General features: G+C 35.4%; 2 protein-coding genes across 2 annotated transcripts; both read right to left on the minus strand.

Moving 5' to 3' along the window:
- Positions 1 to 29,368: 29,368 nt before the first annotated feature.
- Positions 29,369 to 29,731, minus strand: LOC149187854 (allene oxide synthase, chloroplastic-like). Its single transcript, XM_089409794.1, has 2 exons — positions 29,673 to 29,731; positions 29,369 to 29,546 (listed from the first exon to the last, which is right to left on the minus strand). The coding sequence occupies exons 1-2, from the start codon at positions 29,729 to 29,731 to the stop codon at positions 29,369 to 29,371; spliced, it is 237 nt and encodes a 78-aa protein (XP_089265920.1).
- Positions 29,732 to 45,704: 15,973 nt separating this feature from the next.
- On the minus strand, positions 45,705 to 47,189 carry LOC149187855 (uncharacterized). Its single transcript, XM_089409795.1, has 3 exons — positions 47,037 to 47,189; positions 46,458 to 46,682; positions 45,705 to 46,076 (listed from the first exon to the last, which is right to left on the minus strand). The coding sequence occupies exons 1-3, from the start codon at positions 47,187 to 47,189 to the stop codon at positions 45,705 to 45,707; spliced, it is 750 nt and encodes a 249-aa protein (XP_089265921.1).
- Positions 47,190 to 72,089: the final 24,900 nt, after the last annotated feature.

The following is a 72,089-nucleotide window of genomic DNA, read 5'->3' on the forward strand; positions in this document are numbered from 1 at the left end:
ATCCTTTGCTGACACCTTTTTAAGGTCCTCAAACAATGAAGTCATCACTTCTTAAGGAGAACCACTCAAAGATTGTATGTACTCCACCAACTGATTATGAGACTTTCTCCTTTGAAGAAAATCATTAAAAGAAACAAGAAGCTTAGCATTAATGCTTAGCCCTTTAATTGTCAAGAAGTTTTTCTCATCAACATCACTCTACTCCTCATCATCACTCTCTGGGACAAGTTCTGTGGATTACTTACCATTTTGAGTAGCAAGCTCTCTCAGGCTCAAACTTTGTGTTCTTTGAAACAATCTTCCCTACAACCTTCATATCAATAAGGTTATTTTTACCTTTTTCAAGTATAATTAACATCACCATTTTAATGGTAGCAAGAGCAAACTATTCCTTGATCCTCTTCTGAGTAGCCTCAATAGCCTTTTTCAAGTATAATTAACATCACCATTTCAATGGTAGCAAGAGCAAACTATTCCTTGATCCTCTTCTGAGTAGCCTCAATAGAGGTGTCAGTCTGTCTGCCATTTCACTCCATCATCATCATCATCAACATCTTCCTCATCGTGGTCGATCTTCATGGCCTTAGTGGCCCCTATGATATATCGATTATTTTGCTCGACAGCCCCATTCTATTTTTGGTTCTACCGCCTCTTATTCCCTGCATCCTTGTGGGAGGTATACTCACCCATAAAGAGTGAAATGTTTATTTTCAATTTTAAAGGGTGAAATGTTTATTTTCAATTTTAAAGAGTGAAATTTAATTTAATTTTAAAGAGTGGAATCAATTTTAAAGAGAGGAATCAATTTTAAAGAGCGGAATCAATTTTAAAGAGTGAAATTTAACTTGGAAACAATTTTAAAGAGTGAAATTTAACTTGGAATCAATTTTAAAGAGTGAAATTTAACTTGGAAACAATTTTAAAGAGTGAAATTTAACTTGGAAACAATTTTATAGAGTGAAATTTAACTTGGAAACAATTTTAAAGAGAAACTTAACTCAGAAACAAATTTAAAGAGTAAAATTTAACTTGGAAATAATTTTAAAGAGTGAAATTTATCTTGAAACACAAACCAACAAATCTCTTCGTGGTAGCTAAGAACTTTGAGTGAAATTCTTATTTGCAATTTTAAAGAGTGATTCAAATATAGGAAAACAAAGCACTTTTAGTCAAATGTTTACTTTCAATTTTAAAGAGTCAAATTTAACTCCAATAAATATATTAGAAATCCTTGAGCCAAAATTTTAAAGAGTGAAATTTAGTTTGGAAACAATTTTAAAGAGTGAAATTTAACTTGAAACGCAGGCCAACAAAACTCTTCGTGGTAGCTAAGCACTTTGAGTGAAATGCTTATTTGTAATTTTAAAGAGTGAGTCAAATATAGGAAAACAAAGGACTTTGAGTGAAATGTTTATTTTCAATTTTAAAGAGTCAAATTTAACTCCAATAAATATATTAGACATCGTTCAGCCAAAATTTTAAAGAGTGAAATTTAACTTGGAAACAATTTTAGAGAGTGAAACTTAACTTGAAATGCAGGTCAACAAATCTCTTCGTGGTAGCTAAGCACTTTGAGTGAAATACTTATTTGCAATTTTAAAGAGTGAATCAAATATAGGAAAACAAAGCACTTTGAGTGAAATATTTATTTTCAATTTTAAAGAGTCAAATTTAACTCCAATAAATATATTAGAAATCATTGAGCCAATTCTCTTATTTGCAATTTTAAAGAGTGAACCAAATATAGGAAAACAAAGCACTTTGAGTGAAATGTTTATTTTACATTTTAAAGAGTGCAATTTTAATGAGTGAATCAAATATAGGAAAACAAAGCACTTTGAGTGAGATGTTTACTTTCAATTTTAAAGACTGAAATTGAACTCCAATAAATATATTAGAAATTTTTTAGCCAAATCTCTTCATGGTAGCTAAGCACTTGAGTGAAATGCTTATTTGCAATTTTAAAGAGTGAATCAAATATAGGAAAGCAAAGCACTTTGAGTGAAATGTTTATTTTCAATTTTAAAGACTGAAATTGAACTCCAATAAATATATTAGAAATTTTTTAGCCAAATCTCTTCATGGTAGCTAAGCACTTGAGTGAAATGCTTATTTGCAATTTTAAAGAGTGAATCAAATATAGGAAAGCAAAGCACTTTGAGTGAAATGTTTATTTTCAATTTTAAATAGTGCAATTTTAAAGGGTGCATCAAATATAGGAAAATAAAGCACTGAGTGAAATGTTTATTTTAAATTTTAAAGAAATTTAACTCCAATAAACATACTAGAAATTGTAGCACATAAATATATTAGAAATCGTTGAAAGTTCTATGTTGTAAAATATTTCTCTAAATATTATTATAAAATTGAATTGAAAATTACATTTTCATCTTAAAAATTAAATGTTTCCAAACAAACTCAAATAAAACTACAATGATATTAAAGTTCTATATTGTGAAAGATTTCTCTATATAAGTTTTATTATAAAATTAATTCTACTCAGTATGAATATTACATTTTTCATACTAATTTTATTAAAAATATCAAATTAAATAATCATTTTTTATATGAGGAATCCATTAGAGTTAAGTGGGAAAATAACTAAAACTAAAAAACAAATGTTATATAATCATTTTAATTTAAAATTCAAACTCATATATTTTTATGTTACTTAATTAAAAAAACAATATTATTAAAATAAAAATAAACCTACAAATTTCAAAACTACAATGATATTAAAGTTTTATGTTATGAAAGTTCTATGTTGTGAAATATTTCTCTATAATATTTATTATAAAATTAATTCCTATTTAGTATGAATATTACTTTTTCATATTAATTTTATAAAATATATAAGATTAAATAATAATATATTAAAGCTCTACATTGTGAAATATTTCTCAATTTTATTTAGTATCAATATTAGATTTTTCATATTAATTTTATTAGATATATCAAATTAAATAATGAAATTTTTATGAGGAATTTATTAGAGTTAAATGGGAAAATAACTAAAACTAAAAAATAAATATTATATAATCATTTTAATTTAAAATTCAAACTCATATATTTTTATCTTAGTTAATTAAAAAAACAATATTATTAAAATAAAAATAAACTTACAAATTTCATAATTAGCTCGTAAAAAAACTCTCAACCTAAAAAAATGTCATTAAAATATTATGGTTATATTTATAGCAAGAAAATTCAAATTTGAAAACATTTATTACACTATAGACTTTTTCATCTTTTCAACCCCTTAAAAATATAATAATTTATTAGAGTTAAGTGGGAAAATAACTACAACTAAAAATTAAATATTATATAATCATTTTAATTTAAAATTCAAACTCCTATACTTAGTTAATTAAAGAAATAATATTATTAAAATAAAAATAAACTTAAAAATTTCATAATTGTAAAAACATTCTCAACCTAAAAAAATTGTCATTAAAATATTATGGTTACATTTATAGCCAACAAAGTTCTAATTGGAAAACATTTATTACACTATAGACTTTTTCATCTTTTCAACCCCTTAAAAATATAATTCTCTCTGCAATAATGCCTTGAATTTTTACAACATTATTTAAAAAAACATCCCTATCCCATAGATAACAAAGTAAAAGAACATAGTCTAGGAAGATGAAACATAAGTAAGAATAAAATGAAATAATGCTTTAAGTTTATTAATAAGTTTAATTTGGAAACATTTATTACACTATAGAATTTTTCATCTTTTTAACCCCTTAGAAATATAATAATTAAAAAAAAAAACTGATTTTCTTACCTTTTTAAAGTGTACATTATCACATATATAAATTATTATATGATTACTCTTTGTTCAATAGTAATAGGAAATACTACTTGTAACTTTATTAATAGGTCCACTAACACTATGGTTAAATTTAAAGCCAAGAAAGTTCAAATGTGAAAATTTATTACATTACAGATACTTTCATCTTTTGAACTCCTTAAAAATATAATAATTTAAAAGAAACTTATTTTCTTAATTTTTTAAAGTGTATATAGATTATTACATAAATTATTATATGATTATTCTTTGTTCAATTATATCTTGGAACTCTATGCAATAATGCCTTCAATTTTCACAATAGTATTTAAAAGAACATTGTTATCCCATATTAATAGGTCCACTAACACTATGGTTAAATTTGAAGCCAAGAAAGTTATAATTTGAAAAAAATTATTTTCACAATAGTATTTAAAAGAACATTGTTATCCCATATTAATAGGTCCACTAACACTATGGTTAAATTTGAAGCCAAGAAAGTTATAATTTGAAAAAAATTATTACACTATACATTTTTTTCATCTTTTCATCCCCTTAAAAATATAATAATTTAAAAAAATTAATTTTCTTACGAAAGTTATAATTTGAAGACATTTATTACACTATAGATTTTTTCATCTTTTCAACCCCTTAAAAATATAATAATTTAAAAAAACTGATTTTCTTACACTTTTAAAGTGTACATTATCACATATATAAATTATAAATTATTATATGATTACTCTTTGTTCAATTATATCATGGAACTCTTTACAATAATGCCTTAAATTTTCACAGTAATATTTAAAAAACATTGTTATTGCATGCATAACAGAGTAAAAGAACATAGAACATAGACTAGACTAGGAAAGAACATAGAACATAGACTAGGAAGATGAAACGATAAGAGCTATCCCATGCACACAGTGAAAGAACATAGGCTAGGAAGATGAAACAATAAGTAAGAATAATAGGAAATATGACTTGTAATTTTATTAATAAGTCTACTAACCCAATAGTTACTAAAAATTAAAAATACAAGGAAATAATAGTATTTCCCTTCAATCTATCGAAATGATAGAGACATTTTTAGTAACAGAAAGTAGAAAATAAAAAATAAATTGAGGAGGAAACAAATTGAAATGAATATATATATATATATATAAAAGAAGACAGAAAATTCAAATGAAGATATATATATATATATATATATATATATATATATATATTCCGAAATGATATAGACATAAAAATAAACTGAGAAGTAAAAAATTTAAATGAAGATAGATATATGAAGGAAGATAGTTCCACTAGCCCAATATCCAGTAAAAATTCAAATGAAGAAATATATATCTATATATATATATATATATATATATACATATATATATATATATATAAAAAAAACAAGATAGAAAGGATAAGTAAGAATATACGAAATATGACTTGTAACTTTATTAATAAGTGCACTAGCCCAATAGCCAGTAAAAATACAAGGACATAATCATATTTCCCTTCGATCTACCTAAATGATATAGACATAAAAAATAAACTGAGAAGGAAAATAATTTAAATATATATATATATAGAGAGAGAGAGAGAGAGGAAGGAAGATAGGTCCACTAGCCCAATAGCTAGTAAAATACGAGGACATAATTGTATTTACCTTCACCCTTCAATCTACTGAAATGATAGAGACATTTTTAGTAATAAAAAATAAAAAATAAATTGAGAAGGGAAAAAATTCAAATGAAGAAATATATATATATATATGAAGAAATATATATATATATATATATATATATATATATATATGAAGAAATATCTATATATATATATATATATATATAACAGAAAAAAAATTGAAAAGGAAAAAAATTCAAATGAAGAAATATAAATATAAAAGAAGACATTTTTAGTAATAGAAAAAAAAAAAAAAATTGGGAAGGAAAAAAACTCAAATGAAGAAATATATATATATATAAGAAAAAAGACAACTTTCGTATTTTTCTTTTTGGTAAACTTCGCTGGGATACCTTTCGGAGACATTTTCAGTAATAGAAAATAAAAAAAAACTGAGAAGGAAAAAAACTCAAATGAAGAAATGAGACGCTCGTGGAGATGGGTTCTCAGAAGCGAAGAAAGGAATGTTTCTAGGGTTTTTCTTGTTCTTCACAACCTGCGCCTCCCCTGAGGCAGCCTAACCCTACTGTAGTTTTCCCCTAACCCGTGTACCCCAGCCCGTTACTCTTTAGGCCCGTCCTCCTTCCGGTTTTTTACATTTTTTTACTATTTTACTATTACAATTTTACTCCTAACCTTCCAATAGGCCTCTATAGTGACACTCGACCTAGGGTTACTGAAGGCATCTGGTGTGGGTTTTTAGAGTCAGTTATAGAGGGTGTAGTTGACTACATGGAAGACCCTCTCGAGGGCACCTCCATCTCAACTTCTCCAAAGGTTATTCCGGCAAACATCTTTCACTTTGTCGATAAACTCACTGATGCAGTAGCCTCACTCCCCTGGATCTCAGGGGCCTCGTGCTCGGCAGCGACTTTCACCGAGGCCACCCCATCTATCCCTGACCTCTCAGCCCAGGCCTTCTCTCCCTCTACCCTCAATTTTGTAGGTCAATCCCTCGATCCAAGTTTGGGCTTATATACAGAAGGCCTCCCCTCCTCCGTTGGTTACTATTTCCTCTCTAAAGCTTTGATCAGTGATCTCGTTTCCCCCACCCCTGGACTACCTACTCCGGTCTCATTGCTTCCCCTTTCCGGCAATTTCACTGAATTCCCCCCCATTTCTGGGGTTTTCGCCTCAAGCCCTACCTTGGGCGACCCTCCTCCTAAGACAAACCCTTCACGTGAACCCCCTCTGAACCCCTCCCCTGATGAAGATCCCTGCAAAGTAAAGAAGTAGAGGATCCTTAGACCCAAAAATTTGGAGGTTTTCTTAAGGCTGGGGGAGTATTTCCAGTTGAGCGAGGTCATGGATACAACTGAGTGGGTTCTTATAAGAAGAGTATGAGGTTGCCCCTACAGCACTACTAGGTTAAAACATTGGGTTTCAGAGATTTGGAGCGAGCACCTTGTTGAACCCCTAGTAGTCCAGACTTTTGGGAAAGAATGGTTTGCACTCTAGTTTGCCAAGGCAGAACACACCAAATCAGTCCTTTCAGCGGTTTGACATATTGAACAATTTTCGATCCTCCTCCAGTGATGGACTCCACTTTTTGACCCAGAAAGAGAACAGTTGGGGGCCGACCCTCTCTGGGTCAAATTGACTAGTCTACCCCTCCAATTCTGGTTTGAAGACATCTTCAGGCGCATCGAGAACTGTCTCGGCACATATATAAAATATGACAAGCCCTATCTCTCGACAGGGAAGATGGCGTATGCTCGAATTCTGGTTCACATTGACATGAGTGGCGGATTACAGGAATATATTACAATTCAATGGAGGAATTTCTCATGCAGGCAGAACCTAGACTACGAAGGGGTTCCTTTCAGATGTAAGAGGTGCCATAAGGTTGGGCATCTATTTAAGGATTTCCCCCTCAATAAGAATTCCAAGAACTCAGATGGAGGGGAAGCCGAAAAGATAATTCCCTCTAAGTCAGACCTGAATCAGGGGAAGCACGTCTGCAACTCAGATGAAGGGAAGCAGGGTGATCTTGCACCAATTGATCAATCTCTCTCGCAGGGATCCCCGAAAAAACATGGGAGACCTCCACTTCAGTCTCCCTCCTCTCCTCCCACCAAGGCAAGAGCGGCTGCAGGATCGGTGGTTTCTTCAGGTAAGTAGCATATTCCCCTCCTCCCTCTTGTATTCATGCTTTTGATGATTTCAATAAATCTCCAATAAAAAATTCTATGAAGGATTCATGATCCCCTTCCCCTCTGAATGTGCCCCCTCGTCCCCCCTTAGTCATTCCCCACCTTCTCCTCTTCCCCCCTTCCCTGAGGCCCCCCGTTCCTCCCTTACCCTCCCCCATGAGAGCACCCCGGACATAGTGCCTGGCTCCCCTCCCCCTCGCTACCAAACTAGGTCCAAGGCCAAGCAAAAACTAGTCCCTCAAGAACCCTTTGGTTTGGATCCCTCCCTGACCCCCTTTCCCCCTAAACTCCCTCGGGGATGACCGTCCTCTCTCTGAAAGGAATAATTTTGAGTTGGCGGAAAAATTGCTCTAGGAAAGCAATCTTCAATCATTGGGTACTTAGAGCATTGAACCCTCGACTGCACCCCCCCCCCCCCCCCCCCCCCCCCCCTTATCAATAGAGCCTCCTTCAACTGTAGAGAGCTGATTAGGCCTGATAAGAAACTAACCCTTCGTAGATTGTTTCAAACTTCCCCTCTCGATATCATCCTCCTCCAAGAGACCTTGGGACCCGCTGACTCCATCTCCCATCTTCTAGAAGCCATGTTCATGAGTTTCTTTGGGATAGATGCCAATGGAAGACCAGGTGGTCCAGCTATGGGCTTCAATACCCGTTCTTTTCATCTCATAAAATATTGGGGAGGCCACAACCACATGGGAGCTGACCTATTCTCATCAGAGTTGGGACTGGAGATTTGAATCCTCAATGTCTATGGGCCTTGTCAACATAAACCTGCTTTTCAGGACCATTTTCTTAACTCTGCTGAGATCTTCTTATTTTGGGTGGGGATCTAAACTTCTACTTAGGTCACTCGAAATCTTGGGTGTTTCATGCCTAGCAAGACCTCTTATCTGCCTATTTCGAGAATTTGTTAGAGCTCCATAATCTTCTGGACATTCCCTCTGCCAAGGTCATGCCTACTTGGAGAAACAACAAAGATGTAGAGGACAATCTTGCGTGAAGGTTGGACCATTTTGTTATTAAGGAAGGGCTATTAACTATGCGCCTCCTACACAGACAATGGGTAGGTTCAGGAGGAGTATCTGACCACCTCCCAATCTTCATGGAACTCAGAGGAGGTCCGCACAAGCCGAAGGGTCCATTTAAGTTTAGCTCATCCTAGCTGAAAGATCCCTCTTACAGTCAGATGATCATGGAATTCTGGAAGGCTCACCCCCTGAATGAGTGTGGCAACATTACACAGGGATTTGCCTAAAATCTCAAGGGTCTAAAGAACCTCTCCAAAATCTGGGCTCACAACAAATGCATAAAATATGATCAAACCCTCCTACAAGCTGAGAAGGAAATAGCTGACTTGAAAAATGACCTGATCGAAGCTTACAGAATGAATGATCAAATATCTAGACTCGCGGAGCTCTATACCACTAGAAGGAAAATACTAATGGACCAGGAAGAAGCATAGAGACCGAGGAGCAGGGCGACCTGTCTTCTAAAGGGAGATGACAACAAATTTTTTTATCATAAGTTTGCAAATGGAAGGAAAAACATCAACACCATATGGAAACTTTTGGATGATCATGGTCATCATGCAAACACCTTCCCTCAGTTGGCCACCCTTGCAAACTCTCATTTCAAATAGATTTACAAGCCCCCCCTGAAGCTAATCTTGCTAAAATCATGTAGGTAGCCCAACTTTTCCCTCAATTTGTGGACCAAGAGGCTAGCATGGAGCTGAAAAAAGAAATCTCATTGGGGGAATTGGAAGCCATGATTAAGGGGTTCAAGAAGGACAAGAGCCCAAGACCGGACAGTTGGGCGATCAAGTTCTATTCAGCTTTCTTTGACACTCTGGGAGGATACTCCTGAAGGTGCTAGAACACTCCAGAACCTACGGATCGTTCCGTGAATCCCTCACCTCCACCTTCATCAACCTCATTCCAAAAGATGAAAACCCCTCCACTTTTGATGACTTCAGGCCCATCTCACTGTGTAACTGCATTTATAAAATTTTAGCCAAGATCATTGCAAATAGGATGCGGCCCATCCTTTCCATGTTCATCTCGCCTAAGCAATTTTCCTTTCTGCAAGTATGACAAATTCATGAAGCAGTAGGAACCGCACAGGAGGTGCTTCATTCACTGAACTCCAAGAAAATCAAAGGTATGATCCTAAAGGCAGATCTTTCAAAAGGCTTTGATAGAGCAAACTAGCTTTACATCAAAATGCTCCTAACTCACCTGGGTTTTCCTTTTGAGTTTATTAAATGGATAATGTGCTATACCACCAATATCCCTTTCAGCGTGCTTATCAATGGAGCAACCTCCCCCTTTTTTTACTCAGAAAGAGGACTCACACAAGGATGCCCCTTATCTCCTTTAATGTTCCTTCTGATAATGGAAGGTCTTAGCAGATAGATAAAAGACGAGCACAAAAGGGGTAGACTACAAGGATTAAAAATTGCAGTAGACTGCATCTTAACTCATCTTCATTTTGTGGATGACGTGCTCATTTTCCTCAATGGCAGTATTAGTGACCTAACCATCTTCAGGAACATCTTCGCCCTATTCCAAAAATCTACAGGCATGACTATTAACTGCAACAAGTTTATCCTCACAGAGAATGGATGCTCTCCCCATGAGATCCATTATGCACTGCATCATTTTCAATATACTTGCTCGGGCTCGAGGAGGGGCTTAATTATCTCGGCTACAAGTTGAAACCTTTGGGGTAATAAATTGTAGATTGGACCTAGCTAATATACAAATTGTTAAAGAGATTAAAAATTTGATACAACAAATACCTTTTAAGGGCCGACAAACTTACGCTTATCAAAGCTGTCTTGGAAGCCAGCCCGGTTTACTGGATGTCACTGGCTTGGATCCCTAGGGGCATCCTAGCTAGGATACAGGTCATATGCTGCAGATTCCTCTGGAAAGGGAAACAATTAGGAAGAATATTTGCATGGGTAAAATGGGAGGCCATTTCTCTACCCAAGAAATAGGGTGGATGGGGCATAGAGAAAATAGAATATTTCTCCTCAACATTGGCGGAAAAACTAGGATGGCAATTACTCTCATCGAACAGCTTATGGACTAGGGTGGCTTGCTCAAAATACATCAGCCCTGTTCCTCTAATGGGTTGGATCTTGCAAATTGAAAGTATACACCCAGGGGTCTCCATTATAAGGAAGGCGATACTAAAATTCCTCAACATCATCAGGGAAGGTCTCACTTGAAAAATCCAGTGAGGAATGAGAGTAAGAATTGTCCAGAACCCTTGGATTGGATGTGGAAACCTTCACAGGTTGCCAGAGGACCTGCGAGTCTTCCTTAAGAACATCAATATTTCATATATAGGTCAGATAGCTGATATGGAGCGCTCTACCCCCTTCTAAAAAGCTTGGAAAATAGCCCGAGATCTAAACATTCTCCCTCAATGGACTCATCTTTGAAATGGTTACACCGAGGCCCTCTCTGAGGCTCAGATCAGGATTAGGGAAGAGGAAGATGAAGTAGTCTGGGCACTCTCGAAAGTAGGAAGATAATGCCAAGGGAGGGATATTTGGTACTTGCTGGGAGGATTGCCCATAGGACCTAGAACTTTGGTGGAAGAATTTATGGAAACTAAAATCCCCCCCAGAGCAAACTACTGATGTGGATAATTCTGAAGAACAAAATCCCCATGGGAGATAACCTGTTAAAGCAAGCTCATCATGGCCCTTTCCGGTGTCATCTCTGTAAATGCAACAATGAATCTGCAATCCATCTCTTTATTGATTATAAGGTTGCTTACAATCATTGGTTATCAATCTCAGTAGCAATCCCCTCCTCGACAGGATGGCAGGGTGCTTCAATCTCGGAATCCTGGTCATCTTGGTTGACCAGAGCCACCCCTAAAAAACTTAGGAACCTGCCTTTCCTTGTCTGTTGGGGCCTATGGATAACAAGAGATAATCTCATCTTCCAAAACCCCCAACGGCATTGGCCTTCCATCTCTTCCCGAATCATCTCTGATTACTCTCTCATCCCTGAAGACGAAGATATACCCAAATCCTGGACTCATTCCGGAATCCATAGACCACTCAAAGCCATGGACCTGTTTTGACGAGTCTGCCAAAGAGGAGGGATGCGGGGGAGAAGCCATTTTAAACCTCTCTGTTTCACATTCTCTCCACATTCAAATGGGGTTGGGGAGTGGTACAAACAATTTTGTGGAATTTTCCTCTGCAAAATTCCTCACCCAATATGCCTTACAAATCCAATGTCATGACCTTCAGCTCTTTGGAGACTCAAAATTGGAGACTCAAAATTGTCTGTGATTGGATCAATAAAAATACTAGATACTCAACTTTCTCTACGATTGGATCAATAAAAATACCAAATGCTCAACTTTCTCTTTGTTTCACATTGTGGATGAGGCCCATTTTCTTATTACTGTTTTTGACTCATTTACACGTCAACACATTTACAGGGAGTGAAATGCGGATGCTAACAGCTTCAACACATTTATAGGGAGTGAAATGCGAATGCTAACAGCTTCAACACATTTACAGGGAGTGAAATGTGGATGCTAACAGCTTATCCAAAGAAGTTGCACACAGGCCTCCCAGAAGTTGCACACAGGCCTCCCAGCACTTGGCTGATACAGGAGCACAAAGAAGGGCACTTGGCTGATACAGGAGCACAAAGAAGGGAGAAGGGCACTTGGCTGATACAGGAGCAAAAAGAAGGGAATTTCTATCCGTTCTACCACAGACCTTTTATGGACATAGATGATGTTATTTTCTAGCTACTTCCGTATGTAAATATTAATATGAACTATTTATTTTTTGATTGATTATAAAACTAACTATTTATTTTTTGTTGGGTGATTTTTGAAAAAAACAACAAAATGACTGCTCTATTTTGATAACTTAAAGGCATAGCCTCATATAGCATATGCTCTTGCATATACAACATGTAATTTTTATATTTCAATGAAAATTAAGTTTTTTCCAAGGGAAAAAAATATATATATAAATGAAGAAATATATAGAAAATAAATTGAGAAGGATAAAAACTCAAATGAAAAAATATATATATAAAAGAAAAAGGACAATGAAGAAATAATGAGGATATATATATATATATATATATATATTTTTAATAAACTGATTTTCTTACCTTTTTAAAGTGTACATTATCACATATATAAATTATTATATGATTACTATTTGATAAACTTTGCTGATATTTACTTTATTGATAATTTTTTCATTGCATAGCCTCATATAGCATATGCTCTTGCATATAGAACATAAAAAGTATATAAATGAACAAATATATTCAGAGACATTTTCAGTAAATAATAAATTGAGAAGGAAAAAACTCAAATGAAGAAATATATATATAAAATAAAAAAGACAATGAAGAAATAATGAAGAAATATATATATATATATAATAATTTAAAAAAAAACAGATTTTCTTACCTTTCTAAAGTGTACATTATCACATATATAAATTATTATATGATTACTCTTTGGTAAACTTTCTTGAGATTTACTTTATTAATAGATTTTTTTATCTTTTCAACTTCCTAAAAATATAAGAAGTTAATAAAACTGATTTTCTTACCTTTTTGAAGTGTACATTATCACATCTTTTCAACCTCCTAAAAACATAATAAAAAAAAAACTGTAAGAATTCAAAAAAAAAAAAAAAAGCAGCTTTCTTATTTCCCTTCGAATTTAGGTAAACCTTGCTGAGACTTGGACCATTGAGCCATTACAATCAAGTAATAAAAAGAAAAAGAAAAAGGCATTGGGATTTATCATTAACCAATTTGAAGCCCATTGAGGCATAGTCCATTAAACACATTAATGGACAATTTAGTAGTACTACTTATCTGAGGCTGTTGAATAAACACATTCAATTACGCAGTTGGGCTTCTTGAAAACATACAGTCGATAAATATCGAAGTAAAAGCCAGATTGTACAGTTCTTGGGTAAACAGTTTATCCACATTAATCCTTCTCCATCAATGGGGAGGAGCTCAACCTTTACTGCGCACCATGACTATTTCTTAAATGGTTGGTAAACCTGCATTCTTCTGCTATGCTATCATATGAGCAGTTGCTCGACTACTGTCCCACCCCACTGCAGTTTGCAATATACAAGCACATCGAACGTAGAACGTTCAGTGCTGGGCAGCTCTTCGCCATCTGATGTTAGTAATGGAAAATTGCTCTATTTTAACGACCAAAGATATACATGCCACATTAGATTGATACTTACATCTAAATACCTTGTTTCCGCATTTTCTTAAATTACGCTTATTGCATTGACAAATCTACTTAACCCAAGTTTATTAAATTAACATCTCTATCCCATTTTCCATGTAAAAAGGGTTTCTCAACATAACATTATAATACAAAGAGCAACTGTATTTTGTAAATGAATATGAGAAGCCAAACGTAGGATCTTTTCTGTTATGCTATTTAACTCCAATCATACCTTCGTTGAAAAGAAATCTGCTATCTCTTTAGCTTGTTTTTGGATTGTAGATGTGAATAATAATGCTATGAACATAAGATTATAATTTAGAAAGTGGTTTTATATTATAAATAAAGATTGGAAGCAAAAAGATACGATACATAATATTGCATAACAGTTTCGCTTCCATTCAACACTATCGCTACCCTGCACCATATGCACTCCACTCGTTAAACGACTCCCACAGATCACCAAGGCCGAAGAAGGGCATGGATTCGACTTCACAATCCTTGCATGCATGTCCGTGAAACCAAGAATAATTCCTACTAATTAATGAAGAGCCAACGAAAGAACAACTAAAAAACATTATGTTCTTGAAAATACAGCGTTCATAACAGAATATATAAAAATCCCCAACTGTACATCCAGCCACAAACCAAAGATTACTAGGGGAAAATAAATACACTTTAAATACTAGAAAATAATTAGAAATAGAATAGATGCTCATCGACATAGGGTTTCACAACAAGTACTTTTGGCAGATACTAAAGAGGAATTGCAGTAGATTCCAGAAAACTATGCAGATTACAATAACAAGCCTTCCGTCCCGAAGCAACAGAAACAGGGGAAGACACCGCGGTTGAACAAACGTTTGAAACGATGTCATCTTCATCCCTTACATGCTTTGGCTGGTGTTTTATTTATAGTGAACATCCATAGCGACTACGTCGCGATGGGGCTGCGACTCAGAGAATAGGGCATCCACTGTTAAGAAACGGTCAAACCGTGTAAGAAATCGCAACTGTCAAACCGTTCAACTCATCTCCATTTACCACCGGTAACTAAACTATGACTATTAATTCGATCGTTTAACAACGAAATCAATGGCGCAGGAAGGTACAGAGTGACCGGAGGAGAGTTCTTCCCAGAAGAACGCCTTACCGAGTAAACACGCTTTATGGATATCTTTAAATTGTAATTTTTATTGCTATTAGTTAAAAAGTGAATACATTTAAATTATATTTTATATTATTACAATTAAATTATATCATTTATATTATGATTAAATTATATGATATTGATTATTTACTTTTCCAAAACATTATTTTTCTATATTTCTAAATATAATATTTTGATATTAAAATAAATTATGATATATAAATATGTGAATGATATCACTTAACCTATAATTAAATATAATAGTTTTCTTTTTAATTCAGTTGTATATTTGTATAATAAATAGAATTTTCATTATATAACAGTTTACTTTTTAATTTAGTTGTATATTTGTATAATAAATAGAATTTTTATTAATATTTAATTTTTTATTATATATAATTTAATAACCTTTTGTTTTATATGTATAAGAAGATTAATTTTATTAGATGAGGATTATATTTCTATATTTAACGACATTGTGTTTTATATGTAAAAGAGGAATAATCTTATTAGATTGGGATTATATTCTTATGTGAGATAGTTGCTTATATCATCAAATTATTATTTTATTTTATATCATTTAATCGTTTTATATGTATATTTTGTTTAATATGTATAAGGTGATAAATGTTGTTAGATAGAGAATCATTATTTATTATATATAATTTAATGACCTTTTATTTTATATGTATAAAGTAATTAATGTTATTAGATGGGAGATTATAATCTTATGTTATATATATCATCAAATCAATCAAATATATGATATAGGTTGTTATATAATTATATTTATATTATTAATTGATTTTATTTTAAAATTTTATTATTATAATAGATAATTATAAACTGAATAATTATAATATTATTATTTTCACATTTTTATATTATTATTTTTTAAAATTTTAGTTTGATTATATATATGTAATTGTATTTTTTATCGTATTAATTTTATTAGGCTATAATTTAATTACATTTGATAAATATTTAAAATTTGTAAAATTGTTTTAATATTTTGGATATTCTTTTAATAAATTCTGATGAATCATCGGTAAAAGTGCAAGTTGTAATACTTAATGTAATAAAATCATTTCATCCCTATCATTTATCTTTCATCTAAAATCATTTTGTCCTCATCGTCCATCTTTCATGCTATAATTTCCATATAGCTCTTAGTGTTTATGTGGATATATCCCTCAAATGTATGGATAATATTATAATTGTGTATAATTCTTATTGATTAGAGACCATTTTTAAGATAATTTTATATATTTTAGTTTTTTTTTTATTGATTTTTTTAATTGATACAAAGTATATAATTAAATTTGAATATAAAATAGGTGAATATTATTAAATTAATTCATTTTGAAAAATATTTACAAATAAATAATATAAACTTTTTTAATTGATAAAATGTTATAATTTTTATTATTAAGAAATATTTAATAATAAATAATATATATTATAATTAATTTTCAAAAAATAAAAAGTTTTTTGAAAGATGAATTTTCATTACGGGAGAAAAGAATAGATTACATCCAGATGAAAATTTATCATGTCAATTTTTCATTACTAAAATTTGGCTAAAACAAGAAGAAAACTCGTTGTAGAGACTAGAAAAATCAAAATATAATTGGAGGTCTTTCATGGGCTACACTCCTACTATGAGGGATTTGAATCCAAGACTGTAATCTAAATAGTCTCCTTCGAGCCTTTATGAGTTGTTCTTGTCACAACACGTATGCCAAGGTGTTGCTCTACTCTCTCTAGCCTACGATAAACATTACTTATGTGGTAGTGAAGGTGCTCCAATGAATCAAGGATATCATTCTCATGCTCTTATTTTTGTACTAGCGTATGTCCTAATAATAATTTCTTTTTTTCAATACAACTTGATGGTTTTCATGTATTGTTTGAATCAACCATTGGTATGCCAAGTATGAGGCATATAATCTTCCCATTCTACTAAGACCTCGGTCTTAGAGAGAGGGGATCTACATCCAAAAGTCTTACCCTTGGCTTAAGAAATTTCTTCCTAGATAGGGCATGTGGTTAGTTCCCAGTATCATCCATAGAAGTCCATCAATTGATGATGCATATGAGTGTGCCCCCTTCGATCATGCTCTTGATAGTACGTTGCCCCCATTCTAACATGCACCGTTCGACAAGTCATTGGGCCTGAAATCAAATTTTCTAAAACATGGAAAATTTGTTAAAGACAACTGACAAATTTTCAACCCTAGAGAGACGACAACACTAAGTATCTATTAGCGTAAAGACCTATACTAGACAACGAAAGATATTGATATACTATCAACCAAGCCTATCCTATTTAGAGTAATGCACTAAACTTTCCCCACCACTTCCTCCAACCTATTGGCTGCACCCATAACCTAGAACTACCATTGAATCCCATGGAGAGGCACACTTTCTTTGTGGAGCTAGTGGTCTAGATTTTTAAATAGTCAATTGGTGACAGAAAATAGCGGATGCAATTATATAACCAAATACTAAGAGCACAAGAATCAATATGCAAGTCAAAATTGAATAAAGGACTCCTTAATTCCCTCACAACCCATAACTAAATACACCCCAACCCTACTTTATGCCCTTGACCACTAACATTGCCCATATGGCTAATTCTAGGTATGGGATTACACACAAAGGAAATGAAATAAATTAACACATTGGGGGAAGGGGTTGGACCAACCAAATATTTCTCCCTCTCAATCTCCCAAATATACTGCACGAGGACCTTGTAATGACACTTCACAGAGACTATGTAAATCGCCATTTAGAGCCAATGCAATATAGCCAAATTAAAATAAACAAGAAGAAAATGAATTTTGCATTGGAGAAAAACTAGGGGGCTAAAGAATCCACCAACAATGTCGAGGCATAAGACCCAAACTCAATCCTTCCTTGTATCATGAAACATAAATAACACGACGGTCTTCCCTTCTGCATGAATTATATGTGTTGAGGAGTGTAGTTAGGATAGAGTAAAGTACTAAAACCATAACCAACTAATAGTGTATTTAATATACCCACATGTTGGTGACTTTGCGATCGGTTGGGAGACAAATATGTGCCATTGTTTTGGAGTACCAATTAGGAAAGAGACCAACGATGCCCTATTACATGAAAGAAAACAACCATAGTGTAAAGATAATATATCAGTTGAGGGAAAAACAATACTACTTTGGATGCATCAACATGGACAACCCCTAGAACACTCTCCCTAATCTTCAACAAGGTAAACGTAACCTCCACGAGTGGCTTCTCTTCATCTGAAATAGTCCAATCAACACTTCTCGGATGCAAATAAATAACCTGGAGTAACATTATTTCCTCACCTTCCTTAACACGGATGCATTGCCGTTTATTCTTATCTGCCCATATTCATCTCTACCTTTCCATCATGGTTATTAACTCCGAAACAATCTCCATAGATCACAATCACATTCTACATTAAACTCCACTAGCTCATTGGCTAGGTGGAGCAGTGGCATCCCCAGTCCCCTCTTCTATATTTTTCACCCATTGTGGAGCCACGTAATCTTTATGAACTAATTGCTAGCAAACCCCCTTTAATGAATCTAGTAAGAGATCCCATTTGAAATTAACTGCACATAGAATTTCATGAAACCATGGTTCATGAGATGGTCAACTATTTTAATTCTACTTATTTGGAAGGAATAAAAGAAAAATAGCTATTTTAATTCTACTTATTTGGAAGTAATAAAAGAAAAAATATTAAAAATGAGCGAGAAAACCAATTCCAAAAAAATTCCAATCTTTAACTTTATACAACCTTGATGAAATCTATTTTAGAGTTTTCGGAACATATTTATAATAACTTAAGAGTCTCCTTCCACTAAAAGTTTACAAAAACCTTACCTATCAGCATAATCTAGTCCCATGCAAAGACCAATTAGTTGTACGTTATTATTGATGTTAATACTAATGGTACCAAAATAAATGAACACAACTGGAAGACCGTTATGATCCGTTGTGATCTTGAGTTATACCTCCATATCATGTAGGTTTCAAATTTCTTTTGCTGAACCATCGAAATTTAGCTTCAGGAACTGGGGCAGTGGGGTTTCCGATTGAGTGGACTAGGCTAAATTGTAGCTTTAACAAAAAAAAACTTAAAAAAACACTAGAGAAGTACAGCTTAAATGACAGAACATAATTATATATTGAAATAATTTATATCAACATATTTGAAATAACACCGGTGATTTTCAGGCTTTTACGACCCTTAATATGAAACTGATAAGTAGATATACAAAACCCTAAATTGTAGGTTTACCAAAAAAAATTGGAGAAGTACTGCTTAAATGACACAACATAATTATATTGAAATAATTTATATCAAAATATTTGGAATAACACCTGTCATTTTCAGGGTTTTACGACCTCTAACTATCAAACTGATAAGTAGATATAACAAACCAGGGTAAGAGAGCCGTAATTTGATCGGTCACACATTCCCTAAGGAAGTGATTCCCAGTTGTACCGTATCAAAATTGTGTCAATATCTTTTGTTTAAGTCATGATTTTAGCTTGGTGTAGTACCGGAGTTGATTATCCCTACATCCCTTTTCATTATTAAAATATTTAAATATTTAGGCATCAACATGTGGGAATTGTTGAAATAATAATTTCAAGTGTAGCTCTATTTTACTTTGCGATGCGATCTTATTATAGATCGCAAATCGCATCCATGCACCTACCTCTGTTTGTTCACTTGATTTCTACTGATTGCGATGTTGCGATGCGATCCAATCGCATATCGTAGATCGCACCCATTTGTTTCAAGCATCCCCTTATTTTAGAGCAATTGCGATTTCGCGATGCTATTAAATCGCAAATCGCAAAATTTCAATGGTTGAAGTACGGGCCTGCACATGAAAATTACGTGAAGTTTTGGATTTGACAACGGTTTACTGTAGTGAAGTAATTAATGCTTTTTTACTCATGTTTGTAGATTATAGGTAAATGCTTTAATTTTATTGTTTTTTATTATGTATGACAAGTATGGCATAGTAAATGTATGTAAGTTTTTTTTGTTAAAAAAAACATAGGGGGAACATGTAAAAAGGATGGAAGCACGCATTAATAGAAAATAATTATCACGAAATCTTTCACACAGCAGTGAAAAAGGGCAATTAAAGTTTTTTAGTAAATGTGTAATTTCAACACAGCAGTGCGTTGATCTCTCCAACAGAGAAGTTATTTTTGTTTGTAATGCAGCAACGTGAATGAAACAAGCAGTAAATGTAAAGTTTTTTTAACAATGATTGTAAAAGATTTTTACACACAGCAATGTAGATCTTTTCAAAAGGAGACAGAGTACTTTTTTTTGTTAAAAAAATATTCTTGGTGTAATCCCTCAATAAGAGGAAGAATATATTTTTGTAACAACAGTTTTATTTTAATGAATACAAAGCTTTTGTGGGTGTTTGTGATACTCTGTTCGTAGAAATCAGTGATAGCTTCCCTGTGTTAAATATCGTGTGGAGAAAACAGAGCATTGTTCATCGTTCAGTTATTTTGTTTTGGAATTTACCAAAAAATTCCAAAACTGGTATCAGAGCTTGTTCAGGCTCTTTGAAGGTGTCAAAGAAGCTGAAGGGAATGATTTCTTGCTGCAGCAGCTTCTCCAGCAGAGTGAAGACTCAGTCAAGAAAGGATCCAGGTATTTCTCAAAGTTTTTTGTGTAGTTGTTGAAGAAACAGTCAGTGATTTTTAAATACACAATCAAATATTTGAAGCATAGTTGAGAGTACAAGAATGGCCAGCACCAGCATGGGTATTTTTAATACTCATCTCGCATAGTTTAATGAGAAAAACTATGACTATTGGGCAATAACCATGAGAGCCCTGTTTGCCTCACAAGATTTATGGGAACTTGTTGAATATGGGTTTGAAGAACCAGCAGATGAAGAAGAGTTTAATAACTTGACACAGGCAGAGAAAGACCTGTTGAAGAGCAATAGGAAGAAGGATTCAAAAGCCCTTGTATTTTTGTATCAAGCAGTGCATGAGAGTGTGTTTCTAAGGATAGCAGCAACCAAGACATCCAAAGAAGCATGGAAAACTCTCAAGACAACCTATCAAGGCATGGAGAAAGTGAAGACAACAAAACTACAGTTGCTGAGGAGAGATTTTGAGAACCTGTGCATGAAGGAGTCAAATAATATTGACTCATTCTTCACACATGTGATTGGTCTGGTCACACAAATAAGGTCTCATGGAGAAACTCTTGAAGAAAGGAGGATTGTGGAGAAAATATTGAGGTCCTACCCTCAAAGTTCGACGTAATTGTCACCACCATAGAAGAGACAAAGGATCTCAAAAACATTTCAGTTGATGAACTTCATGCATCATTGATAACACATGAACAGAGATTGAGTAGAAATGAAAACTCATCTCTAGAGCAAGCCTTTAAGACCGAGATGTCCTTTGGAAGAGGAAGAGGTCAAGGTAGAGGAAGCAAGAGAGTAAGAGGTAGAAGCCAAAACAGAGGTGGAAGGAATAGTCCAACAAATACTCAAGGAAGAGGAAGCAATCCAAATCAGAACCAAGGCCAAGGCAGCAACCAACAAATTGGACAACATCATGCTCAAGGACAAAGATATGAAAAATCCAATGTCCAATGTTATTATTGTAAAAAATATGGGCATTATGCCAATGAATGTAGGAAGAAGCAGCATGATATGAATAATAGATCTAGTGCAAATATCACTAAAGAAAATATCAGCCAAGATAATGTGTTGTTAGCTTGTAATATGGCTGAAACAAATAATGATGATATATGGTTTCTAGATTCCCATTGTAAAAACCATATGATAGGAAACATAGCCCTGTTTTCTGCTTTAGATCAAAGTGTGAAGTCACAAGTCACACTTGGGACTGATAGTAAAATTTATGTTATGGGAAAAGGAGAAGTGAAAATATTTACAAAGAAAGGTGAAAAGAAAACCGTCGCAGATGTCTATTATGTTCCTGGAATGAGATTTAACCTCTTGAGAATTGGACAGTTTGTTCAACAGGGTTACAATGTTTTCTTTGAGAATGATGTATGCACCATCATGGATAGAGAACCCAGCAAACGATGCATTGCTGAAGTGAATATGATGAGGAACATGATGTTCCCTCTCAGAATAAAGGAAAATTTGAAAAACAAAGAAGTAATTGCAGCAGTTATCCAAGAGGCTTTCCAAAGCGTACCAAAGGATGAAAATTGGTTGTGGCACTTGAGATTTGGACATCTCAACTTTGGATGTCTTAACTTGTTGAGTAGAAAAAGAATGGTAATAGGACTACCATTGATAGAGAAACCAGATAACCTTTGTGAAGGTTGTATCTTGGGGAAACAACACAAAGAAAGTTTTCCATCAGGGAAAAGCATAAGGGCAAAGGCACCCTTAGAGATTGTCCACTAAGATTTATGTGGACCGATGCAAAATCCATCACTAACAGGCAGCCAATATTTCCTAACATTCATTGATGATTTCACCAAAAAGACTTCGGTTTATTTCCTGAAGAACAAAAGTGAAGTGTTTGAAAAATTTCGCAATTTCAAAGCACTTGTAGAAAATCGAAGTGGGCTTCATATCAAAGTTTTGAGAACTGATAGAGGAGGCGAGTATATCTCTAAGGAATTCCTACGATTTTGTAGAGAAAATGGAATTCATAAGAAATTTACAACTAGGTACACCCCACAGCAAAATGGAGTTGCTGAAAGGAAGAACACGACAATCATGGATATGGCGAGGAGCATGTTGAAGGGAAAGCAATTGCCAAATGATTAATGGGTTGAAGTTGTACACTGTGCAATATATATTTTGAATAGTGTCCTACAAAAGTAGTGATGAACAAAGTGCCGAAAGAAGCATGGAGTGGGAGAAAGCAAGGAGTCACCCACATGGAAATTTTTGGATGTGTAGCTTATGCACACATTCCAGATCAGCTAAGGAGGAAGTTGAACAACAAAGGGGAGAAATGTATTTTCATTGGATACAGGGAGGAATCCAAAACTTACAGGTTGTATATGCCATCTACCAAGAAGTTTTTTGTGAGTAGACATGTTCAGTTCATTGAGGAGGAAGCTTGGGATGGAAGCATATAGAAAACAGTGAATGTTAAAAATTGTTTGTCTCATGATGAAGATGATGAGGAGATGGCTGAAATACATCCCCAAACAGCAGCGCCAACACAAGGACAACAAGGGACACCCTTGAGGAGAAATGAAAGTGCTTCTCCAAGCACACCACAAAGAGGAAATTCAAGTGCTTCTTCAATCACTTGTACACCAAATGAAAGAAGTAAGAAGTTCAGAAATTTAAGTGATATTTATGAGCAAGAGGCAGCGAATGAAGGTATGAATTCTTTGTTTGCATTATATTGTCATGTTGATGAACCTATTCATTTCGAAGAAGAAATTAAGGATAATAAATGGATAGAAGCTATGGATGAGGAGATCAATGCCATATAAAAAAACAAGACATGGGATTTAGTTGAACTACCAAAAGGAAGGGAAGTCATTGGAGTTAAATGGGTCTACAAGACCAAGAGCAATGCTGAAGGAAAAATAGAAAGACACAAGGCAAGTTTGGTTGTCAAGGGATACAAGCAACAATATGGGAGAGACTATGAGGAAACTTTTGCACCGGTTTCTAGAATGGAAACCGTGAGAGCAGTGTTGTCCATAGCAGCACAAAACAAGTGGAAAGTTTACCAAATGGACATGAAGTCAGCATTCCTAAATGGAGTGTTAATGGAAGAGGTTTACATTGATCAACCTCTAGGTTATGAGAAGAAAGGCCAAGAGCACAAAGTGTGCAGATTGAAGAAAGCTCTTTATGGGCTGAATCAAGCACCAAGAGCATGGTACAGTAGGATAGATTCCTATCTACTGGAAAATGGATTTGAAAAGTGTGAGGGAGAACCCACCCTCTACATCAAAGAAAAAGATGGTAAATTACTAATTGTTGTATTATATGTTGATGATGCTATTTTCACAGGTAATAATGATTGCCTTATTGAAAATTTCAAAACAGTAATGAAAAAAGAATTTGAAATGACTGACATGGATTTGCGGAGATACTTCTTAGGAATAGAAGTAGATAAAATGAAAATGGGATTTTTATCTCACAAGAAAGATATGTAAATGAAGTGTTGGGTAGATTTAATATGCAGGACAACAAGGCACCAATCACTCCCACAGTGATGGGATTAAAACTCAGCAAAAATGACAACAACAAGGATTTTGATCCTAGCGTGTACAAGAGCATAGTTGGCAGCCTAATGTATTTGAATGCAACTAGGCCAGATATAATGTTTGTTGTTAGTTTAATTTCCAGATTCATGGAGAGGCCAGAAGAAGCACATTGACAGACAACAAAAAGAATTCTGAGGTATGTTAAAGGTACTAAAAGGTTTGGCATTTTATATACTGTCTCAGAATGTTCATATTTAATTGGATACACTGATAGTGATTGGGCTGGAAGTGTAGATGATCGGAAAAGCACATCCGGTTATGTTTTTCACATGGGTTCATGAGCAATTTCATGGGCTTCTAAGAAGCAACCCATTGTGGCGTTGTCTACAGCAGAGGCAGAATACGTGGCAGCTACAGCAGCAACGTGTCAAGCGGTTTGGATGAGAAGGATGCTAGGAAGCCTATGCCAAGAGTAAGCAAAAGCAACGATTATTTTTTGTGACAATAGCTCAGCTATTGCCCTATCCAAGAATTTTGTGTTTCATAAGAGAACGAAACACATTGATACAAAGTTTCACTACATCAGGGAATTGGTGAACAATGGAGAAATCATTTTAAAACACTACAGAACTCAAGAGCACGCTGTTGATATTTTGACCAAACTATTGAGATAGAAAAGTTTCGGGTTTTTGAGGAATTGTCTGGGTATGACTGATAACCTTGCAGTTGAAATTAAAGGGGAGCGTTGAAATAATAATTTCAACTACAACTCTATTTTACTTTGCGATGCGATCTTATCACAGATCACAAATCGCAGGCATGCACCTACCTCCATTTGTTCACTTGATTTCTACCGATTGTGATGTTGCAATGCGATCCAATTGCATATCGCAGATTGCACCCATTTGTTTCAAGCATCCCCCTATTTTACAGTGAATGTGATTTCGCGATGCGATTAAATCGCAAATCACAAATCGCAAAATATGGTTGAAGTACGGACCTACACATGAACATTACGTGAAGTTTTGGGTTTGACCTCCATTTACTGCAGTGAAGTAACTAATAGTTTTTTACTCATGTTCGTAGATTATAGGTAAATGTTTTAATTTTTTTTTTTTTTATTATGTACGAGAAGTATGGCATACTAAGGTAAATGTCTTAATTTTATTGTTTTTTATTATGTACAAGAAGTATGGCATAGTAAATGCATGTAAGTTTTTTTGTTAAAAAAAACATAGGGGGAGCATGTAAAAAGGATTCAAGCAGGCATCAATAAAAAAAATTATCATGAAATCTTTCACACCGCAGTGAAAAAGGGCAATGTAAGTTTTTTCAGTGAATGTGTAATTTCCATACAAGAGTGTGCTGATCTCTCCAACAGAGAAAGAAGTTATTTTTGTTTGTAATGCAGCAACGTGAATGAAACAATCAGTAAAAGTAAAGTTTTTTTAATAGTGACTGTAAAAGATTTTTACACACAGCAGTGTAGATCTTTTCAAAAGGAGATAGAGTAATTTTTTTTGTTAAAAAAATGTTCTTGGTGTAATCGCTCAGGCAGAGGAAGAATATATTTTTATAACAACAGTTTTATTTTAATGAATACAAAGTTTTTGTGGGTGTGTGTGTGATACTCTATTCTCAGAAATCAGTTATAGCTTTCGTGTGTTAAAAATCCTGCGGAGAAAACAGAGCATTGTTCTCTGTTCAATTATTTTGTTTTGGAACTTACCAGAAAATTCAACTGTTCAAAATTGAACACGTCACGGCCGTTGAGGGCCTCTAGCAGGTAAGAGTTTCAAAAAAAAAATTGATCTTTACCAATTAAAAACAAAAAAAAATGTAAATAGCATTCTAAAATGCTCGAAGGGCTATAGGACATTTCTGAAAATTCCGGGATATTTCTTATCGCCAGCACCTCGTTGCAAGTTGCAACTTGCCTTGTACATAGTATCCAACTCCAGACTAATTCATTACTCTCAGTCAGGATTTACATTCTGGCAGTATTGGCAAACAATGACGTACAGAGTTATTGCTGAAATCGCACAACAGCCCAAGGTGATCCACCGGTGGATGCAAATTAGGTGGAGTTTTGGGTGCGGTAATCATACTATGAAGAGGAAAAATATGAACCATCCTTCGGCTACTAAGTTAGAGCGTGCAGCGACACGCAACGGTCATGTCGAAGAAGAAGCGTCATGCACTGGAGCAAGGAGGTTTCAATCCCTCAAGTTATTCAGGACACAAGATGGGGTTCCAGAGAAGCTTTCAGATTTTGTTTCTGTTTCTCTCTGTTTTATAGTCATATAAAATATATATAAAGATTAGCTCTATTCAAATTGAGGAGATAAACAAAAGCTTGTTTGAGCAGGTCAGAGATGGTAATGTGTTTTTGACTTCAGTGGAACTACACTGCATTCCCTGATTTCTCTTTTTTCTTGTGCGTGTCTACTTTTTTTGTGCTGCGGATATTTCCTCTACTGGTGTTTTTGCTAGCGCAATGGTTATTTCTGTGTTCTTGCTTTTAATGTGCTTCTGGGTATCGAGTTTTCATTTTGGCTTGGATTTTATACCATCTTTTAAACCAGTTTTGATTTAGTTTCCTTTGAGATCAAGATTACAATAGGCTTGGTTAAACCCTATAGCCATGATTGAGGCACGTTACACAGGATGTCCACTAGATAAAGATGTATTCACAAGTCTTTTTAGATTTATTTTAATATCCAATTACAAGTATTTATTTTATCCCATCAATCTAATATCTTTTTTTTTATGCAAGAACCGAAAGATTGTCGAGGCCCGCTATGAAAAAGTCAAAATTTGCAGATGCAAAATAGCTTTGAAAAATTCTCATTCCGGGTATTCATTGTAGATTCCCCACTTTGTTATTTTCAAACCCTTTGTGTGGGGTATTTATAAAAGGAAATTTTAATTATTATGGAAGCCTAAGTATTGTTTTTTCATATTCTCCCATCCAATGGATTTTCCACTTCTTGTCACTACAAAACAAATCTTGGATCATCTTCCCCCACTCTTAACTAAATTTTATATTCCCTTTCCCAAGGCCATTGTCTTTGCCCAAGACTTTCGTGGGTATTTAAAACTACAGATCATCATGAAAACACTACACGGAGACAATGAGATCGATATTTGGCAATCTGATCTTACATACCCTCAATCCCTGGGCAACCTGTGGGGAAATGAGCATTAAAAAAGAAAATCTCCTTGGAAAAAAATATGGATGACATTCATTTTCTCTCATACAAACAACATTGAACACCTCCCAAAACTAAGAAAAAAAACAGCATTGATGAGCTCTCAGAACAAATAAGCCTGTATGTCTACGCATTCACATTTCAGTTTGGTGGATGGATTAGTTCTTTCATCCTAATTACATTATTGTAAGCGTCTAAATTTAATTTATTCAAATTTACTTTTGACAATTTTACGGTAAATATATAATTTATGTAGCTGGAGAGTAAAAATATTAATATTATGCATTGTGTAGAAATTCAATTATTGCCTAATATGTAAGCTTGTTCTTGTAGGCATCAACCTGAGATTTTGCCCAATCTATTCTCATGAAAAATATTTGGAATCCTCAAAAACGGTAATAGATCTTTATTTTCGAGATACTTGTCTTGTGAGATATACCAAACCGTTTTTTCGTTTGTTGTTTTTTATGTTCCCCTTGTTGCATTCTAATGCCATTTTAGTCGTGCTTAACTGTTTCTTAGAGTAAAAGGATATGAACCATTGAAGAAATTTAGTAGTTGCTCACCATTTTCTCAGATGTGTTATTCGAAATTTGTTATTGGTTTGTTAATTGGCATGTTTAATAATCACTAGTATAAAGTTATTTTTATTTCCATTATTTTTTGAATTGAAAGTTAATTTTTTCATTTGCCTTATGTTTATTTTGTTTTTAAATATTTCCAAAATCAACTAACAAAAATATATTTAACCTCACAATCAAATTCATTTAAGGTGATTTTTGAGGTGATTCTTTTATTTTAGTAATAGATCTTTTAGCAGTGATTGATATACATTCCACAGTATTTGTAATGGATTCATTTAAGGTGATTTTTGAGGTGATTCTTTTATTTTAGTAATAGATCTTTTAGCAGTGATTGATATACATTCCACAGTATTTTTAATGGATGGATAATGCATGCTTAGATATGTCAGGTTTCTTTTCATCTTCAGTGACATTTTTGTTTATTTCAATTCAATAAACTGACATATTTATGTGTAGATGAAGAAGACTTGTGCAAGAACACCAGTAAAGATGTTAAATTTATAGATGAAAAATATTGTTAAATTAAAGATTTTCGTTTAACGTATTTCTCAGTTATTCTACTCTTTACTTTGAGATCCTTTAAAAAGCTCTTATCTATTTATAAATGAAAAATATATAGTTGTTATAGAATCTTTAAAAAAAATGTCCAACATTATTTTAATAGATTTATTTTTTTTAAATACTTTTACTTCTACTAAAAAAATCTAATAACACAATTTTAATAAATTTATGTTTTAAATAACATTTATTTTTACACATTATCTTAACCTAAACCAAATCCTAGCTTTCTTTCTTCTACTCTGAACCAAATTCTAAATCACATTTCCTTATAATTTAATTATGTTTTACATAAAATACCACTTAGTGAGTGATTTCATTAAATTTAGATTACACCAACTTTTTTCTTCGTTTCAGTGTTGTATTAACAAAATCATACCATCCACGTTAAACACTTGTAAAATCAAAAATATTTATATACAATTTTTAGGAATCGAATTTAAATTATTTAATAAAAACAAATTTGATTTAAAATAAAATTTACAAATAATATTTGAAATTTCATTTTTCTTAAGCTTTTCAGAATATAAAATCCGCATCAATATATATCCTTCTCATTGAAATCGAGCCCTTCAAATTTGATCATTGGATGGGATCCGAGTTTGAAATGTGTACACGTATTAACTCGGACATTAGTAAATAACCAGTTACTAACGCAGCCCCAATGGTCTCTCACACAGTAGCCTTGATCAGCTCAGTAAATGTGACACCGGAAGTGGACTGCTTCAAGGTAAATGAATCATAGCGCAAGAAGAAGCACCACAAAAAGCTGAGCCATAAAAACCACGACGCCCTTTGCTGCACACTGCTTGTTGTCAGCCGATGTTTCATCAGTTTTCCGGCCGTTGGACCACAACATATGCTTCAGCTTCTCTCCCTTTTCGCTTATGAACTGACTGGGGTCGAACTTGTCTGCCCTATCGAATATTTTCGTATCCCTTGTGGCAAGCGGCTGGTACCCTCAGAGCATCTCACCCTTCTTCACCGCATAGAGCCCGTCGTGGGATTCGACCAGGAAATCCTCTTTGGCTCTCGCGTACTACCAAGCCGCAGGCGGTTCCAACCTCAGTATTTCGTAAACACTGGACCGGACCAACGCCATGTTCACCAGAGCCCTGCCATTGATGCTTGTTGGAAGAATCACCACACCTCTATAGAATCCTTAATTTCCACCCTGGAGATCCTAGTTACTGGCTTGTAATGTTTACCAACACCTACGGGTTTTGGTGTAACGACAAACCTCCACATGGTATCAGAGCACAGGGATTTGTAATCAGTGCACAAGCAATTTTATTTGCAGGTTCAGAAGATTGAAGCAACAACAAAGAATGGAGTCTAAATTGGAGTTTCCACAATCAACAATTCTCAGTCCATATAATTATTTTGAATGGAAGCCAAAGATTCAACTTCATCTCAGAAGTAGAGGCTTATTTCGAATAACCATGGAAACGGAAGTTGAACCAACATCGACAATGGAGAAAACAAGATATTTCAATCGCATGGACGAGGCCTTCGGCATCCTATGTTTATCTATTTCTCCGGAACTGCTATTTCATGTTGAATCATGTTCAAATCCAAATGAAGTATGGAAAATTTTGGAAGAATTGTTTGGAAAACAGGATGAAATGCAAGGTCACATTCTCGAAAATGAGTTAAACTCATTAGATCCGAGAAACTTTGAGAACATTCAAGATTTTTTCACAGGGTATAAAGCCTTGTTGGTGCAGCTGAAAGGATGCGGGATCAACAAATCGAAGCAAGAAAAGCAGTTGATTCTTTCCATTTTATCAAAACTTGGTCCAGAGTATGCAGTATTCGTCTCTACATTCCACACAGTCAGATCTGCAACTGGTGCAGATTGGAAGATGCCGTCACTGGATTATTTTATTCAGTCTTTGATGCTTGAGCAAGATAAGCTCATCAAAATGGGCATACTTAAAAATTCCAAAGCGCATGCACTTACTCTGCATGCAAAAGGAAAGGCAAATCCCAAACCCCCTAATGGATCATCTGGCTCAAAGGAAAGGAAAGGAACGAAAGGGAAATAAATGTGCAATTATTGCCACCGTGGTTTTCATCCTGAATCTGCATGCATGAAGAAGAACATAGATCTTATGGCGTAGACACTCCAACAACACAATCTTGGAGACCACATTCCTGACAATGCTAAGAAGAAGTCTGAAGAAAAAGCACCAGATCCAAGAGGTAACGGGCATGCTTTGATTGCTCTTCATTTTGCACCACAAGAATGGATCATCGATTCAGGAGCTTCACATCATATGGCTTCTTCAAAGGACTCCTTTTCTTCTCCACATGCATACTCAGGTCCTCCCATTCTCATGGGGGATAATTTTGGAGTTGCAGCAACTGGACAAGGAAGAATGCAATTCGAAGATGGAAGTTTTGAAAATGTCTTGCATGTTCCAAGGCTTTCTGTGAATCTTCTCTCAGTGTATCATATGACACACACAGGCAGCGGAAGGAAAGTGGAATTTACCCCAGATTCCGTGAGAATTTATGACATGCAAACCAATTTGAAGATTGCATCTGGCAAGGTAAATGATCAATCTCGTCTGTATACATTCTCTGATTTTGTTCCTCAAACAGATTCTATTTTGCTACTTACGCATGCAAATGAAGAAAGTAGGATTTGGCACGAGAGATTTGGGCCATATGGTATGCCCTCCGATGGAACATTACCGCCAGGGTTACATAGTTCGGGCCCGTCGGACTTTACGGGTTCTTATGGCTCAATGCAGCCACATCAGCAGCAGAGTGTGCCTTATTACTTCCCTCAGCAACATCATCAGCAGGGCATTGCGGCCGAATTAGCCCCCGGTACGTATGACGCCAGGGCGAATATGTGTTCTGGCGACCCGACTCTCAACCCTACTGCTCATGGGCGGTATGTGCCAATGTCGCCCAACAAGCCCCCAGGGCATGAGATTTTTTGTAATGCCCGCATGGGCACCGGTTCTATGTAGCATCCACGATACCCTTTTGAGAATCATTTTGCTCCACAAGAAGGATATGGCCATGCCCATTTGTTTCGTGACGACTCTATCACCCGATTCCAGCAGCACCAACAGGCTCGTTTGGGGTCCTCAGTCATTCCCCATGCCCCCGTGCATTCGTCGTATGAATGGCCCCCTAAAAGGGAACCCGTTCGAGAATACGTCGGGCACTCGCTCTCCTATCTGGATTTGGAAATCCATCAAAATCACAGGTCTGGAAACCTGGGTCCAGTGGCACTTCGAAAAAGATGAAATCATTAATCAAAGGCTTTTCAGCATTAAATGCTACCAAAAAGAATATTAATATGAAGCCCTTGAAGCAACCTCAGCCTGTTGTTGGTGGTCTTGGAGGACCTGGTTGGTGTTCTGTCTGTCGGGTTGACTGCAATACTAAGGATGTTCTCGAGCAACATTATGGTGGGAAAAAGCACAAGAAGAAGCTAGAGAAGCAAGAAGCAAATTTGACTGTTCAGAAGAAATCAAATGAAAGAAACATGAAGCAGTTAGCCTCAGGAAACCAAGAAAGCAATTTGAAGGAAGATAACAATACAGTCACACAAATTCCTTCTGTCAATGGATTGATTGAGAACAAGGAAAACCGAAATGGTATTTTGAGTACCAAATCAGAAGCAGATCAGTAGCAGGATACGACAGAAAGCTCACAACATCCAGACAAAATTAAAAAATCAGAAGGGGAAGTTTCTGATTCCAACATTGGCTTTTCCCTCTTCCTCCTTTCTTATGCATTGTATATGGGTACCTAAAATGGCTGTGTTGCCGGGACTCATTCATTTTGCATCACACTCACCTAAGTTATGCTTAAGGGGGGGTGTTGGTGTACATGCGCTTAGACTAGGTGTGTTGGTGTACATGCACCTAGATTAGCTCCAGTTAACTTATTGCTTGCATGTGGCACATGTACACATTAACATAAAATAAAGCACACTTAGCTTTAGTTATTGCATGTATAACTAAGCTTAACTTAGTTGCTTTTATGTATTTATTCTAAAACTAATATTGTAGAATCATTTTTTCATTCTTTTCTCAATTCTCGCTCGCTTCCTTCCTTCTCTTGCAAGCTTGTTTATTGTTTTGCAGATCTAGACTGTGTATCTCAAAAATATTACATGGTATCAGAGCTTGGACCCAGGTTCGATTCCCCCAAGTTGTGTTTGGGGGGGGGGGTGTTGGAAGAATCACCGCACCTCTATAGAATCTGTAATTTCCACCTTGGAGATCCTAGTTACTGGCTTGTAATGTTTACCAACACCTGCGGGTTTTGGTGTAACGGTAAACCTCCACAATGCCCCCGTGTGTTTGAACGTCTTCGCGGACGTCTTCAGCCAAATCTATTTGCAGTTGGCCGCTAGTGTGGGCAATATATTTGACGATATAGTTAAACATAATGGACATTGATTGCACAACAGTCCCACAGATGGATATTAGCAGATTGACGCATGCCTCTTCTCTGTTTAGTCCAAATTGTTTTTCAGCCAAATCCAGCGCGGAACTCGCATTCGTCCACATGAAACTATAGAGTTTTTCGTAATATTCGGAGACGTCGGAGAACGGCTTGGGAACACAATGATTTTTCAGCCTGTGTAAGAATTTGGGAAAAGCACGGGAGCTTGTAATCTGACCGCCTATTGGACCGAGCCACCTTTTAGTAATGTAAGGGCCTTGGGTTCGGGAAAGCCATATTTCCAATCCTATAGCATTTTAAATGCGGCCTGACATGGTCGCTTGATCCCCAATATAACATGCCTCCACGCCACTGCTATTGAAAAAGAAATGGAGATCAATATGCTCTGGGTATGGAGCGGCCATGCCACGCATCTAAAATGCTATAGGATTGGAAATAGGGCTTCACGCCTCATTTAAAATGCTATAGGATTGGAAATAGGGCTTTCCTTGGGTTTCGATGTGGTAGAAAAATTTAGTGGGTTAAAGAGCTCATAAATAGGTTGCGACAAAGTTTGCAAAGTCAGCTTCAGTTGCTGTAAGGTAAATTTTAGGTTGCTGTAAAAATATCACATAGGTAATTAATTAAAACATAAATTTTAAGCACATAAAAACAGAGTAAAACAAAGGAGGTTTCCTTAAATCAATTTCTTTATTTGGGAAGGATTAATGTCATAATGCAACTAACCACACTTTATACTATATGTTAAAACTTAGTAAACTCGTTTTCACCCGCCCACTAATATTTCCTCCAAGATGTTCTCTTTACTAGCTCAGAGACTCTCACTCTCTAACTTGCCCAACGTTTGAAAAGGACTCTTACATCCATATTTATCTCAACATACAAATTTGACATTAATACATGAGAGATAAAATATTTAATACTCAACATGGACAATTTTATATACTAAATGACTTTCTTAACTTGCAAGTGTTGTGGAGTGTGGGCAACAGTCGCGGAGTAAATGTTTGGCCATATCTATTTACCAAAATTTATTAAATGCATGAACTCCTCTGCTCTGTTGCGGAATAGTCAGGGTTGTACTTCTGCTCTAACGTTAGTCCTTCTAACTTGGCAAGCATAGTGTTTGTCAATGTGTTTGAAGCGATAGTTAGGATTATTATTTCCAACACGATGTCGTCGATGAAACACAGCTTTCACTTACTCGCTAGATCTTTCCTAATCGCAGTGCTCAGGGCGTCGAAAAGCCTAACAAACTCTGAAAAATACCTCTCAATAGCGTTGGAGACTAATTGCAACCACAAGTTCTTAGAACGTTGATGCTTTTCTTCTAATGGGTCTAAGTTGCCATGGGCATCCTTATGTTGATTGCTGATTACTCGAATATTCAGGAATCAGACGAACATGGGCACGGTCAATTTTTTGACCGCGCCCATGTCTGTCTGATTCCCGAAAATTCAGGGAATCGACAATCGACTTAAGCTCAGGGAGTTGCCATAATTCATGTGTCCACCTGTGTACTCCGGGCAGATCTTGTAATTTCCAAGAACAACATTTTTCTTCTGCACAATTCTGAGATCGAAAAGTGCGGGGACGCTCTTGCAATTGAGTAGTACTATCAATCGATTGTCTAGCAGAAGGAATACTCTCAGGACCGTGCTCTTATATTTCTCCACTCGACATCTGAAGAAATTATCGATCCCTCTAAAATATTCGCATCCCTGAAGGTTTTCCTCTGCCATGGGAAAGTTGTAACTTCTAGAGATCTACTTTACAGGAGCCCCAGATGAGTACGCACTTGCCGACTCCATTGCCTATCCTTGATACCTAGATTTCAATTAAAAAAGATAGAAAATCTGGCAAAGGGGAAGGTATTTTTTATTGTTGGAAAGGTAAAGGAGTCGGAAATAAAAATTTTACACACAAAATATATAAGCCTCACACAATCTTGATGATTACACTGAATCTGCTAAATGATATTTAGCTTTTTCTCACTAACTACTAATTTAAAATAAGTAAATTTGACTATGACTTAACTCAACTATGACTTAATTCAACTCCGAGTCTTTAAATTTAACCAACTGCCCAATAATGGTCGTAAGTCCTAGAAAAGGTGGACCAGCTTAATTTATAGGGCATAGAATATATTATGGGCATGAATCTGGATGTCATCACTCTTCCAGGATTTCCAGGATGCCAAGGAACCTACAAAGCGATGAACTTTAACATGCCAGAATAATTACAGTTTCTAATATTCATACCTAGAGTACTAAACTTCAACAAACAAGATAGAAAATGTGGCAAAGGGAGCTACACAAGGGAGCTTCAATTATTTGTAAAAAGGGATCTTCATACCCACCTCTTTCCTTTTTTGGTCCCTGCCGACAGGTGGCTGGGACTATAATAATCGAAAATGTCTTGTTAGCATTAATCTAGGCTAATCCGTATGGAAAATGTATGGCAAATAACCTATGTTTTTAGCTGTTGAAATTTTTACCACTTATGAAATTTGTTTTACAGTCTTATTTGGCCTCTTCCCAAGACGCGGGGAGGCTGAAACATATGTTATATTGATGTGTTCGCATCACATTTACAGAGAAGGTAAACTAATGCTAGCATTAGTCGACGGAATTAAATGCTATGCGACTGATCTTGGAGGTAATATCACTTACCTAGGCTGGTATGTGCATGTTGACCACCCGTCACTCGCTATCTTTACTAGTTGTCTTTACTACCAAAGCTTATGGTAAAGCTTATATCACATCATATCTGCATGTTAACCTAGCTGGTTCAATAGGATCTACTGTTAGCTATGTACGGAGCATATGCGTCCTCCATCCTTCGACTTTTAGGAAGAAGGAAGAACAATCCTTCGACTTTCAGGGAGAAGGAAGAGCGACTTGCCACTCGAACCATCTTGGGGAGAATATGTGTTCAGGTAGATGTAGGAGCCAACTCCCACTCGAACCATCTGGGTCATAGAAGACAGTGGAGGTAAGATTTCTATTCTTGAACCAGAAAACTAATTAGCACCAACCGACCTCTCCCCACCTCAGATTTTGAGATTTTGATGACTATGCTCATCATGGTGGTAAGCACCCTAGTTTTCCTAGAGATCTGCACCCTACACTATGCAGAAAAAGCTTCAAATGGAATTTCAGCATACTTGTTCATACCTTAAATGGAATTTCAGCATACCTGTAACTTCTGCTGGAACTACTGCGCCATCAGATTTTTGTTTTGTATGTCGGGTATCCTCCAATTATAGGAGGATATTAATCGAGGAGCTAGGGAAAACTTTGTTCTTACCTTATGCGCTAGGGCATTTATATCAATATATACCCAGGATGAAGTATATGTAAGTACGCCTATAGGGATTGTTGTCATATCTTTGTGACATGCTTGAATCCTGTTCCCTAGCAACAGGGATAGTAAGGTCATGCACTGCACAATTTGTGTTCCCATAAGGTACATTTGATCCATAACCATCAGCTATTGACCTAGAATAAGTAGCAAGGAGGGAATTTACCTTATAAAAGAATCTATTAGGGAGGATTAGAGAGTTTTGGATGATGTATTGTTGAAAATTGTAGAATTTGTTCGAAATTTGAAGCAATATTTGTCTGCAAGATCTAATTTGATGTTAGGAATGAAGCCACATAAAATTTTCTTTTTAAAAATTGACTTTCTTGCCTCACGATCTCGAGTTTTGGATGTTGTATTGTTGAAAATTATAGATTTTTTTCCAGATTTGAAGCAATATATGTCTGCAAGATTTAATTTGAGGTCAGGAATGAAGCCACATAAACTTTTCTTTTTAAAAATTGACTTGCTTGCCTCATGATCTCTAGAAATTTGGGATCTTATTGTCTAGTTTCCCTTTTGATGGAAAGTCTTTGTTTGTTTCTACAAGAATTCCATTGGTTCTCGAGTTCAAGATTTTAGGTAACACCTTATCAGTAGTGCTCTTCTTTGTCTCATTTTCCCTCTTCCAAGGGTCAACTAGATTTCTTCCTTCTCTTTTTCCTTTCTAAAATTCATCCTTGGCTGAAACTAGAGTGCTTCTTTTCCTTTTTGAAATTCATCATTGGCTGAAACTGGAGTGATGCTTGGCATTCTTATCTTCAACTTTTTTAGCAAGTTGAAACAAAGAAGAGACATGACCTACTTACTGGAAAACTTGTTACTTGAATTTCTGAATTTAGAAATCTAACAATTGAATCCTTCTATTTTTTCCCCTACCCTCAAAATTACTTTGTCTCACAGAGGCTTTCTTGTATGTATTTCTAATATGATTCCATATTATGAGGTGTTGGGATCAGATGTTCTTCAAGTGGTGACTTTTTATTATCGATTTTCTTTGGATTTTGTTATAGACCCATTTCATGGATATTTTCTTATTCTGCTAGAGTTTCTTCTATGATTTCCACTTCTTCCATCTGGTGGAACAAATTATTCTGCAGGTGTCGAGCATGCAATGAAAACGAAAAGTATGGGAGACACGGGAAAAAGAGCATCTCTACCTGGACAAGTGGTCGCAGGGATGGTGTGCTTTTCCATGTGTCCCTTTTTTTTTACCATGTGTCTTCTTATTTTATAAGTGACTTCATAAGTTTCTAATTTCTTAATCTAATTTCTTAACATATGTTTATTAACATTTTTCAAGATTTGGAGGAATAATATTTTACATTTTTCAAGATTTGCAGGAATAATATTTTGCGTTGTCGCTACAATCTAATCAAACATTTAATGGATTAGTAATGAAGTTATGCCACTGCTTGAGATTAGAGTAGCAAAATAATTGGTTTCTCCCTTATACCACATTATATCCTACAGCCTTCTTGGTTCAAGGAGGGTTGTTATAGGCGGCAAGGATAGAGGCACTCAAGCCCTTTGTACCTTCCTATAAATGGTTTTGCCCAAGGTTTTGCAGGTTGTTCTGAGATCCAAATGGGAGGCCACACTCGACAATCTTGTTAAAATTATTAAGAGGAATTCTGAATCTGTCAGGAACGCGAAGTTTAGGATGAAGTGCATATCGTATTGGGTTGACCTATATAATTGTGATTTGTCACTCATCTATAGCAAATGGCTAGTACACATCCATAGACCGATTGCCAACGCGTGTGACTACAAGGAATCATGTAGTTTCTTACTGTTGTTATTAAAATCATGGTTGTATTTGCAAGCCAAATGATCAAACTGCTGCTACTGCCTGTGTTGTTTGTATTCTTGATGCCCTCGTATCTAGATTTGAAGGCAGTAGAAGCCGAACTGCACCATGGGTTTTATAGAAACAGTTGTCTAGAGACAGAGTCTCTGGTAACCTTTGTAGTCTAGAAAGCCATTCAAAGAAACCCTAGAAATACCTATTCTAGCATCTTTTGGGATCACTGTATCTGGGAATCTCTCACATAATCTAGGGTCAGCCAATGCAGGACATGCTTCATTTAGTGTAGATTGCGAAGAAAATGATGAAGTTATGGAGGATTTATGGGTTGTAGAATGGGATATCGGTTACAAGTGTGAAGTCTCTAATGGCTACAAAGAAGAAGATAATACCACATAATTTATTGTTTATGATGCACCTACTAATGAGCAAGAGGATCAACCACTCCTTGACACAACAAATCAAGTATGGTAGCCCAATGAGTGGAAGGGCCTTCTCTAAATATTTATAGATGATGACGACGAAAACAACAGAGAAGAACTTACTTCTGCCAAACAATATAGATAAACTTACTTATGCCAAAGGGGACACTGATGACAAGAGCATTGTTATTCAAAGCACCTTATGTTGCAGTAATTGCCATGAGAAGCAAGGGACATATGATGTGTACCCCCAACAGCCATGTAAGTTTTCTGATAAGGGTTTCTTCTCCAAGTTTGACTAGGACAGCCATAAATATGATATAGCAAAGGGCCTATATGAGCCCATTAAATACAATGGAATTTTGGACCAAAGGGAAGGATTATGTTTCTTTGTAAAATATGATGATGGTATCACAACTTCAGTCTATGAACCTATTTTTTTCAAGGAGAAATTTGGCAATGATTCGACATCATGGCTGAAAGGGAATGTTTATCAATTTCTTTTCTGGGTAATTGTTTGCATTCCACGATTTGAACCTATCTGCTTTGTTGTTGGGGTGGTATTACAATAGTAAGGTGGTCCTCAAGGGAGAGATGATTCCATTTAAGTTTTTGAAGGCATAATGACATGTACATGTCTCAGTTTCATAATCTTATTGTAACGTGGGTTGCATGCAATCAAGGCACAAGCACAAACGAGTCTGAAGTTGGTACACATGTTTTCTTCTTTTGTTTTTCTTGTAGCATTCATTTTGATTTTATGATTAGGCAGCAAATAGATTACGCATTCAAATTGATACCGATGTTATGCTCATATTTTGATCATGGAGTTGTGTTTTTCTTTATTAATACATTGAAAGATTTCATGAATTTCCATTATGGTTTATGCTTTGTATGTGTGTTACTCATTGTATTCTTATTGTTTTATATTTTTCCTCTTTCACTATATTTATTTATCTCAATTTGTACTCGGTTGCAGATAGATTACATGTTTGAATTGGATTGATATTACAGTTAGTCCATTTGTTAATCATGGAATTGGGTTTCTCCTTGTTCATAAAGTTTTCGTAAATTGGGCTTATGGTCTCTTTTCTATAAAGTGTTCATCCAACTGATATTTGCATTGATGAAGGACCATACTCTTATCCTCCAATGTATACAAAAATGTTCGCCTCACATGGAAGAAGAAACCACACGAGGTGTGGCATATCTCAGAGCTCTACTGGTTGTGATTAGTATAATAATGGTTGTAATTCGTATAATAATGTTTGGCGTATTACCAAAGTTCCTTACCAGGTAAGAAAAATTAACAAGAACTACTACAAACTATTCTATATAGTTGCATAGTTGTTACTTCTGATTGTCTGTCAGAGTTGAAGAACAATCTCATTGTTTGTTACCATGATCAATCCAAGAAGTTTGAGAAATGTAAATTCAAGCAAGATATTTGTTACAAAATGATGCCAAGATTCTACTGAGAACCGAAATGGAACTCAAGTCTATGGGTTGTCTTCTCATTCAATTTCAATTGTAGGCAGGCATCTTCAGACTTCAGCTGAGGTTGTATAATTGGTTTTCAAGCTTAGGTTGTCTTCTCATTCAATTTCAGTTGTAGGAAAGCATCTTCACACTTTAGCTGAAGTTGTATAATAGCTTTTCAAGCTTACGATATTGTTTTATATTTCTTAGTATTTTTCCCACCAACTTTATCCACTGCATATTGTTTTTAATATAGGAATCTTGTACCCTACACTATTTCAGATTCTGAATGATAAAACTAATCTTGAAGTTGTTTGGAAGGCCATTAAGGCTTTTGCTCATTCTAGTTCTGTAAAAGTGACAGCAGAGATCGAGGTAGAGTTCGAGGTTCGAAGCTCTAGTCTATTTATTGGAAGCGGGGTTGATTGCAACTGCGTACCCATTCCACATTGAGGAAAGAATAGATAAGCACTTCATTCACCAAGATCTCAATTGTGATTTATAGAGCTCTGCCTCCTCCTTCTCGAGGTCCTCCATTTTCCTTTCCCCTTGAGGGAATGAAAAACAAGAGTTGCTATGATGTTAAGGGTAGATCTGGGATCGACAACAAAGTCACTTTACCAACTTTGGAGGGGAAGGATAAAAGCTCGCATCCCTTTCTGAAGCCCCTTTGTAGAAGCATCCATAGCAATAGTGGAGTTCTATGTTTATGGAAATCGAGAGCCGAACATATCTCAAAGTTATAAAACAAGAACATATAAGTGCTCCATCCTAGCTAATATACCTGATTCTATCTGTTGTATATTCGAACTTGGTTTTGGGTACTCAGTAGTCAAGAGGAATCTAATTTGTAGTTTGGAACCTGTAATTAGATCTGACCATAAATTTTATTTCTTATTTTTTGAGCGCCAATTGAACTGGATATTATGTAATGTTTAGATGCCACTAAGAAGTCATATATCAATATCTAAATTTTGATGACCTTGTCTGTAGAATTATTCTTAGAACAAAAAAAACATGGACTTATGTTTTCTCAACGATTGGAAGGACGGTAAGGCAAATTCAAGTAAGGCATACTCAGCAGGTGAGATAGGTAAGGCAGGTAGACTAGACTCAGGTCAGGCACAGAGAAGCGTGCATTTGTGTTCTCATAAGCAGTAGGGAAGCAACCTGCATTTGTGTTCTCAATAACACTAGGGAAGCAACCTGCATTTGTGTTCTCAATAACACTAGGGAAGCATGCATTGTATGCCTACATGCATCAGAAAGTCTCTCAAACACTTTTATGGCTTTTTCAGCTTTTTCATAGTTTTCAAACCTAACATTTTGGTAGGGACTTGCTGCTTAGCAGCCTCTCTTGTTTAATCATCTGTGTTTTCATGATCATGGCAAAATGGAAGTACTTGAATTTTGTCAATGGTATCTTATATCATTAATTTAAACCCTGCTTTACTTCCTCCATTGTGATAGAGCCACATTAACAAATCACGCCAGCTAGATTAGGCTTTAAACCCTGCTTTACTTCCTCCATTGTGATAGAGCCACATTAACAAATCACGCCAGCTAGATTAGGCATCGCTTACCGTTTTACCTCTCTATGTTTTCCCTTAAACGTTGAGAGTGGTCGTTGACAATCGAAAACAGAGATACGGACTAATCACGCCATGCTGGGAGTGGGCGTTGACAATCAACTATTAAAAACTTCACGAGATTTCCGTTTTCAGCTTTCCTCGTTATAAAAGACGAGAACCCTATTTAAAAAGAGCACCCTAGATTTATTTGTAAACGGTAGATTCATTTTTATGTGTTTTGAATCGCGAGATGCTGATTTGATATGTCGTCACAGTCGTCACGCAATTTGAGTAGACACAAATATGAGTCATTATTTTTTAAAGGATAAGTTTTTAATATTTAAATGTTTGAGTGTGAATTTTGCATGTTTCATTAAATGTTGTTTTATATAACAAATATTTATGGTAATTATTTTATATAATAAATATTTATCGCAAAAGACAACAGGTATTGAATAACTTATTTCTTTTTCAGGTATCGAATAACTTATAACATATTCAATGGACAGGGAGAAATTGTTATTTTTACGATATTAAGAAAATTGAGTATAAAACGTGTATTAAATTTCATGAGTTTTATCTGAAAATAGCATATTGGACAATCTTAAGCATGAGGTGTGGGAAGGAATCGTATAAAATATTGTAACGTGAAGATGTAATATAAACGGTGTATTATATATTGACATACATATTAAAGTTATATTTAATTTTCATGTATTTTATAACTAAATAAAGTAAGGGATAAATCTACGAGACAAGTTGTTTGAGACTATTTATATTTTTTTTTATGATAATAAAAATACTTAAAGATAAAAAATATTTTTTTTAAATGACACAAATTTATAAATCAATCTTAAAATAATTATTTTTAAGGATCGTATGATTTTTTTTACATTATCGTGAGGATAAACCACATTAGTTGGTTCGAAACGTCCACCAATTCCTAATGATGTGATTAATCTGAAAGGCATTTGTTTACAATATGGATCACAAAAGTCTGAGATCTAACATATAATGATAATGTTTAGACATTATTCCTGAATCAATATAGTTTGATATATTGTTTATAAATTATTCTTAAATCAACATATACACCGATAGATCACAATCATTATATTTATTTACTTTATAAATATATCATTTCTGTAGAAAATAGTATTAGTGCCATTGGATCATTACTTTATTATAATGAAAAATCTAAATTTATGAGAATTTTCTACTATTTACACTCAAAAAATAATGAAAATTAAATAAATTAAACCTATCATTCCACCTTGCATAAACAAGCTACTTATTGATAACCTTGTGTCACGGCCCCAAGTTTGTTTTCCAATTCATGGTGTCGTGCAACACCAACTAGACATCCATACTTAACATTTTCATGTCTTTTGAATTACGCCTACATCCATTATTATTATTGTGTTCTTTCATTATTATGTTATGTGCGGAATAAGCATAACAACAGTACCAACCATTCAAGATCGAGACCAACACAAGTTTCTAAATTTATAATTTCATTTATAACTTTACTATACAAATTTTAGATAGTGTACAAAGGGGAGGCCGACTCTGCCCGAGCTCGGCCTCTTCTAGAGTATCTACACAAACAAGTGCACTGCTAGCCCTTTTGCACTACCCGTGCCCTTCGTTGAATTCTCTACACTTTGGTCATTTCCTTCTTGTTGTGTTACTGTCTCTGCAGGGTCATGCAGTGCGTTGCACACGCCCACCATAAGCGAGTTCTGCAATCCGCTATCCGCTACATGGTAATTCTGCTGCCTGAACCCGAATCGTTCGAACCTATGTATTCATTGCTTGTCATGCGACGAGCCCGCTGTGCGAACACATTTCCAAACCCAATCACGCTACACCTATTATTTTTCCACGGTCCGACTGTTTCACACTTCGCACTGCAAACATGTGTTTGTGGTTTTCGCTTGATGCCTTTCTCCACTCAGTTGGTCACTAATATATATGCTCACCACCGAATTTGTTAACTCGTGGGTTGTGTCACTTGGGACGTCGATCCACCAAACTGACTTTCCCTCCAAGATTGAGACACTCCTTCGTTATGCATTGGCCCATTATATGGTTTGCCCATTGCTACACCATATAAACGCTCATCGCATATCACCATACATAGTCGATTGCCCAACCACCTCCGCACTTGTCTCCAGTTCACCCCCGTCACACACCAAGCCCAACCACATTTTCCACCAAGTCAAGTCGTCGTCATGTCGCCTCACCCATGGGCACCTCACCTGGGTGCGCGCCCGTCGGAATGCCCAACTCGGGTCTTCCGACATGCATGCCCATCGACCACTCCCCCGTGACACTTGGGTCGTGCCCGCCCAACATCACACATCAATCACATTTGGCCGTGTCCAGGTCATGATTTCCTCATGTGCTCTTATGTGGGGGGGCTAACTCACAATAGGGCAGTGATGCCGACTCGGGGTCTTGACATCCTCCCCCACCATGAGTCATTGTCATCCTCATAAATCCTTTCGATCACACCAACCCTTCATTAAACTCTACAATCTCCTTTTTCCATCTCCATAGTGAATCCTTTGTTTCCTAACCTCTCTCCTATAGTGCATCCTTCCATCTAACGAAGAACTACCTTTATGCGACACTCTTAACATATGTAGTCCTAAGATCGAAGATCTTATCCAAAATCAAGTGTGGCCTATCCATAATCATGGATCGTCACCTTGGTGGTGTTGTCCTCTTAGGATGATGTGCATCAAGTCTACATCTCTTGAGTTGAATCATGTGGAACACATGATGTTTTGAACACATGTGGTTTAGAAGCTCCAACTCCTAAGGAACTTCCCCATCTTACTTTCTCACCCGGAATGACCCTTCATACTTCTTCATCAAAGATCTCACAGTCCCTTTCCATGGCTGAAATTGATCTTCGATGATCCTTAGAAAAATCATATCCTAAACGTCGAAGTGTACCTCTCGTCTATCCTTACCAGCTCATTTCTTCATCCTCCCTACAACATCATGCATGTGCACCCTTGCTAACTCCAAAGACTCCTCCCATGTTTTCAAGAATATCTTCGCATGTGGACTCCTTAAAAATCCTCTCGGTAGCACACTGTGTGGAGCAACTAGCATATGTCCATTGACAAACTCAAATGGACTATACTTGGTTGTAGAACTCTTCTTCAAATTGTAGTGAAATTGAGCCACATCTAAGAGTTTAGGACACTTCTTCTTATCAACCCTCACATAATGTCTCAAGTAGTCGTCTAGCAATGCATTAATCCATTCAGTCTACCTATCTGTCTGTGGATGGTAACTCAAACTCTGCAGAAACTCTATCCTATCCAACTTGAACAAAGTGGTCCACAATCTACCTGTAAAACACAGATCTCAGTCAGACATAATACTCAATGAAACTCCCAAATACTTCACAATGTTCTTGAGGAATAACTCACTGGTCGTCTCGACCCAACATGGTATCTTCATCGGAATGAAGATGACATACTTGGAAAAATGATGGATAATGACCATAATCCCATTATACCCCTACACCTGTGGTAACCGAGTGATGAAGTCCATCGAAACACTCATCCATGGTCTCTCCGGAATCGGTAAAGGCTGCAACAATCCTCCCTATCTCTGGTTATCTGATTTGTCCTACTGACAAATGATGCATGTATGTACATACTCCTCTACATTCTCTCTCATCTTCTCCCAAAAGTACCCCCTTTCCAACAATGTGAAAGAACGAAGTTGCCCTGGTAGGCCATCCCATGGAGAATCATGGGACTGCTTCAAGAGGTGCCTCCTAAGTCGAGATGAATTCAGAATGTAAAGTCGGTTCCCATCGAACAAGAGTCCATCTCATAAGAAAAACTTCCAAGTCTTCCCCTCCTTCACCTACTTCAAATTGCTGTTGGCATGAATATAGGTCTCCACACTAGCACGAAGTATACTCTACATCTCCTCAGTCATATGAATCTAAATCCTACTGCACTCAACTCAGTCCTCTTCGTCCTCAAGTGTAAGAAACTTTCCCTTCTTTCTGAGGGCATCTGCAACTGCATTGAGTCTACTAGGCCTATACTCAATAGTCATGGCGAACTCTGCCAAAAAGTCCTGCCAACGAGCCTGCTTCGCTGACAACTTCGGTTGGTATGTAAAGTAATTCGCTGCAATGTTGATAGTCTTGACAACAAAAGGCTTTCCAATCAAGTAATTCCTCCATACTTGTAAGCAGTGGATGACTGCAGTCATCTCCTTCTCATGAACATGATACTGCCACTCTCTATCTTGCAACTTTCGACTCTCATATGCCATTCGATGCCCATCATGAAAGACAACTCCCCCTACCGCAAAATCAAAAGCATCTGTCTGCACCTCAAATGGTCTCTTAAAGTCAGGTAGCTTGAGTATTGGTGTTGCAAGCATCCTCTTCTACAAATCCTGAAATGTTGCTTGACGCTTCTTCTTCCAATTCCATCGCTTGCCCTTGTTCGAAAGGTATGTCAGTGGTGCAGTCACCTTGGAGTACCCCTCTACAAACTTTCATCGATAGTTGATCACCTCCAAGAACACTCTCATATCATGGACATTCTTCATCTTGTCCCAATCCTCAATCGCATGCATCTTTCTTGGCTCCATCCATATGTGATCTTGGACCACTATGTGTCCAAGCAACGAAATCTCGATCTGGGAAAACATATACTTCGACTTCTTCAAGTACAACTTAATTTTATTTAGTGCCTCAAATACCAAAGCAAGGCGTTTCTTATGATCCTCCATGTTATCAATGAATATCACAATGTTTTCCAAGTATACAACCACGAACGAATCCAAATATGGACGCAAAACATCAGTCATCAATGTGCAAAACATAGCAAAAGAGTTGCACAACTCGAATCGCATGACAATGAACTCAAAACTCTCATACCTTGTCACAATTGCGATCTTCTTATCATCCCAATCTGTTATCCGCACCTGATAATATTCATGCCTCAAATTCATCATGGAAAACATTCAGGTTTTTGAAATATTATTGAAGAAACCTGCAAGAAGTGGTGAAGGGTACCTTTTCTTTATTGTCTTCTTTTTCAGAGCACGATAATCAAAACACATCCTCAACTAATTCATATCCTTCTTCCTTCGGATTAATACTAGAGCACCATACGGGGACCTTGAACGTCGTATGAAATCTGCATTAGTCAAATCCTATAACTATCTATTCAAATCCTCCAACTTTGATCCTAATAAATGATAAGGAGCTTTTGCTGGGGGTGGCTTCCTCATCTCTAGCTCAATGTGATGGTCCACTGCACATCTTGGTGGAAGTACTTTCGGAAACTCATCTAGTATCAAATCTAAATATTTAGCAAATAATTCGCAAATTTCAACTGGAATGGGCATCCCCACTCCATCATCATCCTCAACCTCCCAGATGACGGTCTCATATGTCTCAACATTTGAATCTCGCGTAGCCCTACTCATACTTAGTGCAGACACATGTTGCACCTTTACTTCCCTTCTCTTTTGGTGAGTATGAAAAGTCAATGTTTGTGTGTCTCCAATCAACATAATCTCATCACAAATGGGACAACAATTTCCTTGTTTCCCTTCAGAAAGTCCTGCCCCAATATTATCTCAAAGTTGCTTGTCTCCATCACCATGAAGTCCAAACAACTCTACCAATCTGGAATTTGAATCAACACATTATCTGCTAATCCCGACACTTTATCTCTCGAGTTCACCGCCTTGACCTCCATATCCTTTAGAACAACATGTAGCCCAAATTCCTTCACTAGCCTGTTGTCATAAAGTTATGTGTGGCACCTATGTCCACCAAATCTTAGATGGTTTTTCCATGAATCTCCAATTCTAGAAACCCCAAAATATGCAAGCAATTTGTCTTTTACTCAAAAACTTCAGCCTGCATGAATCTCTCGTCTCCATTACATCTTGTTGTACTGGCTTTAATACCACCTGTCACATACCAAAGTCAAATTTCCCATTTCGGATGCCGTGCAAAACTGGCTAGACATCCATACATAACTTTTTTCATGTCTTCCAAACTACGCCTACATCCATCATTATTATTGTGTTTTCTCATTATTATTTTATGTGCAGAATAAACATAACAATAGTACTAACCATGAAAAATCTGGACCAACACGAGTTTCGAGACTTATAATTTCACTTATAAATTTACTGTATAGATTTTACATAGTGTACAAAGGGGAGGCCGACTCCACCCGAGTTTCTACACAAAATGGTGCATTGCTGACCCTTCTGCACTAGCCATGCCCTTCATTCAATGCTCTCCACAATGGTTGTAGCATGCTTGTTGAGTTACCATGTCTGCATGGTCGTGCAATACTTTGCACACTGCACACGCTCACTGTGACCAAGTTCCGCAGTCCGATACCCGCTACTTGATAATGTCACTGCCTAAACCTGACTCATCCGAACCTGTGTACTCGATGCCTGTTATGCGACTAGCCCACGGTGTGAGCACATTCGTGTACCCAGTCATGGTACACCTGGTCATTGTCCACGCTCCAACCATTTCACACTTTGCACTGTGAACTTTTGTTTGTGGTTTTTGCTCGATGCCTTTCTCCACTCAGATGCTCACTAATATATATGCTCACCTACGAATGTATTAACCAGTGGATCATATCGCTTGGGGTGTTATCCTTCCAAGCCGACCTCCCATCAAAGCTTGACACACCCCTTTTTTATGTGTCTGCCCATCATATGGTTCACCCATCGCTACACTGTATAAATAGTCATTGCATATTTCCATACTTAGTCGCTCAACCGACCACCTTCGCACTTGTCTTCTGTTTACCCATGCCCAGGTGTGCACCGTCATCGCAGGCCTATCCCAACTATTTTTTCCACCAAGTCAAGTCACCATCATGTTACCTCGTCCGGGTATGCACCCACCCAACTTCCCAACTTGGGTCGCCCGACGTACCACCTATTGACTGCTTTCTCATCACACTTGGGTCACATGTGCCGAACATCACACATCCATCTCACTTGAGCGTGCTCGTCTCACGCCTTGCCCATGTGCACTCATGTGGGGTACCTGACTCACCCAAGAGCGGTGATGCTGACTCAGGGTCCTGATCCTGCCTAATCTTGTCTTCGTTTAAAAGGCAACTTCAAAATCGTTGTTCCCATATTCACATTATGTTTTTGAGAACGAATAAATTAAGAAAAAGGTTGGATATAACTCAATGTTGTGGGGAAGCGCCCCCCCCCCTCATTCCCGTTCCTAATTTGCACTCCGAGTGGGAACAACTCCGGAGCGCCTCAGGAGCGCGCTCCCTAAAAAAAACATTGCCTGCCATTTTTGGAGCGTTTAGCCTTTTTTGCAAAAGAAAATTTGTAGTAATGTTCCAAATGCTTTTTTTCAAATAAACAAATTAGTTTTGAGTGGGGCAACTTAATGTTCAAGACTCTGGCCCTATTATTGATATTCTCCTTAATCTTCATTTTCATCGTTTTACTTAAATTTTGAACATTACCATGAAATGACACAGGATGCTTGAGAGTGGTTCCGACCTCTTTGCATTTCATATGGAAAAATTAGAATTTTAGATTTCATTCAAAATACAGTAGACTTATTAGTTTTTCCGGATTTTAGGATTGGGGGATTGCAATGTTTCCATTGAATTTTGTTAGGTATTAGGGTACGAAACTCATATTTAATCAAGAGCACCAATCCCTCTATGTACCTTGATGTTAGTGACATTGGTTGTCGAACTCCTCTATCATGATCCTCCTAAAAATGTACGCATCACTCAAACAAAAGCTTGACTTGACATGCTATGCTTTTTCTATCTTATGTTAATGCTTAGAGGGTGATATTAATGACAAAGATACCTATACATATATAGAGGTAATGACAAAGATACCTCTGGATATTAATGCATAGAGGGTGATATTAATGACAAAGATCATTATTTTTGAACAAGACTAAGGAATTAGATATCTTGTGGTGGCAAGACGCCTAAGCATAAGCAATAGATAATAGATTTGCTTCACTTTTCTAGTTTCTAGTAATTTTTATAACTTTTGACTCTTTCATATTTATTATGATATTTTTTTAAACAATATATGACAATTTAAGTTTTAAGTTGGCAATTATAACTCATTAGTAATGAATTATGAATATGATGGTTCATGAAAGTTGAAAGTTGTCTCATTTCATTTAATCTTATAACATTTCATTTCATGTTAGAGATTATTTGTTGTAATGGTTACACTTAGCTTACAACTACAACTTTGGTGATCAATGATGATAAATGTTATATATTGAATTTTCAAAGCTTGAAACTTTAAGATTGATGAATCACGAGACTCAATATGTTGTATGTTACTATGTTACTAACTTGTGGACGTGATTGACGAAGATTATAACTTCTAGATGATTGTTGTTATATGGTTCAATCTATGTTTTTTTTATGTTTTTTATATCTAATTCATCATTCTACATGTTTTTGTTGACATATATGTATCAAAATATAAAGAAATATATCTATATATATATATATATATATATATATATATATAAAATGTTCCAGGATTCACTCCCAAACCGGGAGCTTCTAAAAATGTTGCTCCTACACTCGTTTTCGCTCAGAGCTCCCCGCTTTCACTCTTGCTCCCAAATAACACTTATATAACTCAACTGCTATACCTATATCTATATCGTATAGAATTGATTAGTGATTTGTGACTATATCTATATCATGTAGAATTGATTGGTGATTTGTATAATAGATAAATACATTTGTGTGTTTTCAACATCGCTAATATAATTTTTGAAAGTATGTAAATATGCTTTATGGATATCTTTAAATTGTAATTTATGTTGTTATTATTTAAAAAGTGAATACATTTAAATTGTATAATTTATATTATAATTAAATTATATTATGTTGAATTTTTTTAAAACATTATTTTTATATATTTTTAAATATACTATTTTTATACTAAAATAAATTAGGATATATAAATATATAAATGATATCACTTGACATATAATTAAATATAATATTTTAATTTTTAAATTTTATTTATAATAAATAAAAATCTCATTAATACTCTTTTTCTTATTATATATAATTTAATGACATTTTGTTTTATATGTATAAGGAGATTAATCTTATTGGACGAGGATTGTATTTTTATATTATATATAAAATTATATTTTATATGTATGTATAAGAGATTAATCTTATTGGATGAGGATTATATTCTCTATTATATATAATTTAATGAGATAGTGTTTTATATGTACAGGGGGCTTAATCTTATTAGATGGAGATCATATTTTTATGTGAGGTAGTTGCTTGTATCATCAAATCGGTATTTTATTATATACAATTTATTGACATTTTTTTTTATGTATAAGGTGATTGATATTGTTGGAGGGGATATTATACCGTTATGTGAGGTGGCTACTTATATCTTCAAATCAATAAAAAAATCTATGATATATGTTGTTATATTATTATATTCATATTATTAACTGATTCTATTTTAAAATTTTATGATTATAATATATAATTATAGAATAAAAAAGTGTAATATTATTATTTTCAAAATATTATAATTTATTTTTTTAAAATTTTATTTTGATATATTTTCTATATATATGATTGTATTTCTTTTTATCATATTAATATATTAGGTTATAATGTAATTTTATTTGATAAATATTTAAATATTATAAAATTGTTCTATATTTTAGATATTTTTTTAATAAATTCTAATGAAATATTGATAAAAGTGGAAGTCGTAGAACTTGATGTGATAAAATCATTTCATCTCACCATCCATCTTTCATGAGATAATTTCCATATAACTCTTAGTGTTTATGTGGTAATATCCCTTAAAATATATCAATGTTTTCATTTCTTTTTCATCATCCATCCTTCCTTCATGATATAATTTCGATATAACTCTTAGTGTTTATGTGGATATATCCCTCAAATGTATCAATGCTTTTGTTAGTTGTTATTTTATGATTTTTATTGATTTGATGTCAATGGATAATATTACAATTGTGTAGAAAATTTCCACATAGCTCTTACGGTTTATGTGGATATATCCCTCAAAGGTTTCAATATTTTTTTGTTGGTATTAATGTTTTTGTTAGTTGTTATTTGATGATTTTTATTGATTTGATGTAAATTGATAATATTATAAAATTGTATAATCCTTATTGATTATATGACAATTCAACGATGATTTTTTATATTCTCTTTATTTTATAAGAGTTTAATTTTTTCTTAAATTAATGAAAATTATAAGAATAAATTAGAATATAAAATACTTGAATATTATTAAATTAATTTATTTTGAAAAAAAAATATAAATAAATAATATAATTTCTTAATTGAGAAAATCTTATAATTATTATTATTAAGAAATATTTAATAATAAATCATACTTATTATAATAATCTTTTTTAAAAAATAATACAAACTTTTATAATTCTTGTTTGAAACATGAATCTTTATTGTTAGAGAAAATGATAGATTACATCAAGGTGAAAAGTTATCCTCTCAATTTTTCATTACTGAAATTTGACTATAACCAAAAGAAAACTCTTTGTATAGAGGGCATGGATAACTTAAAACCAAAAGAGACTACAAAAATCAAAATATAATTGGAGGCTTATCATGGGTCACACTCCTACTATGAGGGTTTTTAATCTAAATAGCTTCCTTCTAGCCTTTATGAGTTGTTATTGTCACAATGGGTATGCCAAGGTGTTGCTCTACTCTCTCTAGCCTATGATCCTAATTTCTTAGGTGGTCCTGAAGGTGCTCCAGTGAATGAAGTATATCATTCTGATACTCTTGCTTGTCCGCTACCGTATGTCCCAATAAGAATTTCATTTTTCAATACAGCTTGATGGTTTTCTTGTATTGTTTGAATCGACCCTTGGTATGCCTACTATCGAGGATCCAATATTCCCATTATAATAAGACCTCAGTGTTATATGGGCTTTATGAAAAAAGTATGTCCCCTATGTTTGGTGGCTAAACTATAACAACATAGAGACAAGGAATACAATGTTTTCCTTAAAGTAAATAGATGATAGTATGAAGCCTACTTGGAATCTGTCACAAGCATTGCTCTTTCTTTAGCTTGAATGCTCCAATTCCAATTTCAATTGCCAAAATTAGAACTTGCACAGTCAGATAAAAAAGCAAAGAAACTATGAGATCTACGCAGTATCAACTATATATTGTATTCAACAGATGAACATGGTATTGAAATATATGAAATAACAACATCACATAGGGAAACAAATAATTCTTTGCATTAATATAAATGGAAGGAGTTTACAACCATAAATAGGTGTTGATCTTGTAGAAGAGCTCTGCCAAGGCTGACATGTCCTTTCCTTGTTATAATGTGTAGCTCCAATCACCCTAAATGCATGAAATGAAACCTCTCACCATAGCAACATAAGGATAATATCAATCTCCAAAATGTCCTTCAAGCAGCTTAGACAACAACAGAAGAATCTGGCCTTCCAAAAGGGTCAATGTCAGCTGAAAACAGATAGGTCAAACAAGTCAAAGGAGAGAGAAAATCCTACTGTGATTCTGTAGTCAAATCAAAAAGTCAATGTTGAAGTCAACTCGCTGAAATTGTTCCAAACACCCTGAAACCTGTGCCAATCAATGCAGCCTTCAAAAATCATAATTTTTCCCTTGAGATCAAGTCAAAGCATGGTCAAACAGTCCAAGTCAACGCTCGTCAACATTTCCCTGTAACCTGAAGGTTTCGGCCTCCAAAATGGTCCAAAAATTCAGCCTCCACCCACTTGTGTGAAGAAGAGAGAGGTTGTCCTTGAGTCGTATGAACCAATCAAGAGAGGAGAGAGAAGATGATGTGATGTGTTGAGATTATGTCCAAATGAGAGAGAGGTCACTCCTATTTATACACTTCGTTTTGGGTGAGGAGACACATCTATTGGGCTTCATGAACCTACATTTGACTGAGGCTGACCTTCATAATGTTTCCATGAGAAAGAATAAATTCAAAATTCCATTTCTACTTGTCCGACTGAGATGATATTTATATCAAAATTGGACCTCTCGAAAAGAGGAATCTAATGAAATAATAATCTTCATTATATGAGTTGTCCTAAGGTAGAATTTTGCCCTAGTTTCTAATTTAGCACTCCCTCTCAACTAGAGAGAATTATACCTGCCAATCCAACCATCATCATGCCATCCTATCATCCTGAACCATCCCTTCAATAACTACCTTGCTCTGGTTCTCTTTTGTGGGTTTTTATGAACCATAAAGAAATAATTAACAATAATTGATCGCGAGTGAGTCATAATATCATACTGCTCTCCACCGACTAATGTCATTCCCTGATCCCAGATCAAGTTGTTAAATACCATGCATACTATTTATAGGGAGTAAGCTAGTATACGATGTTTCCATCGATAGTGATATGGTCCCTAACCATCTTTTCCCAACTCAGTGGCCAAATTAGAGGTACTTCCCATGAGTCCTTAACTCTATAGGATAGCATGTGTGTCAGGACATCAACAGGAGAAGGTGAACCACTCATCCTGCTCATATGCAATAGTAGAGGTCAACCAATCATCTTATGCATATGTTAATCGTAGGGGAAGGTGAACCACTCAAACTACGTGCATGTGTTCAGGTAGGGGAAGGTGAACCACTCACCCTACACACATATCAACCATAATTGGGTATCACAGGGCAAGGTGACACTCACCCTGTATCTAGTGCACCACTAGGGGAGGGTGAACCACTCACCCTATGGTTTCTCATAGCTCTAAGAAGTACCCCAAGCCTCCAGAATCTTCAAGAGCTTTGTGTCCAGCTCATACGGGACCCTCATAGGAGGGTCATTTCACAACTCCAAGTCTCTCTTGGGATATTAAGAATTTGAACTTCCCCAAAGGCTTTCTGAAAATGTTTTTGACCTGCTCATCTGTTCTGATGTGTTGGAGCCTTATTCCTCCCTGTTGTACCATATCCCAAATAAAATGGTGCCTAATATCAATGTGCTTGGAGCACTCATGGAACACGAGATTCTCTGAAAGGAAAATCCCACTTTGGCTGTAGCAAAATATCACAATGGTATCCAACACATGCTCCAATATCTCACTAAATAGCTTCCTCAACCAAACAAATTCAGAATAGTCCATAATCATAGTAATGTATTCGACCTCGATGGTGCTTACTGAAACTGATTTCTATGACCTACTCATCCAAGATATAGAAGCAGACCCCGAAGAGAAGCAACACCAAAATGTTCTCTTATGATCCACACACTGCAAGCCCAGTCGGCATCTAAATATCCATCTTGCCCCAAATTCGTGATAGTGTATCTCAAGCCATAATGGATTGGGCCCTCGAGATATCTCAATAGATTATTAGAGGTAATCCAATGAATGTGATGAGGTTCGACCATATATTTACTCAACATACTCACATCGAAGCATATGTTAGGACGAGAGTTGGACAAGAAAATTAGGGCTCCCACAAGTTGACGATACTTGGTAGGGTTTGCTAATCTAGGCCCAACAACACTTACCTATATTTTCTTGAGGTTGAGTTCTATGGGACTAGTCACGAACCTGCAATCCACCATCCAACATCTCTCACGTACATTCACAATGTATTTTCCTTGAGAAAAGAAAATCTCACTTGGATTTTGCGACACCTCCAGCCCTAGGAGATAATGCATTAGTCATAGGTCCTTCATCTTGAAATCGAAATCTAACTCACTCTTGAATTGATGAATGATAGGGTAATCATATGTCAAAAATAGATTGTCCAAATAAAAGACCAAAATAAGAGGTCTGTCCTTTTCAACCTTGAAGTATAGGTTTAGGTCAACATCACTCCTTGTAAATTCCAGCCTCATAAGATAATTATAGATCCTCTCATACCAAGCCCTAGGGGTCTGCATCAGCCCAGAGAGAGGTTACTTTAACCTGCATATATGTGTCTCATTATATTGAACATCGAACTCGTATGGTTGTTCCACATATACTTCCTCCTTAAGCGAACCATGCAAGAAGGCAGTTTTGACATCCATCTGGTGTAGGTTCCATCCTTAAAAATCAGTAAGGGCTATAATCTAATGAATGGTGGTATATTGGGAAACTGGTGCAAATATCTCATCATAGTATGCTCCTTCCTTTTGAGAGAAGCCTCGAGCAACAAATATGGCCTTGAACTTTTCAACACTCCCATTAGCTCCATGTTTGATCTTGTAGAGCCATTTTGAAGTGACCACAAACTTGTCATTGGGTCTAGGAACCACATCCTATACATAATTTTTCATGATCGATTCATACTCCTCATTCATCACATCCTTCCAAACTTGTTTCTCCACAACCTCTTTGAATGTGCAAGGCTCAAATTGTACAATGGTACTCATGGCTAAGTATGTTGGTACCTGTTTGGATTCTTGCTTTCAGAAAATGTCCCCCTCGACGCACTATGTTTCTCACCATCTTCAAGAGTATCTTTGAGCCACAAAGGTTTTTTTCTTGAATTAGAGTGCTCCGTAGGAGGTGGATCAATGAGATACATTGGAACTTCCACATCAGGCATCAGTTCATCAGATGAAGTTTCATCATACTTTTCTACATCAACATCATCATTGTCCCTCCTAGGGATAGGAAGATCTCAGATCTTTCTAAGAGAAAAATATTCATCGAAAGTGACATCATGGCTTAATTCCACTACCCTTTGACCAGTCAGATAGATTATATATGCCTTTGAAGTTTCATTCGAGCCCACAAATGTTCCTGTCTTCCCAGACGCATCTAGTTTGTTTCTTTTCTCTTTCGGCACATGAAAATATACGGGAGAACCAAAAATTATAAAATGAGAAACATCATGTTTCTTAGTGGTGAAAATTTTCTTGGGTGTCTTGAAATCAAAATCTTGATGTGGGCATATATGTTTTAGACATACACAAAAATGTTGGAAGCTTCTTCCCATAAGAACTTCTGAAGGCCTTGATCATGTAGCATAACATGGGTGGCTTATATGATAGTACTATTATTCCTTTTGGCAACACCATTTTGTTCAGGAGTATATGCAGAAGTGATCTCCCTCTTATTTCCAGCTTCTCTACAAGAGCCTTTGAATTCATTTGACTCATATTTGGTCCCATTATCGGTGCTCAATATTTTGATCTTCCTCCCTGTTTGATTCTCACCAAGGCTTTGAAGGACAGGACCCATTTGAATATTTCATCCTTCTTCTTTAAGAAATAAATCCATGTTTTATGAGGGAAGTCATCCATAAAAATAACATAGTACAAATATCCGCCCAAGCATGTCACGGGCAACATACATGATAGATCATAATCGACCAATTTGAGAATATTGGTGGTTTGAGTTTCACTTGAGGGGAACGCTCCCCTTGTATGTTTTCGAGCTTCACATCCTCGACAAACACCTTCATGATTGAATTTGAGTGTAGGCATACACATTACCATCTACCTTACATCAGCAAAGGCTTTGAAATGAAGGTGAGAAAATATCTCGTGCCATAATTCAAATTGAAGAAAAGTATCATAAGTCATTGCTCTCGATGGAATTCCTCCAACATAATAGATACCTTCAACCATGAATCCAATATTGAATGAATCTCTTGGGTTCCTCTTCCAAACATGAACCTTCCCATCAATAAATGTCACCTTAAAACCTTTATCTTCCATACCAAAATTAGAAACCAAGTTCTTTTTTAGATTAGGTACATACAACACTTATTATAAGTGGAGGGTTTGACCTTCATTTGAATGAAGAGTAAAATTCCCAAATCCTTTCATGAGATAAGGGGCATTATCCCCAAGTATAGTCGCAATATTTGTATTCTTTTAAACCAAATTTGAGAGGGCCTCCTTGTACCTAATGAAGTGCCTTGAGGCACCACTGTCAATCAATCAATGATCCAATGTATCTGGAGGAGAGGCAGTGGTGAGGACAGATATATGATAAAAATAATTTTTCATTACAATATTAACTTCTTCATACCTAGAGTTTCTTGACTTCTTGGGAGGATTATCATTTCCATTTACAGCAACGAGGGCATTCCTCTTGCCCTTGTTGTTGCACCTATTGTTCCTTTGATTTCCATTTCCCTTGAAGGTGTTGTTATTGTTGTCATCATCTCTTGGAGTATCCTTCTTGTGATGACACTCTCTAGCGAAGTGGAAAAACCTATTGGAATTGAAGCATCTTCCTTTTCTTCCTTCTTTGAATCCTGACTTGAACCCTTGTCCTTGATTCCTTGGACCAACATCGTTCCTCCTCTTAGAATGAGTAGAGAAGGCAGTAGGATTGTTTCCATTTCAGGGCTTGTCTCTTTCCATCATCCTTATTTCTTCTATGCATGATAGTCGGATTTGTCCTCAAGCTTTTCCTTGGATTTGAAGGAGGATGTAGTTACCATTGTGACTAGTTCGAAGTCCTTATCTAACAACTTCTCGTAGTGATTCCCTTTCTTCACTCTTGCTTCGGATTTGTCTTCACCTGAGATTTGATACCATGCTAATTTTAGATAAAAATGGTATGTTATATGCCTTAGCACAATTTACTTCAATGTTCCTTTAGTATCCCAATGACAATTTCCAATTATATCCAGTAGAAATCACATTAACTCAAACAAATTGATAGTAAATGAAGATAGAACATAAAAACAAGTGCAAAAGACAAGCCAAGATAATACAACACAAGATGGCGGATGCGCAGGACAAACCCTAATGTGGGGAAACCCTTTGACCAAATCTTCTTATTATCATTCAATAGTTCAGCATAGAGAGAGAGAGTATCAATATGAAATTAACTTGCCCAAAAATAGTCCCGTTAAATCAATAGTCAACAATAATCAACTACAGCCCTAACCAGAAAGTCAACAATGGTCAAAGGAGCTTCACAATGTCCTCCAAGCAGCTCAGACAATAGCAGAAGAATTTTTCCTTCTAGGAGGGTCAAATTTATCCCAAAATAGATCAGTCAAACCAGTCAAAGGAGAGAGAAAACCCTATTATATTTCTGTAGTCAAATAATAATGTCAATGTTGAAGTCAACTCAGTCAAAATGTCCCAAACACCTTGAAAACTACGCCAATCAATGCAGCATTCAGAAATCATAATTTTCCCCTCCACATCAAATTCAAAGCATAGTCAAATAGTCGAAGTCAACATTGGTCTACGCTACCATATTCCGTGAAAATTTTGGCCTCCAAAATAATCCAAAAATTTTGCCTCCTGCCACACATGCGAAGATGAGAGAGGTTGTCCTTGAGTTGTACGAACCAATCAAGAAAGGAGAGAGAAGATGATGTGATGTGTTGAGATGATGTCCAAATGAGAGAGAGATCACTCCTATTTATACACTTCGTTGAGGGTTAGGAGACACATCAATTTGGCTTCATGAGCCTACATTTGGTTGAGGCAGAGCTTTACAATTTGTCCACGAGAAAGAATAAATTCAAAATTCCATTTCTATTAGTGAGAATGAGATGATATTTTTATCATAATTCGACCTCTCGAAAAGAGGAATCCAATGCAATAATCATCTCCATCATATGAGTTGTCCTAAAGTGGAATTTGGCCCTAGTTGTCAATTATAACAATATCCCTATCAAGCTGATGATGAAAGTGCATCTACATCAAATGAGAGCAGTGGAGAAGTCAATGAACATAGTTGGAGGATGCAGATGCATGTGACAGAGTTTCTAAAAGATGAAATAATTTTTGACATTAGAGTTGTAGAACACACTAGGGGAAAAGAGTATCTAGAATACTTGGTGAAGTGGAAAGGTCACTAGTTGAAGATTCTACATGGATGACTATTTCAGCTCTACAGAAAGTAGGTTATTCTATCGAAGAACTTATGAGTAGGTGCTCATAAACTTTTAGTTCCTGGGAATCTTGATCCAAGTGCATAGATGGAGAACAAACTCATTGAAGATTGGACAAATCTTGTCAATGTGATGAGATGCTCACATGGAAATTCTCAGGGAAAAATAAATCTTTGTTTAGAAATTGTAAATATTTAATTTAGGAGTTTTGATTTCTTTTAACTAGAGATATTTTATGTTTTAAATATGATTTTGTTTCCTTTTTGTAGAGAAGGCAAAACGATTCATATCTTGTGACTCTTTGTTGTCCCATGTTGGTTTTCATATTAAAATGAATGAGTTCCTCGAATAAAAAGGGAGAGGGAGGAGAAGAAAGGGCTCATGGTTCTCTGCGAAATTGCAGTCCTATTATTGCATTTCATTGTACATTTGTTATGTGTGGATAGGGAAGTGCTTTTTTTGTGTGAGTGGCATAGTTGAATGACCAATGGGACTGTAAGTTGATATGGGTTTGATTTGAATCGAAATCTACTGTTTGAAGCAATTTGTTGTCTTCTTATGACCCGTGGTTATTCATAATTTTATTCCTGTGCATTGCGTATCTTTGGAAGTCTATACTTATTCCATCAAATTACATTAATAATATGAGCATTGAAGTCTTAATCATTGTTCTTGTTCATACATTTTTTATTTCTTTTTAAATGGTCACATAACCTACAGAGGAATGTGCCACAATGTTCACGGGTGGGAACAATGAGGTATCCTAGCACTGAAATAGAGCACCACAATTTTGAATGCTCTCACATCCTTTTGATTGGAATTAATACGATTAGATTTGAGAGAGAGAGTGTAATCCTTGATGAGGAAAGGTGAGTGGGATCATTCCCCAAGTTGGGAGATGAGTCAAAAATGTGGAGATTTGATTTTGTAGAGATCTCAGTCCTTTCACCTTTCTAAAATTTGAAAAAAAAAGTTTTAAGGAGCGCTACGAAATTATTTCGTAGCACCTACATGTTATTTTTAGCGCTGTTTTACTTGCCTTCACTATAACATTTGAAACACAACTTTTAGTTCTTCAAAAACATGGAATTATTCACATATAAATTTAAAATGAAATTAAAATAAATTACGTCTTGATCCTCCCATGTTTAATTTGGTGCGATTTATGTTGTAATGATATAAATGTAGAGAGGAGTACTTTTAAAGCATTTTGTGATGTATATGATCATATCCCAAGCTTTTCATCTTGGATTCCACACAAAATATGATAAAAATAACACATTCTCTTTTTAAGCACTTGAGGCATACCTTGGATGACAACCATGGAGCTATGATAGAAAATCTTGTGTATCTCAGTGAATTTTTAAGGAACAATGATACATTTTAGTGAATTAATAGTGATAAAAACCAAGTTGGAACATTACGTTATATTGACCCGGTGTCTCTCATTCTCCAATGACAATTGGGTTCCAATGTATACAAGATTAGGTTACCATAACAATAAATTTTGTTTAACTTATTGTCGTCATAAAATTATTAATTAATATTTCAATGTTTTCTATCAAATTCTCCTCCTAGGTTATCTTCCTATTCTCATTTCTAGTTTTATAACTAATCATTTAGACAAAATTTATTACGTTAAATTAATGCAATCACACTATTTATGCATTGAGACTCGCATGTAATAGGAGTTCCCTCAAAAATATTTAAGTCATATCTAGAGAAAAACTTGAATACCTAGGGAAAAACTTGAGTTCCTTCAAATATGTATGAAAATGTTGAGAAAAAACATAAATTCATTGTACTGGAAACGCCGAGTAAAAACTTAAATTCATCGTACAAATAGTTAGAGATGATTTTGACAAAATACCCATATGAAAACTTGTAAATACTTGTAGTCTGCCCAAATCATAAACTCGTTACTTACAGAAAGATAGTGAGATCAATTAGAACACTGATCAATAGCTTCAAAGTAGAAATCGAAGGAAAATTTAAATAAGGGGTTTTGAGAGTCGACCAACTTAAAGACTTAACATTTGATGAGAGTTATATATTTGAATAAAAGGTTTTAACCAACTTAACTACGAATCTTTAACATTACGAATAGCTTCAAAGTAGAAATCGCAGGGAAATTTGAATAAGGGGTTTTGAGACTCAACGAACTTAAAGATTTAACATATAATGAGAGTTATATATTTGAATAAGGTTTTGACCAACTTAACTACTCATCTTTAACATTATGAAAAATGTGAATGCTGAAATGTATTTCACTTATTATCAAGCTATTTTTAATAAAATTTGAATCTTTGTTGGGTGGTAGGTGTTTTAGTTGGTCCACAAATTAATTTGAAGAAAATTGGAATTATAAAAAGACCATCCTTGGTGATGGCTAGGGTCTTGACCTAGTTTACTCATTGCTTTACAACAAAACTTGAAGTGGATAACGAAAATTTGTGAATGTTTTAATTTTACAAAACTTGAAGTGGATAACGAAAATTTGTGAATGTTTTAATTTTACACTTATAAAAAATGCGAATGACGAGAAATAGTTTTAACATTGTATTTTTTTTGTTTATTTAGAATGAAAATACATAATCTTAAGTATTTTTTAACATTTAATAAATGATAAACAAAGTAACACATTAATTCTAATTATGGAGTTTTACTCAAAAGAAAAACATTTATGAATATTGGAAATGGTTTTAAATATTTTAACATTTATGAATGTTGGAAATAGTTTTAAATATTTTTTTTTCATTTAATTGAGTAAAATATCGACGCTAATTATGGAGCTTATTTATTGAGTGAAATATCAACCCTAATTATAGAGCCTTATTCCAAAGGAAAATATTTGGTGAATATTGCAAATTATTTAAATTAGGTAAAATGTTAACTCCAATTATGGAGCTTTGCTATAAGCCCAAACATTGGGTAAGTGTTGGAATTGGTTTTGATTTATCTTTTCCTCATTTAACTTGCAATGAAGAGTACTATTGCTCACGCAAATATTTGGAAGACGTTGGAAATGGTTTATTTTTTTTTTTTTTAATCCTTTTGATTTAAGTTGAATGAAGAGTAACATTGCTAAGGCAAAACATTTGGTGGATGTTGGAAATGTTTTTCTTTTTGTTTTTTTGTTATTTTGATTTATGTTGGGATGAAATCACTAGAAATCAATATTTTTTGGATTATAAATTATTGGTAGTGATTAGGGACCTTGTCCCAAAGGAAACATTTTTTGGATGGTAAAATAGGTAAACAATTAGTAATTACTTAGCTTGAAACAATTTTAATTTGTTTTACTTGTACAATCATATAAATTAAATGGTTGGTAAATGTTGATAGGAATAAATCCATCATAAGCATCAAAATAATAAAATATATTTAAATTATAACTTTATTTTAAATTATTATTATTATTATTAGTTATAAAAATAAATAATATATGAATTAAACAATATACTTAACCATGGATATTCACCCCCACTTTATCACAAAAATTCTTAATTTGTAAATAGTTTTTTTTACAATACCATGGGTAAGTATTATGACTTAGCAATACCACATACATGATATGACACTTGTTAATATCAGATTTTCATTAATTAATTTGAGATAAACTAATTAAAATAGCATTACTAAATTGAAGAGAAATCTAGAATTTTGATCTATGTATAGTACTATGTATCTATGGAGGTTAAATATTCACTATATAAAATAAACATATCTATCAATATATTATTAGATGAGTAAGATTTTGAGTTAGCCTACAAACTGTTTGGGAAAAGAATTTAAATATAATTACAAATGAGAATATTGAATTCATCATTTACTTTAACAAAAGTTAATAATATTAATAGTTATAACATAGTTAATAGTTATAAAAAATGATTATCAAAATATTATTTTTTAATTTTTAAAACTAAAATATTTTTTTTGAAACTATTACGGAATTTTATTAGAAAAAATCAAATTTAATATATTTTTAAATTTAATTTACTTTTAATATTTTTAATAAATTTCATGATTCAAATAATTAAAAAAATTGTTTCCTAAAAAAATTAAAATGTAATAACAAATTAGAGCATTGAACTAATCATTTACATTATCAAAAGTTAATAATAATAGTCATGACATATTAACAATGAAAAAAATGATTATCAAAATATTATTTTTAAAAATTTTAACTAAAATATTTTGTTTAAATTATTATAAAATATTTTTTTTAAATTATTATAAAATTTTATTAGAAAAAATCAAATTTAATATATTTTTATATTTAATTTACTTTTAATATTTTTAATGAAATTTTAATAAATTTCATCATGAAAATAATTAAAATAACATGGAAACAAGATAATTTTAAACAAAATATTTGTATAGAAACTTGACAATACTAATAGAATATCATTATCGCAAGCACAAATCATAGAAGGAAAATTTTAATGATGATGATGATGGTGGTTAACGTCCGCTGAGACCAAATAATGATCTATCGGACCTAAAAAGACAAATTATTTATTTTGATTTAAGATTTTATTCCTATGCTCAAAAAGCTTGGAGAGAAACCTCCCGAGCTCACTATAATTTTGGCATTGCAAAAGGCTAGGAAGGTCAGTATTGTAACAAAGGTTGTGAAATTGGGATCTAATGTGGTTGTATGCAGGGCACTCTAAGAGGAAGTGGTTTTCATCCTCGATGCTCCCATTCTTACAAATATGGCAGATCCTTTCCATCCATGGCGTTTTAGGAACTACCCAGCGGCCAGTTTCGCTATGGAGCTCATGAGAATTCTTTCTAATCTTTGCTATATTAATTTTCTTTTTTGAGCTAGTTAGAATAGAGAGATACTTTTGATCTTCAAGGGTGGGGTTGATGACCTTCTTATAATAACTTAATTTTCTTTTAGACGCTAAATCTTTCTCACACCACAATTTTTCTTTGAACTTAGAAGTAACAATATCTTTAATGTTATTTATGTTTTGCAAAGCATCATTCTCATTGATCTCCCATTAGTTTAACCAGGCCCTTGTGTCCTTATGCCATCCTCGGTTAAGCCTTAGGTGAGTTTGGCTGGAATTTAAAGCTAGCTTAGGAAGTCTATGATTGTCTATGTTATTGAGCTTGTGCTTGTACATCAGAAACCTGAGCATAGCTAGGCTCTCAATAGAAGAAAGACCTGCTTCTATAAGGAGAATAGGATAGGGTGTGTTACTTTTAATTTTCAGGTTATAAGTTATAAAACGCTTCTGGATTTGCTCAATCTTCCTCCATGATTCTCTGGAGATACTGCAGCCCCAAACTTCACAGCTACTCAGTTACTTAATTGTAATGATATCAAAAAGTCAACGCAATTAATTTAATATATTATTAAGCTTTATTTTTAATAAATTTTTAGCTTTATAGAAAGGCCATGTTGATGGTACGGTTTTGACTCGTTTAGAATTTTTCCGGGCAGAAAATTTGTTTTTTTGAAGTTATGAAAATTATGTAGGTTAGAAATGTTTTAATTTGTTATTAAATTATAGGTTTAGTATAAGGGGATGTGTAAATTTGTTTAATATAAAGAAATGTGTAAATTTGTTGTGAAGAAATGTATAAATTTGTTTGTTTGTTTTTTAAAATAAAAATAAAAATTAAAAATTATATTTTAAATAGAAAAATAATGTTGGTTATAATTAAAAATATAATATAAAATAATTAGAAGTCAAAAAAAAAATTGTTAAAATTAAAAATTATATTGTAAATAGAAAAATAATGTAGGTTATAATTAAAAAATAATGTAAAGTAATTAGAAATGGAGAAATGTGTGAATAAGATGTTTCAATATTATACTTTTTAAAAGTATTTCAACCAGAGATTTAAATAAACTATTTGAAGATCTATGTTAACTAACTTATGTTAATATCAACTTCATATATATGTATATATAGAAAAAATTAAGCTTTTATGGTTAAAACTTTTATTTGGTCCTATATATAGTCTATATGCATTAAAAACTACAATTTAAATAATGCAAAATAACACATTGTATTTTGCTCTCTAAAAAGATTTGCTTGTGAAGGAATTTGATCCTATAGAAAGATATGTAATTTTTAACATATTTGATCATATAGAAAAGACATGTTATATGGGTATGGTTGACAAATTGTTTTGGAATTGATCCAGGTGGTTATAGACACACCCATAATTCAATAATGGCTATGGAAAAGCTAAAAAATAAAAGTCATCATATTGAAGTGAAAAACTAGGACCAGATTGTAGTTCTTATTGCCCTCATTCCAACGACTTGAATAACTAGGACAACATTGTAGTTCTCCTTGCTCTGATTCCAACGACTTGAACACCACCTCAACTGGAGTATGTATGACCATTTCATGACCATAAAAAATTTGCAAGTTGATTTTATGACCATCAGAAATGTGCAAATCGCAACTAGATATGAGACCCGCTTAGCCTAAACGGCAATGAAAAGACTAATAAAGCTTCAACAGATGGCATGCCAAAATTAATCTCCAAATCTGCACAAATAGACAAAAATATATATATTAAAAAAAAACCAAATTGTTATAAAAATATAAAAAAAAAAAAAATCCCGTCCAGTAAAAAGAAAAATAAATATGACTATAACCATATAACAATTAAAAAAACACATACTATGGAAAACACGATTATCAAAAATAGTTATGGTTTCTGAAACACTAGGGTTTGCAACGGAAAGGCCGAAAGAGGAGCAACAGGGGAGATAAGGGCAGAGAACGAACATCGGGAGCGCAAGAAAATAAACAGCGGTGCAAAAGGGAGAAAGGAAGGTTCACAAAGCCAGGAGGAGCTGAAAGGCGCCATGGCCGGGGATCCAGGGAGGGGAGAGATCCCCTCCTACAAAAATGTAACGGCGGGAGAAACAAGTGGAAGCAGACCACGAAGAGAACCAGGGGGAGAGAGTAGGGAGGCGCCTGTGATGGGAAACCAATGGCAAGCAAGACTAGGAGGCAGGTGCCTTCCCAGAGCCCTAAAAAAGCTGAGGTTTGTGATACCGAACAACAAACTCGAAGAGTATAGATGCTATATGAGAGATCACGCTCTGATATGTAAGTTTATAGGGTTCTGGCTGGCAGAAAAGGACCTGGCAAGGTGGATACAACAAAGATGGAAGCCGAAAGGTCATATCGACCTAAAGCTTGGGGCAAAGGGCTTTTTGCCAACGGTATTCGCTAATCAAGAAGACAAGGAAAGAATCTTTGAAGGAGGATAGTATTTCATGAACAATGCAGATCTGTTCATGAGACACTCGGAAGATAGTTACAACCCTGATCAAGAAAAGATGCTGGCAGCACCGGTCTGGGTCCGTCTATTTGGCCTACCAATAGAGTTCTGGGACCCTGAAATCCTGGAGGGGATAGGCAATACGATAGGGTCTTTCGTCAAAGTATCGGAATCAACAAAGAGAGGGAGATACACTTCCTATGCAAGGATATGCGTATACATGAACATATCAGACCCCCTGCCAGAATACATAGAGCTGGAATATCATGATGAAGTATGGCAACAACCATTGGATTATGAACATATACCGTTCAGGTGTAGAAGGTGCCATGAATACGGACATCTCTTTAAACAATGCCCATTGAACATTGGGGAGGAAGCAGCAAGGAAAGCAGAAGCAGAAAGGAGAAGGAACAGAAGGAGCGGAAGAGGGTTTCCAGGAAGTCCAAAGAAAAAGGAGGCCGGGAAAGAGACGGTAAGCAAACCACAAACTCCTAAATCTGTATCGGTCGAATGTCAAAATAAGTTCAGTATATTACAGGAAGAAGAAGGAGAGATAGAAAAGGAAGGAAATGTAGAAGAACCCATGGATTCGACTAAAGACATAAAGGAAACAGACTCAAATCAAGGAAACTCTGGAAAAGAAGGGATAGAGGAGAATGTAGATATAGAACAAACACAGATGGAGATTGATCCACAAAAGGAGAATGGAAATGATGAGGAGCGAGTAATGAAAAGGCTGTTACAGGATTGGAGGAACCTAGATGAGAGGTTCATACCGGAAGAGCAAAAACAATTATACAAGGAAATGTTTCAGAAATACAAGGAGAAGAAGGAAGCCCTCATGACAAGTCCTATGGAGCAAACAAGAACACATGAAACACAAATTATAGGAATGGGTAGCTCTGGTAAAGGAAGTATAAAAACAGGAATACGGCCAATGAGCGAAACTATATAGGTGGTAGGGGAGACCTTGGTGAACTTAGGAAGAGTCATACCTCTTTCAGAGGTATTTCAACAACATCCAAAAAGTTATAAATGATTGTAACAAGCTGGAACATCAGAGGCCTCAACAGTAATGGGAAACAAAGATATCTGAAGGAAAGGGTGAAGAAAGACAAACCTAGTATAATGATAATACAAGAGACGAAGATTAATGCCCAAAAATTAGAAGAGATAGTGAGAAAATATAAAATTTAGTATGAAGTTATGGCCTAAGATGCGATTGGTACAACTGGAGGATTAGCAATCCTATGGAACCTAGAGGAGGTGCAAGTTAAAGATTGGGTCAATCTCCCAAGATTCCTCTGAGGCTCATTTAGATTGATAGGGTCCTCAGAGTGGGTGCTCATCACGGGAGTTTATGGCCTGCATATCCCAAGGGAACGCAAAAATTTCCTGAAGGACATGCAAACTATCTGCAGAATTTTCCCTGGAATTCCATGGATAGTAGGAGGGGACTTTAATATGATTAAAGCCCTAGGGGAAGAGAAAGGAGGAAAAAGTAGACCAGATCAAGACATGGAGGCTTTCAGCGAAATGATAACAGAGCAAGGACTGGTAGATATTCCGATGATAAATGGAGTTTACACATGGAATAATCGTAGGGGAGGTAGAAATCAAATTGCATCAAGGCTGGATAGATTCTTAGTATCAGAACAGATCTTAAACAGGGATGTATTTGTAGAGGCAAAGATTCTACCAGCCCTGGGTTTGGACCACTGGCCTATAAGATTGGAAATAGATATTAAAAAATACCCCCATAAGTCGCCCTTTAGGTTTGAGGTGTTCTTGCTCTGGAATAACCAGTTCATAACGAAAGCAGAGGATTGGTGGACCAAAAGTCAACAAAGAGGAAGAAATAAGATGCACACCTTCCAGCTAAAGCTCAAGGAACTCAAAGGGAAAATCAAAAAATGGAACAAGGAAGAGTTTGGGAACATTTTTATGGAGAAGCAGAGACTAGAGCGAAAAATGGAAGAATTACAACAGAAAATCATAACAGAAGGACGAAATGAAGAAAAGAGCAGAGAAGAAGGAATCCTGATCAGTCAAGTAGAAGAAAGGAGAAAGCAGGAAGAAATCCTATGGAGACAAAAGTCCAGGGTAAATTGGCTTCGTGAAGGAGAAAGGAACACAAAGTTTTTCCACCAAGCAATGGTTCAACACAGGCAAAGAAACAAAATCTTCTCCATTCTAAACAGTGAAGGGCAAAGAGTAACAGAACATGAAGGAATGGAACAAGTTTTAGTAGATTATCACAAGGATGTGCTGACAGAACCAAGGGTCAACAGAGATGAGGCTATAGGAAGAATTTGCAATGAAATTCCCAAGATGGTAACCGAAGACCAGAACAAAGCTCTGATGAGAGCAGCAACACTAGAAGAAGTAGAGGAAATAGTAAAAGGAATGAAGAAAAATAAGGCACCAGGACCAGATGGATTCACGGCAGAATTTTATCAAGCAAGTTGGCATTTCCTGGGACAAGATATTCTGGAAGTGGTAGAGGAGTCGCGAAGATAGCAAAAGGTATGGCCAAGTCTTAACTCTACCTTATTTACTCTTATCCCTAAATCGGCTAAATCTGAGAATGCCCAAGGTTTTCACCCAATAGCCCTTTGTAATGTTATTTATAAAATTATTGCAACCCTGATAGCTAAAAGATTGAAACCAATCCTTGTGAACATTATATCCCCAGAACAAACCAGTTTCGTTGAAGGGAGACAAATCCTAGATGGGTTGGTGGTAGCCCAGGAGGTGATCCATTCTCTAAAGCAAAAAAAGGAGAAAGGAATGATGATAAAGTTGGATTTATCAAAAGCCTATGACCGCCTCAATTGGAACTTCCTCAAGGCAACGCTCAGGGCTTTCGGTTTCAGTAATAGATGGATTGAATGGATCTATAACATGATATCAACGCCAAACTTTTCTATCCTATTGAATGGTACTCCCACCTCGACTTTTAATGCCACCAGAGGATTAAGACAGGGGGATCCCCTGTCTCCCTTTTTGTTTATTATGGCGGCAGATGGTCTGGGAAGATACATCAAAAAAGAGATAAGGGAAAGAAAGATAAAGGGACTTCGGTTATGGGGAAATAACATGCCTATCACCCACCAGCAGTTCGTAGACGATATCATGTTATTCTGTGAGGTATCACTAAAGGAAGTAAAACGAGTGAAAAAGATCTTGGATCTGTTCATGGAAGCATCAGGGATGGAAATCAATAAAGAAAAGTCATGCACTTTCATCTTCAACACCCCAGAACTGATAAAATCTCACTTGACCAGAACTTTGGGCTTTAGAACTGGAGAGTTTCCAACAAAATATTTGGGGAACCAACTAGCTCTAAACCCTTCAAGAGTATCAAATTGGTTTCAAATTATTGACAAACTTAAGAAAAGATTAGAAAACTGGTCCTTCCGAGCGCTAAATATAGCAGGAAGATTGGTACTCTTGAAATCAATTCTCCAGGCCATCCCAATTTACCCTCTATCGGTGATGGCAGCCCCTAAAGGAGCTTGCGCTAAAATGAAGGAAATTTTTGGAAAATTCCTATGGGGAGGACCCAAGCAGGAAAGGAAATGGGCCCTAGTGTCGTGGAAAGGCATATCGAAACAAAAAGAAAAAGGAGGACTGGGCCTCAGGGACCCTGGAACTCTAAATCAAGTCCTGGGGGAAAAACTATGGTGGAGGTGGATGAGAGGAGGACAAGATATATGGAAACAAATATGGACTCAAAAATATAGCATGCCCTCAACAATAGAAGGTATCCTTAGAGTGGAAGAAGTTCCAAAAGGATCCTCAATCTGGGACCTAGCAAGCCAAAACAGAGAACTCATAAACAAATTTGCCTTCTGGGAAATCAGGAGCGGAAGTATAGCTCAATTCTGGGAGGAGGCATGGCAACAAAGGGACAGAATGGTCGATATTCAAAACATACAAAACACTTACCAGAAGGCAACAATGATGGGATTAAAGCTGGTTAAAGATTACTGGAAAGAAGAAGAGTCAGATGAAACTTGGCGGATCTGGAGAAAGCCTGAAGAATGGGACGAAAATATTGATGAAGTTCAGAAAGAGATACTAACAAAAGAGATGGATGTAAGAAGAATCAAAAACAGCATGGGACCAGACATACTCAGATGGGGAAAATCTACAAAAGGGACCTTTACTGTCAAGGAAGCATATTATTTAGCTACTCGGCAAGAAGGAGAAGAGGAAGACATAGACTGGAAACAAATATGGAGGAATAAATGGTGGCCGAAAGTAACAATTTTTGCTTGGTTAGTAGGGAAAGGGAGAATCCTGACATGGGACAAGCTGCAGAAAAGAGGTTTTCAAGGTCCTCCCAGATGCAGCCTTTGTAAACAAGAGAACGAGACCCAGGAGCACCTCCTGAACTCCTGTCCTTATGCCCAGCACCAATGGGATGAGGTAAGGAACCTCTTTGGAAAATCTAACAGAGATCCGAATGATATAAAGCAGACCATATTCCACTGGGGAAACGACCAATTTTCATGTTCCATAGTAAAGAGAATATGGAGCTTAGCTGTAGGATTTGTTATATGGTTTCTGTGGAAAGAACGAAATCAAAGGATATTTCGAGATAAAAATAATCCACCAGGGAAGATTTGGGAAAAAATTCAAAGAGCAATAAGAGAAACCATTCTGGCTGAGAACTGGGAGGAGGAGGAATGGAACACAAATCCGGAGGAGAAAAGAATCTTAGCCAGACTCAATATAGAATACAACATGATCTATCCCCGGAAGGAAAGACACCAAAGAGCGTAGATACAGAGCCAGGCACAGTTCAGTTATCCAGGGGAAAACTTCATTAAACTGAACTTTGATGGGGCTTCAAAAGGAAACCCAAGCCTTGCAGGCTTTGCGGGCATCTTTAGAGACAACATGGATCGCACCAGATGGGTGTACGTAGACAAAGGATGCATAATGACCAACAATGAAGCAGAAATGATGGTCGTATACCAAGGTATTAAAATAGCAATAAGAAATGGATATTCAAACCTGGATATTGAAGGAGATTCACAGATAGTAACTGGAATGCTTAGAAAACTTGACAATGGCAAAGACTGGGAAAAGGTGGCCAAGAGCTACAGGACAACAGGGTTAATTCAAGACATGGCTATCATCCTGAAGTGTATTGAATATAAAATCATCAGTCATGTAAAGAGAGAAGGAAACAAAGCAGCAAAC

The sequence above is a fragment of the Pinus tabuliformis genome, chromosome 3_1 (assembly GCF_031772625.1).
Source record: "Pinus tabuliformis cultivar Carrire ecotype Pingquan chromosome 3_1, CPIR1, whole genome shotgun sequence".
NCBI classification, from domain to species: domain Eukaryota; kingdom Viridiplantae; phylum Streptophyta; class Pinopsida; order Pinales; family Pinaceae; genus Pinus; species Pinus tabuliformis.

Coding starts and splice junctions, on each gene's coding strand:
- LOC149187854 (XM_089409794.1), bottom strand. CDS start 29,731: ATGGCGTTGGTCCGGTCCAGTGTTTACGAAATACTGAGGTTGGAACCG. Junction 29,547..29,672: donor TTGGAACCGCCTGCGGCTTG/GTAGTACGCGAG, acceptor AATATTCGATAG/GGCAGACAAGTTCGACCCCA.
- LOC149187855 (XM_089409795.1), bottom strand. CDS start 47,189: ATGAGTAGGGCTACGCGAGATTCAAATGTTGAGACATATGAGACCGTC. Junction 46,683..47,036: donor TACTAGATGAGTTTCCGAAA/GTACTTCCACCA, acceptor GAATATTATCAG/GTGCGGATAACAGATTGGGA. Junction 46,077..46,457: donor ATAAGAAACGCCTTGCTTTG/GTATTTGAGGCA, acceptor TTTGAGGTGCAG/ACAGATGCTTTTGATTTTGC.